Here is a 72089-nt window from a genome sequence, read left to right as displayed (position 1 = left end):
GGCAAAGGCAGAGGAAATTGGACAGGACGATTCTAGGGAGACAACTGGGCTAGAGGTGGGTGTGCGGAAAAACCATGAAAATGTGTGCAAATTTGCATATATGAGCAAATTTGCTTTTCTTCCTGGGGAGAGTTAATTCGTTTAGAAAGTCTGTGGTTCAAGAAATGTCCATATATTTGGGAGACGCTTGCATGTCTGTTGGCTGGGACTGGGTAGTTTATTGGATAATGAGCGATCACAGCATCATGCCCAAGCTTCTGGCTTCTCCCCAGGTTGTCTCCTCCACAGTTTACAGGCATGTTGCTCTTGAGTTGTCTGTGAGCCTTTGAGAAGGCGGGAATCAGGAGGTGCACATGCATTCACACGTAGGCAAATCTTTGGGCAGCTGCTCGTGTTCTTTAATGAGGCTAATTGTTCAAGCACCTAGTGAAGCTGTTTCAGGTCAAAGTAGGGAAGACTTGTCAGTTTTGTTTCTCCACTCATCTCGCCTTGGAAGATCCATGTGTCAGCCAGAGAGTGATCCTGGGCACCAGGAGAATGCGATACATACTGCCCAGGTCATGGTTAGAGACCTCAGCCCAGGAAATGAGCCTCACCCCAGGCCAAGTACAGAACAGTTTCCTGAGCAGCACGAGGCAGCCTGCTTCACACATTCCAAAAGTAGCCAGCGGCAGGAAAAAAGGAAGCAGCAAAAAAGAGAAAGGAAGCTGGCAGTCCCCCCACAACTACCCCCACAATTCAGCTTTTAGATCCATCCGGAACAATTGCCTGCAGCCACTGGGAACCCTTCACAAAGCGGGAAGGTCTATTGCAAATTAAAAACAACAGCCTGCCAGTCAAAGGAAATGTTTCTAAGCACAGAAAGAGGGATACCACTGTGGGGGGTGGGTAAAAGGGCTTTGAGCACTTCTTCGAAGCTGCTCACACACAAAAGCACCTCTGTGCCTTTAAAACAGGAACTCCTGTAAGTGTCCCCGGGTTTCATAACCTGGATGCTGCCCGCAGTGATGTGGTTTGGAAATTAACCTTGCTTTTCTTCCCACTGCTGTTTTACATATTAATTAAAGTGTTTTCCTCAGATCAGGAATGCCTGCAGGCTGGCTGGGTTCTGCAAAGGCAGTTCATTCCCTGCTGCTCCGCCCCAGCCACGGCTGTGCAGAATTCAATGATTAAAACTTTCCCAAGTCTGCTGTAGACCCCCGTCTCCCTTCACTGGCTTCGTCGTAGAGAGCACACACTTTAACATGTCCTTTAAAAGTCATTGTTTCTTTTCCCCAAAGACAGATTGTGCAGAGCTAATTTAGGGGAGTGTTGTAGAAGACATTGTTGAGAAGGTGGCCAACTATTTTCTCCAACTCTAGTTACCTCACTCATGAGTCCACTTCTTTCTTTTTCTTTTTCCATCAGTGCTTGGAAAACATGTGTAAACAACTCACATTTTATGAATAAGTTGACTTGTTTAAATTTATTTGTTTTTAGAGAAACTGGTGGCTTAAAATTTGAAGGTGCGGAAGCTCAGATCCCCCAATGTATGCAAGTGTTCAACAGAGTTCAGACCCCAATCACCTGCTCCATTCTCAGACTTTTTATGGCCCCATTTTCAACTATGAATATCATTTTTTTTAATGTGCTTAAGATACACAATAAGGCCAGGATTAATTTTCTATCTAGGTACGAGTTAATATTTCTGCCACTCAAGATAATAAAATTAAGTCATAGTTACTTCCTTAGGTTTTGGATACTTTAGCCCAATATATTCTTTTCAATTCTAAATTATAATTTGCGCTGTTTCCACAAAATTCTTGGATTATGTTAAATAAACACCTTTTTTTGTGATTTTAGATAACCATTTTTTTTTCTATAAAATCAAGTGTTAAGTGATCTAAACTGGTAGGCAGTGAGACAGACAAGATCAGAGCAAGGGTGATAGGCCAGGTGCAGAAAGTCACCAGGGTGGAAAGCCTCAGGTGCCTAGCAACAGGAAAAACTGGGAAAATAAGGATCTCAACCCCAGGTAACCTTTCCTCCCCTGGCACAATGTCATTCAGTTTAGACCCCATGACCTTTCATATCATTGGTCATGCAGTTTGGACCCTCCCCTGGCCATTCCTCCCCAAGCATATTGCTAGTCATGAGGGTTAGACCACCTCAGAGGAGGAATGAACAAGGAAACCAGATAACAGGCCTTAAGCATTAAATCCCCAGGACAATGAGGTTCTGACCCTCATCAAATACATCTAAGCCTCGCTTGTATTCAAACTCTAGGCACAGAAAAGCAGCAAAAGCCTCCCTCTCATGACCTCAGGATCAGCTGCATTGACTAATGACCCCGCCCTAGTGCCAACCAATCAGTGGAAACCAGGACACACCAGGAATGCTGATGAATATTCTATTGAGAATAGGAGACCTCCTTGCCCCCCTCAAATCACCAACCTTAAAAGCCCTTAGGAAGGAGGACCCAGTGCCTTTCCCCTCTCCCATCTTCACTCCCTATAGTCCCACCCCAAGCACTTTACCTCCTGAGCACATTTCTTCTACCACTCACTTCTTCCACCTCTGTGAGTTTCTAAATAAACTTTCTCTTATAGTTTGAGTCTTGGCTCTGAATTCTTTCTTAGCTAAACTCAAGTACCAAGGTTGCTGAACCAAAGTGTGGTCTGACTATCCCAGGTAACACTTGGTGCCATTCTAGCCACCAACAAAACTATAAAATGCAAAACTATAAATTGTAGGGGCTATAAAATGTAGGGACCATTGGGAATCTGTAATGAAAGTAATTAAATTGATATACCTAAAAGCAGAATATTCCAAAATTGATATAAAGGATATTTTGTAGATCCCAGTACAGAGAAGTATATCTTGTTGATTTATTAAAAGAAAATAAAGCTACTCTCAATATTTTCCTGCTTGGTATTCATTTGTAAAATTCAAGAGAGAGTAATGAAGATCAGGGTTCATTGAAATGAGAGTTTAGGGGTAACCTCCATACTATCTATCAATGGTAGCATCAGAAATTCTATTTCTGTTGACTTATTCCTTGAAAACATGTCTACAGTAAACCCTCCTGCATGTTGTACATGTGCCAGTAGAATGGCAGAAATTCTGAACTAAGCCACTTAATTAATAGGAAATTTAGTGGCTCCTGTGCTGTAAGTCAAGAGACAGGGCTGCTTCCTACCTGGGGGAGCCAGGAGTCCACCCTGTCCTCAGTCTCAGTTTCTCGCCTGCATTAGTTTTGTCACAACACTGAAACCCCTTGGTGTCCTGGGCTGATCCCCTGAGAGCTTGCTTATGTCCACTGAAGGATCGCTTCCAGAAGAACTTTCATTTGGCTGGGAAAGCCCTCCATGAGCTGTAAAAGTCTCCCTTCCCAGGCGTGCAACAGTCCTGAGCCATTCAACAGCACGGTGGTGGCTCAGTTGCCCCTCCCAGAGGGAGCTGTGGGTGGGACCAGCCTCCCTCACTGCTTAAGGTCTGCCTGGATTTAGCTTTCTCTTAAGAAACGTTTATTGACTGAAGCTGACTGAGATTTGTAGCAAAGGAACAGCCCTTGCAAAATTGCAAATCCCCATCACAAGAATAATCCAAAGAGAGAGAAACCATTGATTACCTGTCAGGAATGTCATCAGGTTTTCTGCCCTGAGAAGGACATAAGCTGCAACCCCTTCTGAGGCTTTTTTCAATTCCAACATCTGTCAGATGTTACACTTGTTGTAAAAGGAACGACTTGAACCCAAATCTTTGCCTCAGGGACAGTTTAGTGGATTCAAGTGGTTACTTTGGAAGGCAACTCCACAGAGCCCAGTGGGGAGGTGGGGAGTCGACAAGGAAGGGAATGTGGTGAAGGATGTGCTTGGGAGTGAGTTAACACGGGGGCAGTTGGGACTCCACGTGGCTGAGGACCACATAAACAGGGAAGACACAGCTCAGGGTTTCCCTCAGGCAGGACCATGGGTGAGGTGGCAGGGGTCATGGGGCACAGGGAGCTGCCCTTTGTGGTGAGCAGAGTGGGGGTGTGGTGGGCCCCAAGTCCTGTTAAGGTGACTCTAAGAGACGCAGCAGAGTGGTTACCTGGAAAAGCACAGCAGGCAATGGGAACAGAAGTTTCAAGGAGAAACTTTCAGAGAAGAAGCTGGGAACCAAACCAAACCAGAAAGCTTTTCAGGACACAGTTAGAGTTTTCCTCCCAGTGAAGTTGGGACACATCTGACCTATTTTCTTAACAGGATCACAGTGCTTCTTAATAAAGAATAAATCAAAAGGGGGCAGGGGCAAGAGCAGGGTGACAAGTTAAGAAGGAAGCCAAAATCCAGGCCAGAGGAAGCAGCCAAGCCAAGTGACAGCAGTGGGAGCTGAGGAGCCTTCAGCAGTGGACAGAGGACCCATTTGAAGGGATAGCCCCCAGGACTTGCCGCTGTGCTGGAGACCAGGAAGATTGCCACCTGCCACCACATGTGACCTAAGCAGCTGAAAGAATGGAGCTGCCATAGTGTGGTGGGGAGGTGACAGGAACAGTAAGGTCAGGGATTAGGGAGGCCACAGGGAAACACGGTTCTGGGGATGTGGAGAGCCATGGGCATACAGATGGTTTCTGCATATTTATAGACATGAGATTGGATGGTGTGACTGTGGTGGTGTGTGTAGAAAGGCAGCACATATGTCTGAGGCCAGAGGCTGGTGGGATAACGTCAAAGAGACTAAATGAAAGCAGGCAGAGATGAAGGAGGAATGCAAGAAAATGTGCTGTCCTGGAAACCAGAGATGCATTCAAGGGAGAAGAAAGTGGCCAATGGTCAAATCTACATGACTGAGGAGAGAGAGAGAGAGAGAGAGAGAGAGAGAGAGAGAGAGAGAGAGAGAAAGAGAAGGGGAGGAAAGGGAAGGGAAGGGAAGGGAAGGGAAGGGAAGGGAAGGGAAGAGAAGAGGAGAGGAGAGGAGAGGAGAGGAGAGGAGAGGAGAGGAGAGGAGAGGAGAGGAGAGGAGAGGAGAGGAGAAGAGAAGAGAAGAGAAGAGAAGAGAAGAGAAGAGAAGAGAAGAGAAGAGAAGAGAAGAGAAGGTTTGCAGATGGTATTCTTTTTCTGTTTAGTTGCCTTGACCTGGGGTGGGGGTGGGGGGGCAGGGGAAGTGGGCGGGGGAGCTGAACTCTGCTGCTTCTGACTCAAACTGTTATTTTATTCCTTATAATGTCCCCACATGTTTAAAGAAGTGAATGTGCATATTGTGGGATTTAACATAATTTTCAATGAATGAGGGAATTCAGGCAGAGGGTTTCTCAAAATGCTAATATCAAATGGTCAGATCTTCTAAAGGAACATCTAGGGTACATTTTATGAATAGGTTTATTAAATCCAAGAGGCCCCCCAAAAGGATACACACTCATGATATATTTGCCTGTTACACATAATCATATCTTTCAAGAACAGCCCTGCCAAAATATACAGAAGAGTGTCGCCGAGTTACCCAAACTGGCCACAAAAGCTATTTATCAAAATGCAAAGTTAGTTTCCTACAGAACTGCCTTTTCATACTAACCCACAATCCCACAAACAAATGATTTTGAAGACCCAAAAATTCACATTTTTTGAGAGATCCAACGCTATTGGTACAAAAACTTCAATCACCGAGAGGCCGACGCCGCACGAGGTTTAAGCTCCCTGAAGCTGTTTGGTCTTTCTTAACCACATGGCACTCCTCTCCAATTCACTCTTTTGGATGATTTGCACATTTCTAAAAGGATTATCCCTGAGTTACCATCATACTTTTATAATCATCACTTATTATTTTGAGTCAATTTTCTAAATATTTACATCCATGAGTTTCAAGGTTCATGGTAGATGGGACAGTCACTCATTCCTTCCCTCAAGGGACATACACTTTAGTAGAGAGCTAAAACAGTTACCCTAATTCAGGGGCAAAATGGGACAAAAAAGTGATGTGGATCAGTCATGTGTTTGAGGGGATCAGGGAAGTCATGGAAGAGGTAACAATGGAGAAAGACCTTCAACAATGGGCAAATTTTTGCCAAGCAGTTAGGAAACAGGAGAAGCATGAAGATAGAAAGGTGTAAATGTGCAGAGAGGACTCCTTATTCCTGCCTGCCATGGGGCTGCTGCAGCACAGGAGATGTGCAGATGGGCTACAGACAATAAGGCTGGAGTCCAGGCTAAAGCTTTAAGGGCCTGCAACACTAATATGTAGACTTTGGACTTGGTAACAAGGGGAAACTGTTAAGGTTTTTTGCATAGAACGGTGACATAATCCAAGCTGAGCATCAGAACCATTAGTCTGTCTCTGTGCAGAGGTGGACTAGAGTGAGATAAACTGGGACAGGAAGTCCAGGCGTAATAAGCAATGTTATCAGTGGGAATGGATGGATTCCAGTGACATGTCAAAGACTGAAACTGATTGGCTGTAGGCAGAGTGAAGGAGGCTGTCTGAAAAAAGCCGCCCACTCTAAATCTTAGTCCCCCTGACTCAGAGAAAATGGTCAGGAGGTGGAATTGGTTTTGGGGGAAGACAACGATCCAGTTTTGGACATGTTGAATTTTTAAGATGCCATAAGGGAAACCCAAATTAAGGCATCTCGCAGGCAATTGTGCATGCAAGGTTGTGGCTTCTGGGATTTGAGAGGCAGCTGCAAAGAGAAACCAAAGAGCAAGGTCATAGGTAGAGAAAGAAAATGAAGAGCTGAGAAGGTCACTGATGGAAACTTGGAGTTGATGAGGTTATAGAGCAGAAGAAGCAAGAAGGGGTGAAGGAAGAGGATCATTCAGCAATCAGAGACCAAGAAGTGAGGGCATGGGGACTGTGTGTACAGGTTTGGAATCAGACAGATTGGAGTCCAAGCCCTGATCCTGCTCTTCTGTGGTCATAAAACCTTGGAAAATTGGTCTCAACTCTCTGTCAGCAATCCATCATGTTTTAAATGAGAGTTGTTGTGAGGGTGAAATGAGAAGAGGGGTGTTTGGTGGGAGGTCTGGCTCACAACAAGCACTCAAGAAAAGGTGTCATGACTTCATTAAGCAGGGATGATGAGTCACAGGGAGCTGCTCAACAGCAATGTGTTATTGTTTTGGTAAGTAGAAAGTTGTCAACACAACCATTTCACTGGCTGGCATGGTGGGAGCCAGACTACAAAGGGCTAGGGAGGGAGTGACTATGGAAATAGACAAGCATTTCTGTCTTCTTTTCTTGACCTGGAGAAAGTCTTTTTTCCTTCCTTCCAATTGTAGTTGACAATTTATCTCTTGAGGGTTTTCCTTGACTCTTCAAACCAGAATTAGTGGCTCCAGCCTTTGGTGTCTTGATAGGTCTTTGTTCTTTATATTAGGTCCCAGTGACACAATCTAGTCATTCATTTTCTTACATGCATGTTTTCCAGGAACTCGCCCACACTGATTAGACTGAGAGTGATTCAAACTGGAATGATGACTGACTATGGATGACACAGCAGGAGGACGAGCGTGCCAAGTGGGCGGGGGTCGGGGGCCGGGCGGGGGGATGGTTAAGAAGAGGAGGAAGAAAGGAACTCTGATTGGTGAATGCAATTACGTGGAAATAAGGATCATTTCGACAAAGCCAGGGCCACTGTTGGGTGGTGAAGACTGAGGAGATGGACTGAGAAAGCCCATGCAGTGTCCTTGTCCTATCACAGGTTCAAATGATGTTCTGAGGTGTTAAAAAGACAAAGATGTAGAAATAACAAAACATCAATGAAACCCAAATTGAAATTAGAAATTTGACATGGTGTGTCATGTGCAACCCCATGCTAGAATGCCCCTTACTACAGGATCACAAATTCCTGCCAGGAATTTGACACCTGTCAGGCCTTTCATGGCTGATCTCCTCACTTCTACAGGATGAACGTGGATGGAAATGCATATGAAGCTATTGAGGGAGGATGAACTGGGAGAACAGAGAGAAGGGAGGGACCAGTGGTAACCATTGACTGGTGCACAAGTTCAAGAGGAGTATCTACTGTCATGTGACTTTACAAACTAAACTACAGAACTTCAATGGCAGACACCAATAAACCTTCACCTTTGCTCTGAAGGTTTTGCTTTGAGTTTGTGAGTCAGTTGGGTGACTTCTCATCTAGACTGGGTTCTCTTATGTGTTTGGGACAACTGGACTGACTGGTGTCTTCTCCATGTGGTCTCTCATCAGCCAGCAGACTAGCCTGGACATGTACCATGGAAAAGGCAGGTCTCCAGGAAAACAAGAAAAAGCTGCAAGGCTTCCTGAGGACCAGGTACTGTCACGTCCTCCACATCCTACTGGCTACAGCAAGTCACAGGCCGACTAGACTCTATTTTTTGGTGAAAGAAACCTCAAAGTCTCGTCTCAGGGGGTTGGGCATAGGGCAAGACAAGAGAGAGGAGTATGTAGGACCATTTTGCAATCAATTTACCACAGGAAGCCGGAAGAAGGGAAGAGGAACAAAGAAGATTGGTAGATGGCCAGGCAAGGGACTTTGGAGTTTGAGGTCTTGGCAATGGATCACTTTCAACTCCTGGTAAGGCCTAATGAGTAAATCTTGGAGTTGCTTGTTGATACTATAATCTGTCATGCAGAATGTCATTTAATGAATTGGATAAGAAATCGTCATCATTTCTTATGATCTATTTTAATGCTGTGACCTATTATAAAATTAATGAACTTCACGAAGGGCTTGTGCCTGGAACAAAGTAAGTGAAAAGTATAGATATTTGCTGAATGGGTATAATTTAATGACCCATGAGATAATTCACTTATAAGAAAAGTGAGGTCCAGCAAGGTAAGATAATTTGCTCAGTGTGACACAGGAGGAGAATATTCTCCTAGTCTTTCCTATCTTCTTTTCACTCTTTGTTAATAAGTTTTATATGCCTGATAGAAAAAAGAAAATGATTGAAGTAACAGTAACATTAAGTCATGTAATTTTTATTTATCCCATCTCCCCAAAGAAGTACTGAGGCTAATGTGATACATTATGTGGTATGAAATAGAGTATCTTATTATATAAGAAACTCTATTATATAGATTCCATGCTAATTACTTAACAACATGGCTTAGAAAATCAAATCCAAGAACATTGTTCAATCATTTTATTGTACCGTATTTATTTCAGCATCAGGATTTTCCATGACAACTCATTCCATATTTATTCAAGGAAGGCTTTCATAAAAAAGGATCCTTGTTTTTATAGTCTTAATCTGCTTGTCAGTGTTTCCCTTTGTCAAGAAGAAAGTGGAGATCCTATCCCCAAAATGCATTATAGCCCTTTGCTAAAAACAGCCTCAAACCACAGAGGAATGATGCTGCAGAAAATAGTAAAAAAAGAAGAAGAAGTAGCTCAAAGACAAGGTTCCACAATGAGCATGTGCCATGGAAAGTGATTTGACTAGAGGCATCTGTAACAGCAGCAGAAGTGATCAGCAAGTAAAAGCTGAGGGTGCTGAAACTGGATTTGTAGGCATGACATTATAAAGGAAAGCATGGGATCCTGTTTATCCCATAACAAAGCTTATTATTATGAATTATTATATAAATTAATATATTGGTTGTATTTAAAACTTCATGTCTGTGTGAATATTCAGATATGTATGTATGTATTTTAATTCAAGTGAATGGATAAATTAATTATCTAATAATAATTGAATCATTCTTTTCTCCTTTCCCATTTTCAATTCTCCCATAACTCTAAAAAATATAAAGGTAAATTAATGTATTGATTATAGACCTGTACTAGTATGGGTGGGCATAACAAATGATTAGCCACTTGTCAACCATGGAAAGGAGTGTGGATTCTCCTTCAGGTGTGCTGGAAGCCACTGGGGAATGATTTGATCTGACTTATATGGCATATATCTCACTGAGTTGTATGGAGAATGAAATGTAGGGGGGTGGGTGGGAATAATACAACAGGGAAGATCACTTTGGAGGCAGCAATGTAGCTAAATCAAGAAATGATGATGACATGAACTATGAGGGGAGATGGTGAGAAGGTTAGATTAAGGGCAGGACATCCTTTTAAGGTGAATAAATTAGGATTTGCTGAAGGGTTAAATGTAGGGTATGAGAGAGAGGGTAGATAACAAGATAGTTCTCAGCTTCTCGGGCCTGTGTGTTTGATGGATGATGGTGCTATTTACTGAAGTAGGGAAGACTGGTGGGTGGGGCGGGTTGTGTTAAATAAGAGGTCTTTTTTGATCATGTTGATTTCAAGGCATCTGTTAGACATGCAGGTGAGATGTTCAGTAGACTTGAGTCATTGGCATATAGATGGTGTTTGGAGCCATATGTTTTTGTAAGATCGCCATCCAAACATTGTGTTTTGGAAGGAGGTGGTAATGAGGATATTTGGCAAGAAAAGCAGAATGGGGGATTCAGGAGGAGGAAGAGCAAGTCTAGGCAAGAATATGATTTTGTTTTTTTTTTTGTTTTTTGTTTTTATATGTTGAGCCTGAGGTGTCTGTGATACACCCTTATGAGTTGTTCAGCTTGGAGTTAAGTGAAGTTGAGACTCATGAAAATTAGAGTTGAGGACTGGAGAGAGTCAGGATATAGTGTTGGGAACTGAAGAATTAGGGTGCATGAGAGTACCCAGAAAGGATGTCGAGTAAGGTGAGCAATGGGACAGTTAAGAACACTGATTCATAGCACAGGAAGAGGGAAATGTGCTAATGAGAGAAGCTGTGTCACACAAACTCTAGTCAAGAGAGGATCTGCTTCTCATGTCCGGGTTAGCATCACTGTCCCTTCTTACCACCCATGGAAATTCTGTCCACCAAGCAGTACAATCATAAGAAAAGGGGGTTTGATTCCATAAACACTCCTAAGGGACATTTGGGTAAATATGCAGAAAAAGAGAAGGAAAGTCATACCCTGACCACAATGGAGTAAAACCCCGGGTATAAGTAGGTATAGGAAAGAAACTCTTACCAGGACTTTGCATAACTTCTCATCATTTCTCCCCAAACTACAGAAGACTACTCTTACGTGGACCTCTGTGACATGTGGTGACATAAGGAGATGCTTAGGGAGAAGGCAGCTGCTGATTGTGGAGGTTTCTTCCCCTGCTTCAGAGTGGTTTTGCAGACATCCTTTTCACTGCACAGTGCCATTGGTGTCCCCGTTGGATGAGTTATGCCAGGAAGGCTGAGTCCATCCTGCCTTAGCGACTCCCCAGCAGGGCCCAGGCCTTCAGTATGTCCGCCTTAGGGGAGACACACTCAGATAACTGGTTACAGTTACCCTTGTGCCATGTCATGAGTGAACCTCCTGGTTCCACTCTGGTTCATTAGCCCATTATTGTGCCAATTTAGAAAGGCAGATTTTGAAGATGAGTGAAATAAAAGGTGAAAAACATGAATTTTTAAGAGTTAGCTCCTCTTCCCAATGTGTGTGATCCACTCACTCTGTGCTTAGCATTATACCCCTTGCTGCCCAATGTGTGTTCCCCACACCTGCAGCATAAGCATCAGCTGGGAGCCTGTTAGACATGCAGAGTCTCAGGCTCCACCCCAGACCTACAGAATCAGAATCTGCATCTAATATCTGTGTGCACATTAACGTTGGAGAAGCACAACTATAGAATCTATACTAATAAAAGAGAAACAAATTGACCATCCCTCCGCTATGCCCACCAGCCAATCAGAGTGATATGCAAATTAACCCAACAAAGATGGTGCTTAATTTGCATACACAGGCGTGTAGTGAAGACTGAAGGCAGCATAGAAGGAAGGCAAGTGCTACAGAAGGGAGTGAAGGGAGAAGGGAACGGAGCCAAGGCAGCAGAGATGGGAGGGAGCAAAGTGGCAGAGAAGGGAGAGAGCGAGGTGGCGGAGACAGGAGGGGGCAAGGCAGCTTGGCTCCCTTCTCTGCTTTGCTCCGGCCTCAGGAAGCCCTATTCTTGCAGGAATCTTCCTGCAATGGGCCTCTAGTATTAAATAACACTTTACTTAGGTGTTATTTTAGGTGTGAGCCAAAGAGGCAAGGCAAAGCAATGCAGATTGCAGAGATATATTGTTAGAGATGATGTGGCCTGCATACCTACTTGGTACAGCACTCTCTCACTCCTTTAGGAGTCCCCTTATATATGTTCACTATTTCTAGGACCCAGCAGCAGTCCAAGAGATTTCCCCTGTACCAGCTTTTGAGCAGGAAGTTGAGTGACGAGTGACGTTTGTCCAATGTCGTGCAGGACACAGACCCAGGTTCTGAGTTTTTATCCCAGGATCTTTGATGCTGTAGTTCCTGCAATCTCATGTGTCAGAGACTGCGAGGAGCAAACTCTAATATTTTCTTTGCCATCTACTAGTTTGGACATTTACCACTGTGTCTCAGTTCAGTTACTTCCACATACTTGCCACAAGTGGGTATTTTACAAACGTCTTATAACAGCTATTGTAAACAGGGTGACTTAAAAACAGCAGAAATCTATTGCTCACAGTCTGAAGGCTGGAAGTCCAAGCTCAGGATGCTAACACAATGATGGCCCACTTCTGGGTTGAAGACTGCTGATTTCTCCTTGTATCCTCTGGTGGCGGAAGGGACAAGGGAGCTTTCTTGAGCCTCTTTTATAGGGGACGAATCCCCTCCATCATCTCCCATAGGTCCCACCTCCCAATACCAGCACCACGGGGCTTCAACACATGAATCTGGCAGAGACACAAACATTCAGTCTATAGCAACAAGTAAAGGTTAGAAAGTATTCTACAGAATGACAAAAACTATTTCAATATATATTTTAAGTTTACTTACTAGTACATGTATATCTTTGTGCAGTTCAAGATTTCTAAGTCTCACCTTCCTACCTGACCTCGAGTGCAAAGAAAACAATTAAAAAGTTTTATTTTCTTCCCCTTGATAATAGTTTAGAAAGCAGCACAATGAAACTCAGGAAAAGGAAGAGGGCACGTGAAACCCCTTTTCCACTGAACTTATTCTTAAGCAATCAAATGAAAGTGCCTGTCAGCCTCTGCAGTATGCCAACCATCTGGCCTTTGCATCCTTCCTGAGTCACCAGGTAAACAGCTATTAGGCTCCCTGTACAGGCTGTCTTGATCTGCTGCTCACTGCCCTTAGGTGTGTATATTTACTCCCAGGGTTGAGCATATTTCAGCCACACCTGGATGCCTCCAGGTAATTGGGAGAAAACTTTTAGTGGAAGGGAAATAGCATAGCTTTGAATAATTGGAATGTGTGGGCAGGGGAAAGTGAGTGGGAGGGAGGGGGGTTACTTACTCTTCTCAGAATAGAGCAACTTTGCTTCCTATTGGGAAAGTGTGCAATTGGAAGGAGATAGACATGCTAAAAGGCTCTCGTCACTGCTTCCTGCTGTATTCAATTAGGCTTCTAAAGGATGCCAGAAGGGAATTCCATTATCAGAGTGACTCCAGGATTTACCAGAACTCTGGAGGACAAGTCCAGGGGGCTGCCCTCTTGCAAACATGGTGTGAAACCAAGGCAGGATGTCATGATTAAACCAGATGCAGAGGTACAGTAGTCCCCCTTATCCGTGGTCTTGTTTTCTGTGGTTTCGGTTACCCACGGTCAACCATGGTTCAAAAGTGCTAAATGGAAATTTTCAGAAATAAGCAATTCATAAGCTTTCGATCGTGTGCCTTTCTGAGACTATGATGAAATCTTGCACCCTTCTGCTCTGTCCTTCCCTGGAATCATGAATCATCCCTTTGTCCACTGTATCCATTCTACCCACCGGGTCGTCATTTAGAAACCATCTCAGTTATCAGACTGACTGTCACCGTATCACATATAGTATCACAGTGCTTGTGTTCGAGTAACCCCAGTTACTTAATAATTGCCTCACCATGCCAGAGTAGTGATGCTGGCAGTTTGGATATTCCAAAGAAAAGCACTAAAGTGCTTCCTTTAAGTGGAAAAGTGAGTCCAATACAATAAGATATTTTGAGAGGAAAAGAGGCCACATTCACATAACATTTATGACAGTATATTGTTATAACTGTTCTCTTTTATTATTGGTAATTGTTGTTAATCCCTTACTGTGCCAAAGTTATAAATTACATCTTCTCATTGCTATGTATACGTAGGAAAAACATGATGTACATAGGGTTCAGCACTCTCTGCGGTTTCAGGCAGGCCCTGTGGGTCTTGCTCTCTATTCCCCAGGGATCAGGGGGGCTGCTGTGTTACTTTAATTTCATATCGCCATGGCCCAAGTTAGACGTACCCCCTTCCTAGGGAGTCTTCAAAGGTCAGCTAACTTTTAGCAGCCACAGGGGAGGCGATAAGAAAAGGGAACACGGAGCTCTCCGGAGCACTGCGCGCTGGTCTTGCTGTCCACGGGCCTGTGTGCTTTGGTGGGGGCAGTGGTGCTGTCCTTGGAGGGATGGCTGGCTCTGGCCCCCGGCCCGATGTCAGCGGCTCAGGCCAAACAGATGAAAGCAGGAAGTGATGACTGTGAGCCAAGAGTTCAATGTTTTGAAAAAGGGGGCTGGGCAGGAGGAAGGAGTGCGAGTTTGCTTTGAGAGCAGTAAACAAAATCTTGGCTGCCTGCCAGGGAGGAGAGCTTGACATCCAACAGATCCTCGAAAGCTCAGGCCACCGATGGGGCCTCCTTAGGGCTGCGAAGGGGGCAGCGGGAAGGGGCTGCCGGGCCAGGAGCAGTAGGCATCCTTGCCCTTCTCGTGCCTCAGGGTGTAGGTATGGCAGAGAGGAAAAACCCAGGATGGTTTTGGTGTCTGGGGATAAACCCAACCCAGGCTCAGCTTTCCTAAGAGCAGTGGGATGGCGGCGTCACCCTGAGCTCTTGCCAGCAGGTGCTCTTGGCCGGCCGGGAGCTTGTTCCCACGAAGGCGAAGGTTCCATGGCCACCCAGGCAATGGCCACCAGGTCCTTTATGGAGGGCATGGCTTTGTCTTAGCCAAAGGCTTCCCTCCCTCTGCTGCAAGTGGTCTGAGTTGTGCGAACACATCTGCAATAAGAAAAGGAACTTGGCAAAGACAGACCCCAGGTTTTTCATCTACTGCCATTGTCAAGTTTGGTTCTCTGGCTCATTTTAAAAATAAATATCTTTTTATTATTGATTTCAGAGAGGAAGGGAAAGGAGAGGGAGAGAGAGAAACATCAATGATGAGAGAGAATCATTGATTGGCTGCCGCCTACATGCCCCACACTGGGGATGGAGTCCACAACCTGGGCATGTGCCCTGACCTGGAATTAAACCCTGACCTCCTGGTTCATAGGACAACACTCAACCACTGAGCCACGCCAGCCGGGCATTCGTCTTGCTCTTTAGGGGAAATCTGCTCACCCACAGCCAGCACAACAGTTATAAACCAAATTTCTAATCTCAGCAAAGTCGCTGTGGGCGTGACAATTCCTGGCATCCTCAGGCACCACAGGATGAGGCAGTGAGGTGTCATGTAAAAACACACCTGGAGTGATGACACCTTTTTCAAAACCCAATATCTGATTATTTTAACAGAACATGCCCATCTTCCTCCTCAGCACGCCAGTTAATAATCATCACCATGTGAGAATAGGGACTGTGACTTTTGTGCGTTTTGCTTTCTTTTGGACAGCAGACGTCACTGATGATGACAATAACTAAGATATGAGACCAATAATTATCACAGTGGATAAAGAAAATAAGGGGCCTAGTAATTTTTTTGTTAAACTGACTCATAAAATTATCTTCAAAGTAGGGTGGTGGACTCGTCAGCATCAAGATCTTGTTAGCATAGGGCCCAACTCCTTCTAACTGTGAAGCCATCCAAGGCCTCTGTGTGATTAGCCAGCGATGAAATAGCACATGTGTTCTCCTGCAGCAGAGACCAGCCTGGTCACGGCAGGACACTTGGGCCAAAGACAACAGCCTATCAGCACATGGCCACGTGCAGTGACCATGCACGCTGGCCCTGAGAGCCTTGGCTCCCACGCACTGTCCTTCAGCATGTCCATACGAAGAGGATCATTGCGCTGTCAGCTGTGGTTTCGGCGGCAGCTCTGGGTCTCTAAGGAAATCAAGCACTTTGTTGAAACAGCAGAGCTAAGACTGTTTCCCCCAGCAGAAGCCTGGTTCCGAGCACTTTACTATTGCCTGAGACTTCACTTCCAGCCCGTCTGGTGTGTGTGGACATCACACATTCCTTCTGCTAGGATACACACTGTTTATGTTAATGTCCAGCCCACTAGGTCCCGCCCCTTCACTTGGAATATATTTGCCACCTGAATGAATAACCCTTCAAAGCCAAGGGAAGTTTCTATTTGTTTGTTTAATGCTGTCCTTCCTCCTGGCTCACCTGCTCTCTGTATTAAGCAGTAAAGCAAAGCTGTCAATAGTCACATTTATTTATTGATGTGTTTATTTATTTATAAATAAATATATTTGTATTGATTTCAGAGAAAGGGAGATGGAGAGAGAGAAAGAAACATCAATGATGAGAGTGAATCATTAATTGGCTGCCTCCTGCACGCCCCCACTGGAGATCGAGCTTGCAATCCGGGCTGTGCCCTGACCAGGAATTGAACTATGACCTCCTGGTTCATAGGTTGATGCTCAACCACTGATCCATGGATGCCTGCCAGGCAAAACTTAAATGGCACAACTTTGATAGATTATGTGCATAATTAATTCTCATTTAAACCTGAGCGTTAAATAGTGAATGGTAAAGAGTGAAATGGTGGAGCAGGAACTAAGTATTTGGCCTCCTCCTTGTTTTTCCAGTTGGTTTAGTATGTTCCTGCCCCAGGGCCTTAACACATGCTGGCCCCTGGCCTTTGATGCTCTCCTTCTGAATATCCACACAGAGCTCTCCTGTCCCCCATGCCCCCCACAGGGCTCTGTGTAAGTGTAACCTCAGAAAGGCCTTCTCCAACCGCCCCTACAAGAAACAGTGCTCATCCATTCACTCCGGCTCTGGCCTGCTCTACATTTATTTCCTGTCTTATTTATTTTCATCTCCTACTTTATATTTATTTACTTATCTGTCTATCGCTAGAAGGGAGTTCAGAGAGTGCTGGACTAAGGTTTCTTCATCACGCTATCTCCTGTGCCCAGAAAAGAACCAGACGTGGAGGAGAAATACAATAAACGTTTGTTGAAGAAATAAATAATGGAGAAGAGATGTTCAAATATGTGTTTCAAATATGCAGGTGTATACTGCGTCTTGCCTTCTCAGTTACCGAAAGGCAACCATCTTCACAGCTGGACAGGGATGGCTGTGCTTTTCTGTACCTTCTGAGAAGGGGGAGAGGCTGAGTGGATTTTCTGCATGACCTGCCCTTTCTCATGGAATTCCTGCCATGAATTCATGTTAAATGAATTTCCCTGTTGTCTCTGGGCAGCTGAGTGAGGGACCAGAGCTAAGACTGTTCTACCACAATTGAGGTTCACATGTAATCTTAGTTGACTTAAATTTCTACACTTTTCCCTGGAAAAGCTGCATTGTTCTCACAACAGAAGATTATGTAATTTTTAATGGACATATCCATATGTGTATTTCCTTTTCAGCATTGCCTACGTCAAAGGAAGTGCATGTTAGTGAAGCCATTATTCTGCTATGCTCAATGCTTTTAGCACTCGTCCACAAGCACCCTGCCTTCAGACCAAGTCCTTTCACTTCAGAGTCCTGCTATTTTTAAAACTCTTCAAAGGGAGAGAAACCTAATAAAAGACATATATTTAAAAAGCAAAATATATGATCAAGTTAACCCAAAGGCAGCAGCTGCTTTTGAAGTCAGAGCTACATATATGATATTTCAGAGGTTGCTGTCCACCCAATTGCCATTCTTCCCATCCTCCTTAAACGAACAGCCTGAATGAATTCTGCAGTGCAGAGTTCCCAGTTCCAAGTCTGTTGTTTCCCAGCATCTCTTGCAGCAGCTTTTATACGTGTCTACAGTCCAGCCTGTAAGACTTGAGCAGAAGGTTCACTTAGAAAGTCACTGCCTAAGTCAGTAGAGGAAACTTTTTTAGTTTTTTCCAGTCACCTTATATGTTGTCAAAGCAAATGTGACGGCTGCAGGAGCCACCTCAGACCATGACACCAACTTGAAGACAAAAATGTGCACTGAGGGTGGCAAAGCTACATGACAGAGGGAGCCTCGGTCCTAGGAAACTTGATACCCACATTGGAATGCCCACATTTGGTCTAGTTTTACCTGCAAAAATAAACCTTTACATCTTTACTGTTGTTTTGGCTTTTCATTATATGTAGCTCAATATGATTCTCATACATGTTCGGCATTGGGGGAGCATGGAGATGCAATATTGGTCACTTACTATAATTCAGAGCATGTATTTTCATTTCCTGAGCAATGTTATGCCTTCACAAAGCCAATAAACAAGGTAAACATGGAGAAATAATGCACTATAATCATTAAAAACAACAAACTCATACAGGTATTATTCTAGTAATATAGAAGAGCAATGCAATCATTCAAAATATTGAACCAATATTTGTAACACATCATGTGTTGTGTTAGCTTTACCAAAACATAGTGGGAAAAAGCGGGGGCCAGAAAAACAGCTTTGAATTCAGACTCATTGTTTATTAGCTGTGGGACCTTGAGCAAATTATTTAATCTTTCTGAGGTTCGGTGTTCTAAATAACACTTAGCCCCAGGGGGTTTGTGAATGTGAAATGGGAATGTAGATAAATGTCATACGACAATTTCTTCAGAGTTTTGGTAGCTTCTGCATCTACAATGTGATTCTCTCCATCAAGGAACTTTCTCATGGAGGAACATACATAAATAGATGATAGAGTGAAACTTGGAAGATCCAATGACAGAGGGGTGAGCAGAGTATTTTGGAATCCAGAGAAGTGAGTAGCTAGTTCTGCTTAGGTAAGCTGAAAATGGGTTGTGTTTTCATGAAAACTGTTCACCAAATATTTCTGGATTACCTCCTTCTGACACATGACGAGGTTGTCTCCCATCCTCTTTGAAGACTTGGCCTTAAGATCAGCTTTGGCCAAATGAAAACATGAGCAGCAGCAACATGTCTCACTTCTGAGTGTAAATTTTAAGAAGCAGTGAACAATTTACCATGTTTCCTACGAACTGTGCTGTGATTGTGGAGTAAATGATGGTGCCTTCATCAGCCTAGGTCTCTGGTAGCACCATAAGCCAGACCCCATTCCTCCCTCCACCCATTCACATTGGAGATATTGCGAGTGAGAAATTAGCTTCTGAAATTTGGGGGCTGCTTGTCACTGCAGTATCGCCTATCCTATCCCAACTGATCCAGGTGATATTTGAAGACTAAGTACCCATTTCCAGGCAAAGAAGGAGCACCAAGAGAATTTTTAATGCAAAGTTACAGTTTTATAAAAGGTTTAACATTTGGTGATGAATTCAGCGCAACTGCTCCTAACACTGGGCAGAGAGGCAGAAGTTGCTCCTGAAATTAGGTAGATAGGAGACAGGGTATATAGGGAACCTTTAACAATGCCAATTCCCTCAAAGAGATTCAAACTCAGAAACCATTCAGTAGAACCTCTAGATTCAATAAATTAAGAGCTCAAAAACAAATTAGTAAACAAAAATCAGAATAAGATGCAAATTTGTGGGATATAGTTCTAAAATCAATGAATTAAGAACAAAAACAACATTGACACAGTACTAATACATATATTACAAATGTAAGAAATGGGGTAGATATGGCTAAAACCTTTTACTGACTCAGGAAAAATTTCAACTCATGATGAATACAAACAGATAAAAAAGGACCAAGATAAAAAGACATTTAGAAAGAAGCTAAAGATATGGATATAAAGATACATTAAAGATAAAGCCCATCAAAATGATCTTGCCCGTAAGGTAGAGAACTCAATACATTAAAAATAAAAAGTATTCAAAGGTATAAAACAAGGACGTTATCTTGACAGAAAGAAAGATCTGTATCTGCAAACACAGAGGTCACAGTATTGCCAAGAGTATTTGAAATAAAATACTCAACACTGAGACATACCCTGGTTAAGTTACTGAACTTCAAAGAATAAAGGTAGAACTTATCAGGCATCTAAACAGAAGGGAAAAGTCAGTATGAGAGTAAGACATCAGCTTAGGTAATATTTCTATTTACCAGTATTCAATGCCAGAAGGCAATGGAGAAATGTATGTAAAGTTCTTGAGAAAAGAACCTAATGAGCTAAGGATATTCTACCCAACCAATTTGTTGCTCATCTACAAAGGCAACAGGCAAATATTCTCACATATGAGAGAACTTAAGCAAGATAGCATATAGAAAAGTTTCTTGAAAAGTTTTGAGTTTTCTGTTTGTTTGCTTTTAGTAAAGAAAAGCAGACAATTCATAAATGGATCAAAAAGTAAGCATGGTTAAAAGACCAGTGGCAGGAAATGAATCACTTCAAGTTGAAGTTGAAATTTTAAAATCCTGTTGATTATATTACAGAACAAATGTAACTTTTTTATCCTCGACAATGCACAAATAATGATGTAACTAACACATATAAGAGAGAAAAAGAGGAAAGAGGTGAGGAGTGGAAATGATCATGCGAATGGCCTCAGATTTTAAAGGAAGAATTGAAGGGATAATGTGTAACATTTAAATGTATATATTTAAAAATGCATCAAACTTCTAATATTTTGCATTAGCTTTTCTTGAGAGATCCTTTATGAAATAACATCTCTTGGTAAATAAACATTTATTTCAACTTTAGCAATTCTTTTCAGTTCATTGTTTTCTTTCATCCATGAGCTGAGTACCATTCATGTAATTTGGTAAGGCTTGGGCACAGACTCACAGTAAGGGTGGAATGCGGAGGAGAGGGCCATGAAGGGAAGCCTAAGGAAGTAGGCAGAAGCTAATAATGAAGTACCTTGTGTCTACCAGGCTAAGAAATTTTGACTTTTCTATAGGATAATAGGGATGGAGAGGGGTGGGATAAAACCAATAGATTTTTTAACCCAACTGGAGACCGGCTCACACATGTAGTTTAAAAAGATCATCTGTCACTTGGTTGCACCATCTTTTATAATCCCTTGAAGTGACATGAATTGGAGATAGCATGGTTTTACAAAGCTAGATGATAGTCAGGATTGACCTACGTTCTTGATCTTTCCTTCAAGTTTGTAGATTTTCCTTCAGATTCATAAACATTATGTGGGTACAAACTTTTCGTTACAAAATAAACTATAAGAATTTTATTTTTCCTGCTTAAATCTAATGCTAAGTAGTATGCTAATCCTCAGAGATGTCAGGACAAGGAAAAGAACCAGGATATATGGGCTTTCAGGCTGGGCCCTGCACAAAGCCTCGTGGCTGTGCCATGAGCACGGAAGAGAGCGAACCCCCTGCTTTTGGAGCTGTGACTTGCGGAGGCCCCGGGAGGTGAGAAGAGCTAGTAGATCTTGTATGGCCAGCCTGCCCTCTCTCATCCTTCAAACAAAGATGGCTACAAAGTCCTATTTTTTAAGGCCTCAAGGAATGTAATCTAAAATTCATTTGAAAATAATATTGATGTTTAATAATCCTCATTATTATAAAGTTATTTCTTGTGGAAAATGGACACATTTTTCTCACTTTTGCCCCTTTTTCTTCTGGTTATTTCTTCTTCTGAGAAGGTCAGTTGACAAAATCATTTGCTTAGCATAGTCTCTAATGTAATCGATGCTGACAAATCGCCACAGCTTTCTCTTTTCCAACTAAATAGTACTTGCTCTTTCAGGCACCTTCTAATTTCCCATCCTTTGTATCTTGATCTTTTATAAAATAGCTTACAGCCTGGCCAGTGTTGCTCAGTGGTTGAGTGTCGACTATGAACCAGGAAGTCATGGTTCAATTTCTGGTCAAGGTATATGCCTGGGTTGCAGGCTCAATCCCCAGTATGGGATGTGCAGGAGGCAGCCGATCAATGATTCTCTCTCATCATTGATGTTTCTACCTCTGTCTCCCTCCCCTTTCCTCTCTGAAATCAATAAAAATATATTATAAACTAGCTTCCAGTGTTGCACAGGATTCAATAATAAAAGCAAACATACATGAGAAACAGTAGTAGAATTATGTCTACAGTCTTGAAAATAAAAATTCTGTATTTATAGGTCAGCATCATATTACATTTTTGATCATGCAAAATTATTTTATTCTACTTGTGCTTTATTAGAAATCCTCCTTTTCCAAATCACTGGAGATTGGGAGTATGAGAACCATGAATGGAGAGAACACATTTGAAGAATAATTGTATTTGGAAAGGGTTTTGATCACACGTTGGTTTCCTACTGCCCTTGGAACTTCATCCCTTCTGCGTGTGTTCCCACCACCCAACTTCTGTTCAGTATCTAGCAGACTGGTGCTTCATGGGATACTGACTGCTTCTCAGCCCAGAATGTGAATCCCTTTTAGTGTAAATCAGCCACAGTGCAGTCTCCTTTCCCAGGGACCAATGTCAGCATGGGCATGAGACCCAGTTCTGTTCAGTGGACTTAAGGCAGAGCTGGGTGAAGTGGGCGGCTTTGGGCCTGTTTGCTTCGCTCCAAAAAGACACCAAAAAAAGCGGGATTATCTTTATTGGATATTATTATTTGAGGAAATGCTGTTTGGAGCTGTTGTAACTATCTTATAAACATGAGGGGACAGGTCTGAGAGATAAAAGCCAAGATCCTGAGGATGGCTGAGTGAGTAGAAAGATGAAAAGATCCTGGGCCCCTGATGATGTCATTTAGCTGTCTTATGAATCTAAGCCTCAACTTCTCATTATGTGAGATGATAAAGTCCTTTATTGTTCAGTGGTTCGCCAAGTGTGGTCCCAGACCAGCAGTATCAGCATCACCTGGGAAATCGGTAGAAATGCAAATTCTTGGGTCCTACCCGGACCAAGTGTAAAGAAAGGCTAGGAGTGGGCCCTGATAGCTGGTCCAGAAAGCATGCCAGGGGATTCGCATAAGCCCCCAAATTTGAGAACCACTGGTTTAAAAGCCATTGAGTTGGGTTTCCTATTATTTGCAGCTTAACATATTCTAATAATTATAAGTACTTGTATTATATGTATCTTTTCTGGGAAACTCTATCAGTTAATTTGATGTGTTTGGGGTTTTTTTTTTCATATTGAAGTCATTTGCACATTTAGAATGTTGTGGATGGGAAGATTTGGAGAAATGAGAACATGTTGTATATTCTCTGATAAGAGTCTAGGGCCCCCCAGGTAGGCGGACAAGAGTTGAGGTAGGGTTTTTAAGGTGAACGGAATTTTGGTAAAAATTTAGAGCTTTTAGAGTTCCTAGGTAAACAGAGGAAATTCTGATATAGAAGGGGAGAAACAACTTCAAAAGTACATCTCCAAACAGAGGAGCCAGTGCCCCAAAGAGGGCAGAATTTTTCTACATGCAGTGGCAAAGGCTGTGAGAACTTGAGGGCTCAGATGGATTCAAGAAAAGTAGTTTCAGTCCAACCGGTGTGGCTCCGTGGTTGAGCGATGACTTATGAACCACCAGGAGGATGCTGTCCGATTCCTGGTCAGGGCACATGCCTGGGTTGAGGGCTTGATCCCCAGTGTGCGGCGTGCAGGAGGCAGCTGATCAATAATTCTCTCTCATCATTGATGTTTCTATCTCTCTCTTCCTCTCTGAAATCAACAAAGAAAAGTATATTTTTAAAAAAAGTAGTTCCAGCATGACAACAAGGAGGTACCAAGGAAACCACCAAATTGCTACGTGGGTTCCTTTGGAGCTATGAGGTGAAAGCAGGCTCAAGAGACAAAGAGCAGAAATGCAGGTAGAAAAGTTCAAATTTAACAGGAGAGCCTGGAGGGATGTTCAGTGTTTTCAAACTGTCCACCACATGAGATTACAAAGTTCTATTATTTAGAGACCACTGTCCAAACAAGAATTGTAAACACATTTCACTTAGTTGTGTAAATCAGAGAAATGTAAGAGCCGCACAACTGGGGCGAAGATGAAGACACTGCATATTTTAAAAGAAGCAATTCTGCCTTTTGTCCTTCAACTGGTGGCATCTAAGAACTGCCATACGTAATGCTGGCTTCACTCAAAGACTAGTACACCTCGTCAACACAGGGTTAGATGCCTAAATGAATGAACAGTCTGCCCAAGCCCGCCTGGAAACTTGCTCTTGCTAAGTGACATTAAACCTGGGTCTATGGCTTCAAGAGGGACTAACTATGGTCTGCAGATCAGCTCAATGATATTGGACTCGAGTCTAATGACAGCACCACGAGAATATGACAGCACCAAAAAGCCATCTGCACCTTCCAAGCTGACTACTAAAACCATCAATGGGTCAGAATCCAACTTCCTACATCAATGTGATGCAATCTTTATCTTTCATCTTGTTATAACACTTAGCTTCCTCCTAAAAGTTTATGAATTGGTTTTGAGTATTTCCAGACCTAATGGCCCTTTGAAACAACTCTTCACTTTTTATTTGTCATTGGCTCTTCTGGGAAAACACATTTGCCAATTCTGGCTTGAAAAGACTCCCCTGGAGTGACATTTATCATTTACCCTCTTGTCATTACACTTCAGAGATATTTAACCTTGCAGATCATGCCTCCTTCTTTGCCAAACAGGAACCCTCAGAACAATCCATCACAGCACAATAGGTCACATTGTCCCCTGCAAGTTCCTACACACCACATGGTGCATGCCAGTCATGTGAATTAAGAGCCATTATTTTAAAATCACCTTCTAAATTCCTCTGCTTTTTATTTGTTCAAAAGAGATGGCACCCATGTTACTGCACTGCTATAATTTTAGGGTGAAAATGTATAAAAATATTTCTGACAAGGAGGAAGCATTGTCCTTGGTAAAAATCAAGTTATGTTTGTATTTTCTGCCTCCTAAATTGCACCTCATGGCTCTGTCTTTACTTCTACGTGTTCTCCATGTACGCACGCATGGGTTTAATTCTGTGTGCATCTCTGGAAGGCTGCATGGCAGAGTGCACAGATTCTGGGACTGCAGTTCTGGGTTTGACTCCTGGTTCTGCTGTTCATGAGCTATGTGTCCTCCAACTCATTTAACCTCTTTGTGCCTCAGTCTCTTCATCTATAAGATGGGGTGATTCTTAATACCTGAGGTTGTCGTGAGCTATAAAGAATTTAATATTTATATAGCATTTAGAACAGCAACCAGCATCTTGCAAGGATTCTGTTTTGTAAAGTAAAAGTCTTTTTTTTTGTTTACTTAACACATTTTCTTTTCAAAAATTTTGTGATTTGGGGATTTTCTGGTTCCCAGAACATATTAACATTGAGAGGCATCAAATGTTTTTGTAGGAGCCAAGTGTTTACTTGTTTACTCCAAAACACCAGTAGCTTCATGTTAAATCCAGAATCCATCTTGAAAAAAATATCCTCAAGGCTTTATTCATTTCATAAATAATGTATTTTATTTTATTGCATATGGCTATTAAGGAGAGCATCCATGATCAATACAGACTAAATACAATGCACTATTCTAGTTCCATTTATTCTTGTCTCCAGCAGCATCACATTGACCCTTATATACAGCGTGTACAGTGGAAGACAGAGCAAGATTAGTTAAGTCTTTTGTCATATCACAATAGCAAGAAATATATTTAACATCTTGATATCCAGAAACAATACGTACCCAAAAAAGAAAACACTGTTTAATAACTGTTAAAGTTTATATAGCAAAAAATATTTTAAATTTAAGGTAAGTCAGGCAAAATGTACAAAGACCCCAATATACATTGTGAAGTTTTAGCAAACATAACATTTATACATTTTGGTTCCATTCTGTAAACTAAATTAAAACTGTAAATATTGCATATGCCTTTTTTGAAATGTACAGGATAGAGGAACATTTAGTATATTTACCGACTTTTCATTTGCTAGTTTGAAGTTGCAGTATGAACATGAACCATTGATATAGAGGCATGACTACTCTAAGTATAGAGAGCTACTTAAATACCGTCATACACTGTATTCAGCAGGGCCCATATTCAGTCCTACGTACCTGGGGGAGTCACATAGCAAATACCGCCCGAGTCCTAGTCCCAAGACTAAATCAACACTTTAGGACATTTTACACATTTTTATAAAGTATGTCTATTATACACTGAAATCGACCTTCAAACTAACGTCGTACGCTCTATGCACTGCTGTGATGTGTACTTTTAGAAAAGTAAAACTTTTAAAAAACGTCCAGGGGGATCACTTTACATTCAACTTTGTCTTGCAATACAATCCTCTGTTCTAAGAGTTCAGCATGGAAGCAGGAAGACGTTTGCATTGCCATTAAATATATTCTTAAGACATTGAATTTTTTGGTCTTCCTCTAAAAAAGCCTCATTTTTAGTAATGCATTATTCTATAGCGATATATATCTATATATTTATATATAATTTTTTCTCCAAAAAAAAAGAAAAAAACAAGTTCACATCTCCAATGAACTAGTGTAACCTCTTCAGGACTATCAGAGAAGATAGGCACTGGGGATGCACCCATGGGAGAAAAAGGTCTGGGGCCCTCCATCATGTGTCAAGGGAGCAGCAAGATGACATGACGTTCTGCTGGTCAAGGGCAGCAGTTTTAGGGGACACCTGTGAGAATCGACACAACACTGGTATTTTCAGAACACTGAAAACGTAAGCGTAGTCTTGTCAGGAGTTTTCCAACACGTGGCATGTACTGTGAGATTGTTTTCCTTCTTTTTTCTTTTTCCATTAACCAATGCAGGGCCCGAAATGCCTCTTTTATCAGTTTCTTTCCTCCACCCCCCAACCCGTTTTTTGTTGTACTGTTGTTCAGGAAAGCCTCGTTGGCCCACACCATAGCATTATAGTTAAGATAATAAATACATTTTTAAAAACTCTGCTAATCCAGTGACCACCCTTGAATTGCTGGCATGCCTGGGGGAGTTTTTGGTTAAAGAAATGCAAGCTCAAGATTAAGGACAGCAGAGTCATTTGAGCTTGTAAATAGGATCAAAGGCTTTCGCAATTTGAAGTACCTACATAAACATCTACATAGAGAAGATTAAACAACTCTGTTAAAAAGAGATATTCAGCCCCTGCCCCAACACCTCCCCTCCCACCCCCAATACCCAATACAGTTGATGATTTCCAAAAGTAGGCTGCTTTAGTTACATATAATTATTATTTATTAATTCACCTTCAACGTCCAATCACAAATTTCATTCCCATAGAGAAATGTCAGCCCCACACTGGGCTCTGTCTGTGAGTAAACACGCAGGAACCTGGATTGGAGTCCAACAAGCAGCTGTGTACTGGGGCCAGTTGAATAAGGCTGATGACCACACTGGCGCCACATTCAGCAGAGATACACGGAGGTCCTGCCGGCCCCCAACCCCGCAAATCCGGCTTCACCTGGAACTGAGGTAGGACTGTGGTAGTTTTGAGTGTATGCCAGTAAATACCAGATTTTACCACTTTAATGGGTATTGGTAGAATCTCCTAGCATGCCGAGGGACAAATTGGCTTTGCCAAAATGAACGTCAGAAGAAATTAAGACACTGGCCACAATTTAAACGGCCAATGAAAACATCCCATTTTCTTGAGAATTACTTCTTCGGCAAATTGTGTTAAAACAATGAAACAAAACACAACACAAACAGCACAAGGATGAATGCCCCCTATGGGAACCAGTGAGGGAGGCGGCCGTTCTTGCCTTGTTGGTTTCATCTCTAGTACAGCCGCAGATGTTTAAAACAAAGTAATTGCTCAGGTCCAAAAGAACAATTGTAAGCAGCTTCAAATGTTTATAAAATGCTGAGCCTCTTCTTTTCCACGTGATTCTCTGATGTGTGATGTTGTGGTAATGAAGCCAGGCAGGTCTTCACTCTGAAAAAGACAGGAAGTCAGTCAGTAGTGATTGTCAGGAGAACAAGATGATCCTTAGAGTGAGAGAAAGATCCTTCTTAACCTGCCTTTCTAATCTGTGACTTTCATAAAATGATGCACTTTGGGAAGCAAACATTTATTCAATTCCCTCTTCCAGAAACAAGTTTGATGGGTACAGTCCTATTCGGTTTCCCTGGAGGCAGAACTACTAGGTTTAGAGTGAGTTGTGAGGTCCAGAGTGAAGCTCACATTTTCAACTGAAGAAAACTATTCACATGTGCTGTTGTGAGTCATTCCACTGAATGAGATATAGAGCCATAGCTCTATCCTTTAAAGAGAGGGGCTGTGTGACCTGGCAAGGGCCCCTCTAACTGCCCCTCTTGATGCTTTGAGGGGGAAAACCCACTGCCCTCCTGACAGGGCTGCTGAGAAGACGAGAAAACACAGCACACGTTAAAGTACATTGTAAACTACACCGACTGCCCAAAATGTGTATCATAGTAAGAAAGAGGGAGAAGTGATGAGTCCTGCTCTCAGGAATTTGGATCATCTACCCTATTCATAAAACAACCCAAGATTTCAAAAGCTCCTGCAATGATGCACTTGTTACATACTCTTCATCCACCCAAGTCTCCATGTTCCAGGTTAATTTACTTCCTTGCTGAGCGTGGAGGGGGCATGCCATTGGACCCCTACCAGCCATCGTTGTTACTGCCCTTCCAGACTAAAGACTTTAACCCAGGGGTCCTCAAACTACGGCCCGCGGGCCACATGCAAATACAAATATTGTATTTGTTCCTGTTTATTTTTTTTTTTTACTTCAAAATAAGATATGTGCAGTGTGCATAAGAATTTGTTCATAGTTTTTTTTTTAAACTATAGTCTGGCCCTCCAACGGTCTGAGGGACAGTGAACTGGCCCCTGTTTAAAAAGTTTGAGGACCCCTGCTTTAACCTTTTCCAGTTTCCAACATTTACAGCATATTCTTACCAGACTTGTTCCTTCTTTAAGAGATAGACTCTGACATTTCATGGCACAGTACCTTTTCAAAAAAGCTTAGGCTCTTCAACAAACATGCCAAGTTGTTCATCTCCCCGCTCTCCATAACTCTAGCTACTAGATTACTCGTGAGCACTGCTGCTCACGCCCTGCCCTAAGCAGGTCAGGTCCTTCCTTGCAGTTGTATTTCCATAACCTGCATTTCTGATCACTTAGAATTCTGATCCTAGACACCCACCACCCTCTCTGGTTTACTTCTTTGTAAATCTCATTCTCCGCTGTTCATCTTGAGTGCAGAGGACCGATCCCAGCAAGAGAGAAATTTCCAGTGTGTCCCACAACGGGGAGTGAGTGTGTGAAACCTCCCGGACTCTGCACGCCAGGCAGGCAGTCCCCTGGCTCAAACTGAAAGCACCGACTGCATCGTGTGGCCAGAAAAACAAAAGCCTGCACAGACTGGGTGCTGTCGACCTGCGAAGGAAATACTGGTTCTTGTCATGACTGTTTTTAAAATGTCCCTGCAAGGAGGCAGTGCTAAGTGTGACTTATTATTTTTAAAAAGCATTACTTAGGTCCTTCAAAAAATATAACAGGCAAACTGTTCTACGAACGAAACCTAACGGAAAACAGGACCCAAACTGTCCTTCGAAGGAAAGATGCGTCCTCCAGCTATTTCACTTATTATGATTGTGACTTCCGGGTCTAAGAGAGGCTGCCCTGAGAATATGAACATCTTAAGGTTTGCACACCTTAAAGGCAGGCACTTGCTAAAATGTACCTGAATTGGCCGCTCACTCTAAAATGACTGCATTTTGTCACTCAAGCCGTGATTGTGAGACGAATCCACCACCACCCCAGAGTAGTAAATCCAGACCCCACGGATCCACTTAACGAAAGATTTCTATTCACAGTTTATTTTTACACTAATGATTAGCTAAATGTGGCTAAACTGTCTCCTGTTAACTCCATACCCGTTTCCTGAAAGCAGCTAAACAAGTTCTTTATTTCCCCCAATTTAAAACACATAGTCATATAAATGGGGGGTTCATGATTGCTGGAAATTTACTTTCCATTCTCATCTACAAAGTCAGAGGGCCATGGTCACTGTCACTTCGTTTTCAAGGATGCTTTGTTGCTATGAAACAAGTCCTATCACTAGATGTTCGTGAGCTCTCATCAATTTGAACACATACTTTTATTTTCTGAAGTATGATACAATTATCATGACCTTAATTTCTATGCATTACCATTATGAAAGAAAAGAGTTGATAATGGCAAGGAAATCATTCATTCATGCTTTTATTCATAAAATAACCTTTACAAAAAAATTCTCGTTTGGCGCAGGGCCTCTCTAAGGCACATGGGGTATGCATGAGTGAGAGAGTTCCTATCAGAACGGGAGTCCACAGCAGCCCTTCTCTTGGGAGGGAGTGAAAGCAGGCCTTTGAAACATGTGCAGCACTCCAGAAATGCCTAGACTGTAGAGGACTGCCAGGCTGCGGTTACCAGCAAAGGAGAAAGCTATTCCAAAAGCACAGCAGAAGCGAGGGCTGTCAGCAACCCAGCGATGCAATTTAATGTTGGGACAGTAAGGAACCCAATTTCCCAGGAGGATGAGCTGCCCTAGGCCTCTAAGGAAAGGAAGGGGCAGGGAGAGCCACTGATGACTGCGGTGCAGGCACACGCGTGCATGGACTGTCGCAGGAGGAGGAATCTGCTCATGGTACCTGAGACAGGAGCGAGCAGGCTCAGGCCAGGGGGGCCAGGAGGAGGACGGCCACCAGCTCAGAGGCCGTTGCTTGGGCATGAGGTGTGCAGTGCTTCAAAGATATTTTTGAATATAGAGATGTGCACTAGAGCAAAGACAACATGGATGCAACCTGTCTCCTCTTAGGCTATAGAACAACGGCTTTCCCTGGACGCCTCCTATCACTGCAAAGGGAGAGAACTGAGACTGGCGGGTCTCCTCGTGGCTCATGGAACCTCAGTCCGTGCCACCCCGCGCCTCCACTGAAACATCTGTGGCTTACCACCAACTCCCTGGACATCCTCCCCCACAGGAAGTACCCACAGCAAACATAAATACAGCTAGCCATCAAAGGCAATCCTTGCTGAGATGCAAAAGAAGGAAAAGGCTGTGGATACCTCCAAATCGGAGTGAGATGACTATTACTTGCCGAGCAAAAGGATTCTGACAAAATCTATGGAAGGTAAATATGAAGAATGCGCAGAGGAAAAGGGGTCTGTTTTAGAAACCTAACTACAACTTGTTAATGTTATGGAAAGAAAGCCGGATATAGAAGATAAGTGTCTCAACTGAGATCTAAAACACCCTTTTCCAATATGGGTGGGATGTAAATCTCTGGTGCACATGCCAGCAAGGGCTCTGACCTAGGAACACAGGAGGGAATCAGCCACAGGAAAAGGTGGCATGGGAACTACTCAGGAAAGATGCCAGGGCTAAAAGCATTAGCATCAAACCAGGTCTGGAGGCCACCTGGAAACCATTCTTAAGGGTCACTCCCCCACCCACAGGAAGAAGGGGAGAGAGGCAGGAGCTAGAACCTAGGAATGTGAGCACACAGTCTTTTTATTTAAAGTAAGTTAAGTTATCCCTCCCCTTGCAAATTAATCTGGTTCTTCCAGACAAGCAAATAAAATGTCTCCTAACACTGCTACTGTCCTGATAAATTCAGCTTCCATGGAGGGCTTCCTAATGATGAGATTCAGCAAAATTTTATTTATTTGATTATCTATATTAATTCTAGTAGAAGCAAAGAACAAATGATTAATTTTAGGATCACTGCACACTGAATATTCATTAAGAGGGGAGACATTCTTTGAACACATTAGGTGCAGCAGCAAAACAAAGAGAATATAGCAAGAAGCATGTGTTGGTCATGAATGCAATTACAGAACAACCTGCATCGGTTCTGCTCCTAGAGGCAATGCAGCTAAAAATAAACTTATTGATACTCACTGAATCTGTCATATAATTACACACTGTACTATTCTGCAGCTTAGACATTGCTCTGTCCAAAATCCCATTCACAGGAGCATTGATCTAGAGTTACTTGATTTAAAACACAACTTTCAGCAAAAAGATTAAAGTTGTTCCATATGACAGGTCATCCAGGCTAGCTAGTCCCCATATTTTGTTTTTCTGCTTTGTCACTATGACAAATGATGTTCATATGAGTACAGTCCCAGGTTCCAGTTAATTCCCTGGAGACTACTAATAATTCCACCCCATTTCTAAAATATTGAAGAGCAATCAGAATGCAAATGACAAGAATAAAGGTGGGGTCCAGTAAAGACCAAACCTTCAATCTGCTCTATTTTACTAGATGATAGATAGATAGATAGATAGATAGATAGATAACTGAAAAACTTTGCCATTAAAACAAGTAGGAAAGCTCCCTTTCCCTAGGTGGCACAAATGTTAAAATACTAACATTCCACACCACCTGTCTGCTGGGCTCCATGATTCCAGTCACATTAGTGAAACATACAGTGAAACATCAGGTCTAGAATGTAGAGCTCTATGGAGGGCTCCATATATAGCTCCATGATACAACTCCATGTAGGGCTCCATCAACATCTCCATGGAGGGCTCCATACATAGCTCCATGGAGGGCTCCATTCACAGCTCCATGGAGGGCTCCATATACAGCTCCATGGAGGGCTCCATATACAGCTCCATGGAGGGCTCCATACACAGCTCCATGGAGGGGTCCATTCACAGCTCCATGGAGGGCTCCATTCACAGCTCCATGGAGGGCTCCACACACAGCTCCATGGAGGGCTCCATACACAGCTCCATGGAGGGCTCCATATACAACTCCGTGTAGAGCTCCATATACAGCTGCATGTAGGGCTCCACATAGAGTCCCATGTAAGGCTCCATGTAGCCCCATATGAAGCTAAGAGCAGAGTTTCATGTGCAGCCCATGTAGATGGTCCCATGGAGGGCTCCACGGCACTGCTGCAGGGAACAGGGCCTCACTGGCCTCACGGTAAGCAACACCGGACCAAATAGAGTACAAATCCATTTAGTAGGTAACATTTTCAGGCATATCCGAATTAAAAGTTCTACAGACATGATTTGCATGACAAAATGAAAAAATATACTTAAAATAAAAATTTATATTTTGGTAGCAACTATGATTAAGAAATGAACTCTCTGGTGAGCCCACACCTGTCCTTCAGGCCCATTCAGACCTTTTGTGTTAAACATAGAATTATGGAGGGAAAAATAAACCTGATAGTTCAGTATCTCCATATTTTACTGAAAGCAAAACACTCTTAGAATATACAAGCAAAAAAAAAAAAAAAAAAAAGTTAAGGTTGGGTGTGATAACGAACAAGTCAGAGATTCTAAGAAAAACGGTTACTAGAACTTTTCTTTTAAATTGGAAAAAAAAAAATCACTTAAAAGGAAAATATGGAAGAACAAGCTTCCCTGGATAAATTGGGGTAGTAAATTACTTTACCAACCCTACTTGTGGAAGAGTTAAAACGTTACATGAGCTCATCACTTCCACTGAGCAAACCATTTCATTCTGAATGCTTGTTATTAAAGAAATTTCCTAGCATCAAGTTGTAACTTGATGTTAATGACACAATATGAAACAGGATGAGACAATGAGAAAACCTAGTTTTCATATAAGGCTTGGGTTAATAAAAGGTATCTCTCCTTTTTTAGCTCCTGTTTAATCCTTCACATAAGACTTTGTCTTAATCCCCAAAGACTAGAGTAACCAGGCCTCCTGGACTGTTAGCTACACACTTCCAATGACCTCCACATAGTCAAGCTTTCACCCACAGCCACTGTATTAATTTTATATTGCATAGCTTCAGCCGACTTTATAGCAGAATACCTAAGTATGCATTTCTTTTCTGTACTTGTTATTAAAAGGACTGATGTGTGCATCCTATAAGCTACTCTTCTATGGTAAGGTTTTCCCACCACACCTGCAGCAGCAGTGTCCAACGTCATAGGAGAAATATTGTTATTTTTCAGCACAAACGCCCAAGAGGCAACAATGCCTCTCACTGCCGGTGGACCCTTCTGTTCAATTATAAAATGTTAGGCCTTTCTAGGTAAAATCCAGGTGAGGGAGCATCAGTGATTTGCCCCAAACCTCACAGCTGGTCAGCAGGAGAGGAAAGTCCTTAACTTCTCCCAGAACTTTCCTCACTACTCCACTTGGGGCCATCAATGTCAATTTCTGCAAATGATGAAAAGGTAGTGAGGCTGAGGAGGAGGCCTGGAATTTTCACTTGGGGACCCAGAGTTTAGACATTTACACGGTACCATGAGCTCTTTACACAACTCTTCCCGGCGATACAAAACACTGCAGACAATGAATCTCTGCTCTGTGCATCTATCTCCCCTGCTAGGCGAAGAGTTGGACCATGCCTGTCCCCAGCATCTGGCACAGTACTTGTTTGGTCCTTACAAAGCTTTGTTGAATTAAATTGAAACAAAAACCCATGTGGTTTATGCCATTTCTCACAGGCAGAAAGGCTAAACATTTTTTTTTTAAAGGAGAACAAAACTTTAGAACTGTCTGAGGTTCAAGAGAAAAGACCTTAAAAGAATGAGAATGGCATTCTAAGACAGAGGTCAGCAAAGTACGGCCAAATCTGGCCTGTTGCCTGTTTCTGCAAATAAAGTTTTATTGGAACACAGCCACACTCATTCATCTGCATTATGACTGCTTTCACACTTTAATAGCAGAGTTGAGTATTTGTTACAGAGACTGTATGCCCCACGACATAAGGAAGACAATGAGGAGAAAGAAGGACTAATTTGTCAAAATAATACTGTCTATTTCCATCTGTATATTACACCTGGGAACTAACTGATACCCCTTTGAAAATTTTCTGCAAGCTTACATACTTTAGAAATGCAATACTATCTACTAAAAACCATGCTATCCGATTACAGACCCTACTGAAAATAAGGAAGCAGGTTATGAAACCATTTATGAAGCTGACACCCTTTTGGAATTAATTTTCCTTACCTATGGTTCTTCTATGTGGTTTCTCATGTATAGCACAAAAGTACTGAATAACTCTGATTATTACTAAATATATCTCACACTACCACTCTCTCAACTTTAACAGAGGTAAAATTATACACATCAGATCTGCGATGGAAAAGGGCCAAATTTTTTCTCTTCCTTAGGTCACTGGAAAATGTGAATATAAGCATTATGATTCTGCCCTACAAAATGATAAGAATATCTAGACTAAATGATAACTTGCCTAAAAGTTGCAAATAGCCTATGTATGGTATAATTCTTTCCTCAAATTTAACACATTATAGTTATGATTTTATACTGATATAAAAAAATACGTTTTTTATTTACACTATAAAAATGTTTATATTGCTTATATCTGAAGTTCTCAAACCTAAATGCTTTTCCTATGAAATATGGTAATACAGAATAACAATGTATTCAAACTATATCCATCCCCATTAGCTTGTTGTTACGTATCATTACAAATGAACCTTTCTTTCAAATGTTTAAATATTTAAGAGTGGCTACTACATTTTTTTGCTTTTTTAATTTCATGATTAACTCCTTTTTTTGTTTTCAGCATTGAAATTAAAATATGCATTTTCTGAAGCCTGAAATTATGCCCAATGCAGCTCAAATACCTTCTATAATATCACTAAATGTGACAAACTTATGAGACACCTAAATAGGTATACCCTTGGGATTCTAAAATATGTTTTTCATATTTAACAAAAATGCAGTAATTTGAAAATGTATTAAAAATAGGTATACTGAAGTGCTTGTCTTTCACTATAGGGAAAAAAGGGAAAAACTGTGTGATCCACTGCCTCCCCTTTTCCCCACCCCACTAGGCCACTGAGAGGTCCAATCCTCCCGCTATTTCAGCGGTTCTCAACCTGTGGGTCGCAACCACTTTGGGGGTCGAACAACCCTTTCACAGGGGTCGCCTAAATACATCCTGCATATCAGATATTTACATTACGATTCATAACAGTAGCAACATTACAGTTATGAAGTAGCAACAAAAATAATTTTATGGTTGGGGGTCACCACAACATGAGGAACTGTATTAACGGGTCGCCGCATTAGGAAGGTTGAGAACCACTGCTCTAGATGCTGAGCTCCCACTGGGCACAAATGTAGTGGCCTCTGCAGCATCTGCTTCTAAACTGTAGGTAAATTCCTCCCAGACTATGGTGTGTAACATCTGCATAACACAGGACGTCAGCTTTGCCTCTTGGGAGGAAAACTGTATCTAATGTAACAGCCCTTGTGAAAATGGGCACTCTGTCAGATCGACCAGTAAGGTCAAGGCTGAAGGTCAAACCCTACTCAGGAATTGAAGTGCATAGTCTCTTTACCCGGCACAGGTCAGAGTACTCATTCCATCATCAGTCACCACAAAAGCATTCCTGGGAACTTAGGAATGACTCAGGGCAAGCTGTTCCCACACCTTAAAACCACATGCCAGTCCCATGGCTCAAGCAGACGTGGGTGTGGAAAGCCACTGGCCCCACCAGACGTAGGGTCCTGGGGCCCAGGACCCACCGCACCAGCCTGTTAATAGGGACATTATCCTCCCGCCCTGAATTTTTCACTGGGTCATTGTGAAACTACCAAATGAAATTCTACGTATACAATTTATAAATAACACAAATACATATATATATATTTTCACATGCGGCAAAGCACATGCTATTGGCATGACTTGCATCTTGTGGTTGATCCTTTTGCTTTCTTCATGCACCTTTAAAAGATGTACACATGTAACCACATGTTTTGTTTTGAACTACAAAGACTTCTTAAGCCCGGGCAGCCCTTTGCTGCCAAGGAAAGCCTGCTCCTCCCACCCTGCTCTTTGGGCTAAGTTGTGGAGCCACAGCCGTGGTATCTGAGTACATTGGCCATCACAGCTTTTTCTTCATTCAAAATTATATCCATGAATGACATCACGAACAATTGCAAATTCAGCAGCACACAAACAACTGATGAATACACAAAAACAATGGCAAATAGCTCCCGGAATAAAATGAATAAACTTGTTTTAATGGGAGAGAAGCAGAACAGAAGTAGAATTGTTTTTCTGGGGGTAACTCTAGGTCATGTAAAGCTAACAGTTCTCAAACACTGCATAGGGCGCCTTGCCTAGCTGCTTTCTTCACGCCCCGTGGATGGGACAAAACGCCCAAATAGGGGCTCCATGTGTCCCTGGGTAGGCAGCTGCACCAAGGGAGAATGCACAAATTCCTCTTCATGTCGCCTGTGCCCAGCCTGCACGATGGGTTATCAACTAGCTGGGCTCTGATTAGTTGGGGCCACAGGGCATTGCCTCTGTGTTTTCTCTGGCTTCTATACAAAGATGCACCAAAATAGAGATGGACATTTAAATTCCTCTGGTGCAGATAAGAGACGGAGCTGACCCAAGTTCACCGATTCAGTGTGCATGCTCCTCACACACAGGCTAGGAGGAGGGGCGGGGGTGTCTTTCTCAAGCAGCTCACCAGCGCTTCTCAAGCTTCACACCCTCCGCTCCAAACTCATTCCACAGTGCTTTCTTAAGGTGGAAATTCTATGAAATACCTGGACTGATTTCAGTTTCGAGATCAGCTGAAGAATTAAGTCAGTTTGTTCGATAGCCTGAATTTAGCACCCCTCACAGGAAAGCAGAATATCCGGGAGACCCTGAGTCAGGGAGAGCTAGAAGCGAGGCTGCACATGGCACTGACGTAGCTCCAAGAGATCTAGCTGTCCAAGGTGTACCCCAGGATTTTTTTAAAATAAATTTTTATTGATTTCAGAGAGGGAAAGAGAGATAGAAACATCAATGATGAGAGGAAAAATCACTGATCCACTGCCTCCTACATACCCCACACTGAGGACTGAGCCCACAACCCGGGCATGTGCCCTGACTGGGAATTGAACAGTGACCTCCTGGTTTCATAGGTCGACGCTCAATCACTGAGCCATGCCGGCCAGGCCCCAGGATTTTTTTACAGACAAAGGCACTGTGTTGCCTAGAAGACACAGAACCAGCTAGCAGCAGGCCTCCCCAAACAGTGCCTCCCCCTGGGCCAGGAAAGGCTCTCCAGCATGGCCGTGGTATGCTGGCGGGAAGAACTTTCCACCCCAGGGTTTTTCCTTAAAAAAAATAAGAGTGATAATAAGACCTGTCCTCCAAGGAGGTTCTGAGGGTTAAATACCATTTGAAAATGTTTTATAAATTATAAGGTGCTTTACAAGTATGTTTGTGTAATCAAGTATGCAATTCTATGACTAAACACTGGCACTTTGATTTCGTAGTTTATCTTGTGCAAATTTCTGGCTGCCTTCCCCACTTCAATTACACCTCGGTATCTTTACTGCACTAGAAAACTTTTAGGGTTCTTCACATCTTATGTACTACTTTTGAGAAAGAAATGGAAGACTAGACATAACCTCACTAAGGAAGACGACACGATGACAAAAGGAGGTGACATCACTAGAAAAATTCCAAATTACTACATTCTGTTCCAAAGGGACTATAGCTCCCTTTCACAGTTAAATATGAACGAACATCCTTACAATCGACGGCTGACCAGACTCTCCATGGCCCGTTGTTACCTCTTTCACGTCACTGACTCTCACCCAGCTCCCTCTATGTCAGCCGCACAGGTTGACTTTTATCCTGGAACATACTAGCAATCTTCAGTCCCAGGGCCTTTGCATGGCTACTCATTCCCTTTGCCTATATGGATTCTCCCTCTAAGTACCTACAAGACTTGCTTCTTCACTGCCTTGAAGTTGTCACCTTCTCCCACTTTATTTTCTAGACCCATGGTCGGCAAACTGCGGCTAGAGAGCCACATGCGGCTCTTTAGCCCTTTGAGTGTGGCTCTTCCACAAAATACCCCGTGCAGGCGCGCACACACGGTGCGATTGAAACTTCGTGGCCCATGCACAGAAGTCGGTATTTTGTGGAAGAGCCACACTCAAGGGGCCAAAGAGCCGCATGTGGCTCACGAGCCACAGTTTGCTGAGCCGCAGTTTGCTGACCGATGTATTTAGACCATTTATCACCACTTATAATACTTCATATTCTGAACACATTTTAAAATTAAGTTTATTTCCTAGGTTTCAAAGGTAGACTTGAAGACTCAGTACCTTCTGCTTTTTTTCTTTTCTTTTTAGCTTAGAAACCAAACCCCTTTCTTGTAGCCTGTACTTTAATATATTTCAAAGGAGTGAAATATTTAAAAAAGCATTTAGCATGTAACAACTGGCCTCTTTGCAGTGAAAAAATATGAAAGTGTAATAGTTTGGTTAAATTTGAAAGGTGAAGGGAGATCTAACCCTTTCTGCCTCTGTCCCTCCTGCCCCAAAGCCCAGCCTTCTACCCTCCCCAGCAGCCCTTAAGTGAAGTTCCTGTCGTTTTTTGTTTGTTTGTTTTTTTCTGGAAAGAACAGATTAAAGGTGGGAAAAGGTAAGAATGACAGGAAACTCACCTGGAGCTGACTCCATCAGCCTGATGGGTTGGTAACACAGAGCTGCCCAACCAAATGGGACTGCCCTACTCCGACTACAGTGGCCACTGTGGTGGAAGGCAGGGGGTCCAGCAGCAGCAGGCTTCCAGAGCAGGAGGCACTATGAGTGGAGGGGGCTGCTGCTGGCCAGGAGGCCTCCTCCGCACAGGAGGAGAAGGGGGCTCTCCTGGATAGATCATGGATGTCTGCAAAAACGACGGGATACACACTTTTACAAAAGGCATCAGAGCCACCCAGGTGCCAGGTGCTTCGTAAGAAAACGCAATCCTATTGGGAAGTTATTAGGATGGTTAAAAATTAAGCAATTCTGAAACATAAAATATAAAAACAACTAAGACTATATTAAATGTGTGTGGATTCTTTCTGAGAAAAACAGTAACTAAAAATGTTTACTTTCTGTGGAAAGGCCCAGTTGTGTGCAACCAGCAGTATGAACCCCATTTTCTTTTATTTTCTTTTTTTAAAAAATATATTTTTATTGAGAGTCAGGGAGAGGGGAGAGATAGAAACATCAATGATGAAAGAGAATCATTCATGGGCTGCCTCCCGCACGCCCCGCACTGGAGATTGAGCACGCAGCCTGGGCACGTGCCCTTGACTGTAATTGAACCCGGGACCCCTCAGTCCACAGGTCAACGCTGTATCCACAAAGCCAAGCCAGCTAGGGCATGAACCCCATTTTCAATGTGAGCTCTCTCGTGGGTGCAGCTGTGAATGTCTAGGGAATTCACAGGAAGAATTCCTATCACACATTAAAGAGGGAGTGTCTTTTTAAAGCAATACTTAAAGGCGAGCCAGAGAAGAATCAGCAGGCACAGGAAAGGGAGACCAATAAACCAGCCCTGGGAAGTTTCTGGAATACCACCACTGCCAACAAAGACTGGGCACAAAGAGAAACACTGGAATCGTGAGGAGGCAAGGCTGCCAAGAGCTTAGAGCAGGCTGACACCTAGGAGGTAGGACCCCAGCAAAATCAAGCCTCTAGTTTCTCAGAGAAGAAAACTGATCCAGAAATGCAGCCTCCTCGAATGCACCCCAAGTCTGTGTAGGGAGGGGGCTCAACGTCTGGATGGTTCCTTCAGAACTTTCGAGCAAGGGCACCCACAGCTCCAGCAGGGACATCCCATTCTTTGTCTTCGGCCAAGAATGCCTGAAGAGTGGGCACCTAACGTAGGGCTCACAGTGGCTGCCCAGAAAGCAGCTGGAGTGGGGTGCTGTCCAAGTGGACTGTAAAGGCGCCGAGGGGACAGAGGCTTGTTTCAGACCTGCCTGTATCTCCCAGAACATCTACTCCCGTGTTGGTACACAATGAATTCTCAATAAACCGACTGGCTTCAACATCAACCATCTCCCAGCTTTAGGAAATGGCTGCACACCCCCTGACTTCAGAACGTTCCAACTGAACTGCAGGGACCCCGGAGCTGTGAAGATGAATGCTTATTGCCCGGAGTTATTCTAGGAACTTAATTAAATGCTCCATGCCGGGGAAACGTGGATATTTTACTGCTGCGGTTATTTCACTTGGAACTAAGACTACTAATAAACCAGCACTACTGATAAGCTAAACTGCAAATAATGATAAGAGGCAAAACAGAATTAAGGTGAGTCAGTTCTGTGGCATCTTTATAATTTTGATAGGACCCTAAAGACAAAAATGTCATTTGGAAGCTACAGAAATGTTAAACTTGAGAAGAAAATGCTCACTGCAAAACTTTGCCAGAATAAGTAAAATTTTAAAGAATTTCTAAAAAGTCATTCATGTGTATAAGTTTGTCAGGCTTTGCTGTTTAATATATCCACACCATTATTAAAAGTTTTAAATCTGTTTACTCAACCAGTTCAAGTCAGTTTTCTAAAACTGACTATACAATAAATTTACACTCCTGAATTTATATGATCCTAAAGAAGAAAAATATTAGATCTTGCAGTTTTGCAACTAACATATTTTACTAAAGCACAGCTGAATATTTTCAACTGAATTGTGCATTTTTTAGAAGTCTACTTGGTGAAGTAGAGGTTTCACCAAATTTATTTGATATATAGAACTGGAAGAGCATAGATATAGCTTATGGATTTGTTTTGTTCCCTTTGCATATGAAAAGTGTTATTTTTATGTCACTTTTCTGTTGAAAAACAATAAAATAAAACCCCTATGATCATACGAGAATAAAACAGAAGCACAGCATGGCCAAAGATCACTTCAGTAATCTTTTTTTAAATGCATCCAGGGGGTGGTATAAGAAACTGGCCACTATGACCTTCCTTTCTAAGAATTTTTGTTGTCTTGTAAGTTCAGAACCCAGTGATGTCCACCGTGTACCAGAATGCTAGTACCTCCATTTCTGATCTTCAAACAAAACCAAGCTGCTCATCATTCTAATCCATGCCTTACTGTCCAGAGTTCCTCCAGCATTATTTGCTTCATTTCTGTCCTATTTGCAAACTTTTCCCCCTACTTCACAATTTCCCTCTAACTCATCCATCCACCAGGGGCTCTGGAAGCCAGGAACAAGGCAAGGGATGCAGGAGGCCCTGCTGGGTGTGCAGTGGGCCTGGCAGGGCAGTGGCTGGTGGTGAATCTCACATGATGGGCTTGGGGGTGGCCTCTGCAACAGACCTGGGAACTCATCCGCATCAGATGGTCACTTACTTCAGTCCCTATTTTCAGTGACTTTCCACCACCAGCATTGGGCCAATTCCCAGGCCCTCAGTGGAAGGCAAGATTTCACAGACGGCTCCGAACCTCATGCAGGGAGTCTGCTGGGCTTAAAAGTGAGGATTCCCTAGAGAGCACATCAGAATCTCCACCCTGTCACCTTTTCTGCCTGACTTGCTAAGTGATCAACAGATAACCTACCGCAAGGATATTCTGAACTTTGCTTTCTTCGTAACCTGAAGAATAGCTTCATCACGCCATTCATCCCCAATGGAAGGAGAAAGCCTTCCCCTATTTTGTTGATCCTGTGTGACAGAGAGTCTCCAATCCCATGCCTCTTGTCAACAGAGATGCTGGGTAGAGCACTTGTGCACATTGCTTACAACGGCAGGCGCATGGCCCCGAGGCTGCCATCTGCTAGGAAGGAAGTACTCTCTCCTAGGATGCTGCAGAGACTGACAGCGAATGTAAACAAAATCCTGAGTCACCCGCACGAGTACCATGAGGCCATGGATGCCCGATTACATTTCTGAAAACTATGGGTAGCTTATGACTCTTTATGTTTGCTTAGGTCTTCTTTATTCTTTTGCATGTGGGGTTATATTATAGTCACATTCGCAGAAAGGTAGCACCTTTGGGGAAAAACATTTCTCTTCATATAAAAACTCAATTACATGTTTTCATTAGGGGGAAAAAAAAGAGGGAGGGCGCCTTTAAAAAAGGACACTGGTAAAAGAACTCACTCCGCAGAATACCTTGCAACAACTGATGACTTACTTATGGGTTCTTAGGCAAATTCTAAATTGGTTAGTTTTCAAATAAACTCATCATTAAATAGGTTAATGACTCATTTCTTAGGAACCTGTTAATGGACTTATTCATAATGAGGAGTATATGATATACTACTTATAGAGTAAATGCATCTTAAAGACACCTCGAGCAGCAATCGAAACACCAAATGACCCCTTAGGTATAATCAGTGGCCCAGGGTGAACCAATCTACAAAGAGCAAGAACATACATTTTCCCAAATAGAGGCCTTTTGATCTGAATTATCCCCAAAATTTTATTTCTTCTTCTTTTTTATTTCACAAGCACATGAGAGTGTTTAGCAAAACTTCACTCTTCTGCCTCATCAGTAACACGGCTCACATAGTCACGAGCAGCCCTAGTTCCCTGATTAAAACATACTCCTGATTTAGGAACACCTCTGCATTCTCTATTTCTGCCCACTAGCATACCTTGTCTATGCCTGAAAGAATTTACTGAAATGTTCCAAAGTAAAAAGATGGATACCAACTCCCCAAATACTAAACGTTCTAGAGGGAACAAGCTATATCCTGGGAGAAAGTTATTCATCGGTACACAAAGACCTACAGAGACAGAGAATTCCCTATTCTTTCTTGATAGTATTTACAAACATCCCTACCAACTAATTAAATCAGTGACCTTGGAAAAGACTCCCGACCTCCCTTGGGCTCTGTTTTCACAACCTTAAAAATAAGTTACATTATACCAATGGTTCCCCTACCCTTTTCCCTCAAAACGACCTTGTATTTTTCCCTGGTTGTCACTACACTGTGTGGAAAGAGTTTTAATGTATTTGGTGGTGGTAGTGATGGGGAGGTATCTTATCAAGTATAATATATATAGTTTGCTTTTCTGAAACAAAAACAGGAGAAGAAATGTAAGTTTTCCACCTTGCAGACCACTAGAAGTCCTGGAAGTGAGACTAAAAAAAAAAAAAAAAAAAAAAGAAACAAAAACACACCCTGAACAGATGACCAACCAACCAACTTGATTTGACCCTAAAATCCCTGACAATATGAGAACCCTGAAAGTAGTATCAAATCCTAAACTCTTCAGAGGGGACTTTCCTTCAACGTCCGGTCTTTCTGCTTAACTGTCTCCATTTTACTCCAATGAATAATGCACACGGAGAAATTATCACCCAAGTGAAATAAAAAACAAAATGTTATAGGAAAATGCTGGTGAAACAGCATCTTTGTATGAAGCCCTACACTATTCCCAACACTTTGGCTTGAGAATCTTGGGTAAATCACTAGCCCTCTTGAAGCTGAAGGTTCCTTATTTTAAAAATTGGGGCTCCAAGTGGCCCTGTCTATGTCATAAGGTTTTTGGATGTTATGTGATACTATACATATGAAAATGTCTTAACACTATGAAGTAAAGAAAAACACCTTTTTGAATTTTAGGCAAATATTCTGATGCAAAGGGGAGAGGGGCTTGCACTTACCTTTCAATATTGACCAGAATAAAAAAAATATATTGATCAGAATAATGGTTACATTTTTGTTGTCTCCAATTTCAGTAGCGTCCTTTCAAAATCATTCATTGCCCACCAAGTTTTGGTGTTGTTAGTTATACTTAGAATTTGGAGGCAAAAGATAGACTGATTTAAGTAACTACTTTTAAATTTGCATAGAAAAAGCACTATGTCACATTCACAAATACAGGCCAAGTTTAAAGATGCATTTGCTTGCTCGTTTTATAAAGTTTCTGGACATGTAGAAGTGACTTTCTGCAAATTTAATATTTTTCTAGCTCTAAAGAAATCAGAATCCCTAAACTGACTATGTTATCGGGAGCCTAAAAGTTTTAACCAGATTCTATTTCAGCAAAATTCAATGAATTCAGTTCCAATACCATGCAGAGAAGTATATTGTATTCCTTGTGCCCACCAAACAATATGCAACATAAACTCTCTCTCTAGTCAAACTTTCTTCTGTGCCTTTTATTTCAGTGCATAGCTAATGTAAGTCTCTGTAGCTATCTAGAAAGAAATCAAATAATCAGTAGCAATGATCAATCTCAGCATTTCCTCCACCTTGAGTGATAACTTCACCAGTTCACAAAAAACCTACCACTCAACTGTCTATAATAATCTACCGTGAATGATTCAAAATAACCACTGCAGTCCCTAAGAACACATTAAAACCAACCAAGTTAACACAGAAAGAATGTTCCCATTTAAATTTGGATAACTCTGTTTTCACAAAACCTGCCACTGACAAACAGCATGAACTGATTATTACGGAGGTTCGGAAATTTTTTTCCATTTGTCTACTAAAACGGCAACATGAAAATGCCTTGCCTGACTTGTATAGAGATACACATTCTGCCTGTCTGCAGCACAGTCTGCAGAGAAGTCCCCACTAGTGGCCCCAGTGAAGGGCTGCCTTTGGGGCAGGGCATAGCGCTTTGCTTCCCTCCGAGTGTTTCCCCCACTCTACTTGGCAGTGCAGATAAAAGAGTAAAGTTACATTTTCCCTTAAGTTTCTAAGGTGAAATGGGAACACTTGATTCTGTGCTACCCAAAAAAAACAAAACAAAGAAACCTCTCCACTTGCCAAATCTGATACCAAAAGTTAACTAGCTCTTGGAACTATGCTTCTACAGAAAATGCATTAGTGGGAATTTTAACAGAAAACCCATTATACCTGAGCTGTTACTAAAACTTCTGCAAGTTATCCTCTTCAGAAAGACGTTCATTTAAATACTAATAGTTCTAAAGGATATAACACCTTAACTATCTAATAAAATTCTTTTTTTTGGGGGGGGGGCGGGGGGGAGTGGGTCTGTGGAACTACAGAAGAACCATACACTACAAGTTTTTCCTAATGTTTGACAACCAAACAAATTAAAACAGTGCAGGGGTGACCATTCTAATTAAATCAACCCCAAAGAGTGAAACTCCAGGGTTGAACAATGGATGATTCAACTAATGAAAGTTTAAGAGTTGTGCTTGCCTTTCACTGCAGCCAGCATGAAGAACCCAAACTGTCAATTTAAATAAATGTATATTCTAATTATACATTTTCATCTTGACACCATTTGACGATATCTCTTAATATGTAAACAAATAAACCGAAACCGGTTTGGCTCAGTGGATAGAGCGTCGGCCTGCGGACTGAGGGGTCCCAGGTTCGATTCCGGTCAAGGGCATGTACCTGGGTTGCGGGCACATCCCCAGTAGGAGATGTGCAGGAGGCAGCTGATCGGTGTTTCTCTCTCATCGATGTTTCTAACTCTCTATCTCTTTCCCTTCCTCTCTGTAAAAACTCAATAAAATATATTAAAAAAAATAAAATAAACACGACTATTTAAAAAAAAATATGTAAACAAATTAAAAAAAAGGTAATCAAAAGTATGGTCTTAGTATAGTTTCAGGATTAGGGCACTATTTTCCTTAATTGTTATTTTATTATGTAATTTAAGACACTCTTTCCTTACAATTGATAATTATCTATGAAAAAAAAAACAAACAAAAGTTTTTTTTAAAAAAAAAAGAGGGGAAAAACAGTGGTGCCTGGAGACTGAGGTGGAACTAGCAATCAAACAGAAAAGGCAAACATTTCTTAAATAGGTATTGATTGCCTCCATTCAGACAACTGAGTTTTTGTCTTTTTCTAAGAGAACACCCATTTACAAAAGCAGCTTTCCTGTATATTCTCACAGTTTCAAGGTAACAAGTGTCAATAGCGTCATTAGATGTGTTAGCACATTTCTTTAGAAGAGCTTAACCACTGTTAATGTTTACTATCTCCTGGCCCTCCCAGTGGCCCTGTGACACTGAAGGGAGAGGCTTATAATGATCCCATTTTACAGATGGAGAAACCGAGAAAGAGGGATTAAATGGCTTCCCTCTGGTCACACAAAGACTAATTAAGATCAGCAACTGGAAACCTGGTTTCCTGATTTCTGGTTTAGTGTTCCACATACTATGTATGCTTCCTTCTACGAAGTACTATTTTTGTAAAGGTTTCTCTTTCAATAAAGGAAATAGAACAAGTCATGTGACTTTCATTCACGAAAGCCTCTGTGTTTTCATTAGCATCTTCGTTAGACAACTACGAATAGGGTAGAAGCAGGGCACATTATTATCCTATTATGACAAAGCTATCCAGCTGAAGCAGAAAAACATGCACAACAGAAAAAATAAGGGGTATTGTTTGTCAAGCAATCACACTGGCGTTCTAAAAGTGTTCAAGTTCTTTGCTTTAAGACTTCAGCAGGCAATACTTTTAAACATACATCCTGACTGCACTGTTCCTGTGGAAACATTCCTCTTATTCCATGATTCTTTTACCATAGGCTATGAATAAACAGACCCTTTTACTCAAACATAATTTAAATACAGATGCTTCCAGTGGCAATTCTTACCTAATCTGCCTTGTACACATAGGAAAAACAATTTTAGAATAAAAATCCCACTAAAAACGAACATTAAAATACCTTATTTTTGGTATGTACCAATCTATAATCAAAATACAAAAATATGTAAGAGATAATTTTTAGAAGTAGTTTTAAAGCATAGTAAATTCAGTAACATACTTCCAACTTCCCCAACAACTACAGGCTAACAGATTGGTTGGATTTTTCTACATACACACACATAAAACACACGGTAAATAACCTCCCCTACTTACAAATGAGATGCAAACTTTAGACTTAAATTTTTATTTTCTCTGGACTAGTATGTCTACATTATGTACATCTATCTCAAGTGTACTAACTTTTAATTGGCTTGAGCATTGAAACCTCACCCCCACTCCCAATTATATTGTAAACAACTATCAAAGATTGCTGGAACCTTAGTCTTGGTCACCACTTATGCAAATACCAAACACTACTCAGGGCCCCCAAATGATTCTGCTTCAGTATAACCAGTGTGGCTTTCCCATGCAGAACCCGAGAAGCTCGATGTGGAAACAAACATATGCCACTTCTGAGAGCCAGAGCAGTGCACGCAATAACCCAGGAAGTTCTTTTTCTAGTTCATCTTCAAAGAAATGCTTTGCACGTCTTCCTTCTAGAAATTATTCTCTCCAAGGATTAAATTGTTAACCTCCTGTGAGCTTTTTATTTATGAGCACCCAAAACAAATGCCTACGGGAATACATGAGTTAAATACAAGCGGATGCTCATTCTGAGTTTCTAAATGTTCGCCTGGCTTCACAGACCACAGTTTAGCCTGCACATTAATTAAGATGACACCCTCCTCTTTCCTATTCTACTGTTCTCTGTGTTCAAATGAGTTTACTAGAAACCCATTTTGGCATGTGATCCTTTTTTTAAAAAAAAAAAAAAATGTGGTTTTGGCACAATGGATCAATAGCAATTATCAGTTTTGTTTAAAAAGAACCCCTTTCCTTCTTAAAATGGTGTTTACCACACAGACTTTGGAAAAACAGCAACCAAAACAATCTCTCATCTTTGTTCAGCCACCATGAAACATACAAACTGCTGTTTTGATTTCAGAATCCTGAATCCTATAGGTTGAAAGGAATTTTATACTGGTGGGAAATCTTAAAACAAAACAAGCTAAACAGGGTCTCTAGCTAAACTTATCTCTTGCCGTTTAAAATTTTCCCTAGTCTGAAAAGGGCATTATATCATACACGAATCACGTTTCTCAATGTATCTACTTTATCAAAAAGGCCTCGACTCCTTTTAGGCCTGCAGTCGCAAGCACACTCCAGCTCACTCCTCCTGTTACTACAAGAACCCACTCCTGGGGCCCTCCTGAATCCAGTCCAGGTTTTTACCGCCTACTCCACCAAAAACAGTAAAAGGTGTTATGTTCTCAGACTGTTTTTCTGATTAGAATCAGATTTCAGCAAAATGTACTTTCATGTTCACTGTGGCATATACCCATTTGGGCATACCAATAAAATGTGTGTGTGTACACCCCCCCCCCCACCACCACCACTTGATTCCAGTTATACGGTGTGTTTATATGGTTTATGTCTTGAAAGGCAGCTAATCCTTAACTCCATGACACACTAGCAATTTTTCCAAAGTACCTGTAGTGCCTATTACAACTCCAAGGAAAATGACCTTCAGCTGAGAGTCACCATTTAAGGGAAACACTCTGATCACTTCCAATTGATTTAATTAGATACTGAAGCACCACATTCCTTACAATTCTGTGTCTCTTTTCATCTTTCATTCTATGGTTTTAATAAAAACGTAAATAGCTTTTTCTCTGTTCTATTACAATAACAGGGCACTTACCCTACAGCTATAATTTTAAATCCCATGGATATTATCAAACACATGCTGCATTTAGACAGCATTAAACTGATCTGTTTACTCTAAGAGAAAAAGAAAAAGAAAATGGCATATGGATCCCCAAGCCACCTTGTTCATCACCTGGTTGTAACCCCTGCAGACTGTTGACCTTAGAACAGCATCCACCACTCCGTGTTCTGTGGTTCCCACAGCGCCTCTATGTTACTAGCAACCCTGCAGAGAATCAGCTACACAATTACAGAAGAAACCCTTGAACATCCCTCACCCCTTTATTTCTCTCTCCCCCACATCATGCAAAGTTTGAAACAGTCAGAATGCACCGCCAGCTGCAAAGCAAGCAGTCTCTCTCTCCTCATGGATATTTGATGAGAATGTGAAGAACAATACGGGGTACCAGCCTATCCGATTGTTCTTGAAAAGCCCCATGATGTTGTCTTCACTTGTTTTCTCTAAAGCACTGATTCTAAATCCTGGCTGCATATTATCACCTGGGCAACTGAAAAATGCTCCTGCCTCCACTCTGCCCACTGGATGTTTTACTTGAGTGTCTGGCGTGAGGCCCCATAGGTTATTTTTCATACCTCCTCGGGTGGGTCTAACCTGGGAGAGGGTTCTCAAAGGACAGCAGCAGCAGCACAACCTGGAGACTTTCTTAGAAACGCAAATTCTGGGCCACACCCCACACCTACTGCATCAGAATCCCTGGGACTTTACACAGCCCAGCCTCGCTGGTTTCAGCAGCCTCTCCAGGTGACTCCCAGGTATGCTCAGGTTTGAGAACCACTGCTTTTAAGTTGTGTTTAAGCAGCATTACTATTTCAGCCCCTTAGGAGAAAAGAAATATCTCTAATGGAAAAGCCCCTATAGTTTATGTGCAAACTGTAAATGGTTAACTGTTCCCTTTAGCGGCCACAAAAATGGATGCTCATTTCCTAAATGACTTTCGAGCCTGTTTTTATAAACTTTGAGGCTCAGCAAGAATCAGCTGGGGCCCTGCTCCAGGAAAACAAAGAGAAAAATGAAGGTTACAAGCCTGGGAGAAGTCAAAACTTCAGGGCCCTTCCTAGCAGAACTTTCCCACTCTCAGATCAAGAAGATGGGTTTCAGGTGGGGACCTGGAGAGCATGTCCAGTGTTAATAGGTGGGAAGAGGACTGTGGGAAAGAAGAAATGTTTGGGGCCAAAGAACAAACAAACAAACAACAACAAATAGTAGTTCCCTGAATCGGAAGCTTCACATTCAACTCAAAGATGCTTTGACTGTTCTTGTCAAAGTCTTTGAGGAAAGAGGAGGACACAGGAGCCTAAAGTAAAACAAAACAAGAAGCCGAGGCCAATATTTGGGCATTTAGGTCAAGGTACCAAAGGAGGGAAGAGGAGTGAACCCACCAATGCTCACCCACTTTTCCCACCCTCCCTCCCACCAGCCACAAGGGGAAGGGCCTCACCTTTCACAATGGCGGCCTCCTTCAGGCGATGGGACAAGAAGTCAATGCTGGCATAGGTGTTGGAGGGCAGCGCTCCAGGGCCTGGACCCCCACACACCCCAGCGGTGCTGCTGGCCCCCACAGTACTGATGAGACCCCCGAGGCTACGGGTCCGGCCCCAGGCACTCTTGTCGCCTGGCTGCGGATGCGGATGCAGGTGTGGGTGCTGCTGTGGAGATGGCAGTAGCCCCGGCTCATCCCGGACATCGATGGCAATGTAGTTGAGACCATTCTGGAAGCCAGCTGAGGTCTCCCTGCGCATGGGAGAGCCACTGCCCCCGGGGCAGCCAACCAGGCCCGCAGGCTGGTTTGGTGTCCATGGCCGCGCCTGCTGGGGGAGGGGTGGCTGCGGCTGGCGAGGGGACGCAGGGGGCTCGTCACCCGCACCGAGGACGCCGCTGCCACTCCCTTCACTGCTTTTCCTGAGAGAGACATTTTCCACGGAGGCCGAGTTGTGGCGCTTCGGGTTGTGAGCAAAGGACGGCGACACGGGAGTCACAGTGGTGGTTGAGGAGAAGGTCTCCGAGCTGTGGCGGCGGCGGCCCCCCTGTGGGTCTGCACGGATGACCTTGGCCCCCCGGTGGGGGTCTGGGGGCTGGCCAGCCTGCAGGAAGGCCTCGACCCCCGACACGTGATCCATGAGACTCAGCCTCTTCATGCCGGACGTGGGGCTGGTCACGCGGGCACCATCTGGCTTTGGGGGGGCCACGATGGGTTGCGGCGGGGTGGCAGCCACGCCGAAGGCCATCTCGGTGTAGTCACCATTGTCCCCAGTCTCCGAGGACGAAGAGGAGGCAGCACTGGGGCCCTGGGATGTGGGTGCAGGAGGCAGGCGGTACAGCTCCCCTGGAGGGGGTGGCGGAGGTGGCTGCAGCTGCGAACCGGAGGAGGGGGCGGCAGGGCGCGGGGGCAGTGGCGGGTACCCGGAGGAGGCCTCAGGGGACAGGAGGCCATCCAAGGAGCCCACTGGGTCCCCGCTCTGGGTCTCAGCCTTGGGTGACTTGGGGGAACTGAAGTCCAGGTTCATGTAGTCAGAGAGCGGGGAGCGCTGCCGGCTGTCACTGCTCGTGCCCGGGGTGCCAGAGCCCAGGGACGAGGCTGGGCTGCTGGCAGACAGCAGCGAGGACGACGAGGCCGCCGAAGCCAGCATCATCGGAGGGGCCGGGGGCGACAAGCGCGCTCCAGCCTCGCCAAAGTCAATATTGATGTACTCGCCCGGGCTCTTGGGCTCGGGCGGTAGGGGGCACTCGTGCATGCTGGGCAGGGTCTGAAGCCCCTCCAGGGACAGGCGCGTGGGCCTCACTGCCCGGCAGCGCTGGCTCAGGAAGCCCTCGGGGCGGCCACTGCCGCTGCCACTCTGCCTCCCTGCAGAAGGCACTACGGAGTGAGGAGGCTGAGCGTGGCTGCCCCCACCGACCCCTGCCACCACGCTGCTGGCCGGTTGCGTGGTCCCCACGCTGGCCTGAGGCTCCAGCCTCTCCTCTTCCAGAATGCGCCCCACGGGGGAGCTCATGAGCACGTACTGGTCGTTGTCCCCATTGCAGGTGTAGGGAGCCTTGTAGGAGCGGGGTAAGGAGCTGTAGCAGTAGCCAGGGACGCTCCTGAGCATCTCTCCAGCGCCGTGCAAGGCGGCGGTGAAGAAGTCGGGTGGGGTTCCCGCGGTGCCCGCGTCGCTGGGGGACATGTTGAGGTAGTCCCCGTTGGGAAGCTGCTTGCTGTCGGTGCTCTCCGTAGGCAGCTTGGAGCCACACCACATGCGCATGTAGCCACTGTCCTCGGGAGAGCTTTCCGCCGGGGAGCTAGCCTTGTAGCTGGCCCTGTTCACCGGAAAGGCCCTGCCGGCCACACTGGTGGGTGCCGGCGCTGCAGGGCCGGTGGGGGGCAGAGCCGCAGCAGCAACCCGTGGGTGCAGGATCTGCTTCGGGGCAGACACGCTGGTGGGGCTCATGGGCATGTAGTCGTCACTCTTGCAGCTGCCACTGCCACCACCCATGAGGGCCGCTCCAGGGGTCATGGGCATGTAACCATCATCCGTGCCCAGGTTGCCGCTGGAGCTCCTATGGGACCCAATCTCAATGTCACCATAGTCCTCAGGATAAGGGTGATAGGCCACTCTGGGAGAAGAGGTGGGGCAGGATGGGCAGAGGCGGCCAGAGCTGCCAGAAAAGGTGGCCCGCATCAGGGTGTATTCATCCAGGGACGCAGAGGAGGGCTGGGGCACCGCCCGCTGCCGGGCAGGTGTGGTCAGGGAGTAAGTCCTCTTCCTCAACCCTCTGTCCAAGTCCTGGGCTCCATCCCCTGAGACTCGACGGTAGGGGCGGCCACAGTGGCTCAGAGGCCTGTCCATGGTCATGTACCCGTATAGCTCGCTCCCACTCCCATCCTTGGCAGGGGGTGTCTCGGCGATGGACTCAGGCGTGTTGCTCCTGTGGCTGCAGAAGGCTCTCAAGTCCCCAGGGCTGGAGCCGTACTCATCCAGGGACATGAAGCCGGGATCGCTGGGGGAGCCAGAGGCTGAAGCGCTGCCGCTGGAGGGCCGCTGGCCCGCGTGGTGGTGCAGGGGGTGCTGCAGGTGCGGGTGCGGGCCCGGAGGCAGCGGGTAGGAGCCCGAACCATGCCCGCTGCTGGACGACAGGCTGCCTGGGCTGGTGGCTGCTGGGGGCGAGTGCGCCACGGGCATAGACATGGAGCGGCTGTGTTGCAGGGCGCCCCCTGCCGGCGCCAGCGTCACCTTGCTCGCGCGGTTGCCGCAGCCGGCGCTCAGGGTGTGTGAGCGGCTCAGAGGTGTACGCACTGGCCCCGGGCTCAAGGGGCTCCCGGCCACCGACACCGGCCTGCCGCCCGCCGCCCCGGTCCCGGCCGCCGCGCCGCCGTCGCCCTCGCTGGCCGTGCGCACCCGGCATGAGTTGCACTTGGTGGCCGGCGGGGTGGCAGCCAGGCTGTCGGTGCGCGTGCGGCGCACCAGGCCCGTCTGGCTGGGAGGCAGGTTAACCAGGTGGTGGTGGCGGCGCGCGCCGGGGACGCTGATGGGGTGAGTGGCAGAGGAGCCAGACGACTGGCTCTTGCTGCGCGGCCGGAACTCAAAGAGCTCCTTGAGCGCCTTCATGGCCTCCAGGATGGTCTCATGGATGTTCTGGGCCACCACGGAGTCGTCAGCCTGCATCCACAGTTCGCCGGGGCCGGTGACAGCCGAGCGGCCCACCTCGATGAAGAAGAAGCTGTCGGAGTGGCCGCAGCGGCGGATGTTCATGAGCTGCAGCGTCACCGACGGCTGCTCGCAGTTCAGCTTCACGAAGCCGATGGTGCGCGCAGACAGGCACAGGCGGTACACGCCTGTCAGGTTCTTGCTCTGGCCCAGGCCCTTGGGCTTCAGGTTCACCTGCCACACCTCGCGGTAGGCGGCCGTGGCGGGCGCCACCAGCCCGTAGCTGTCATCGGAGCCGGCAGAGCCGCCCAGGGTGCCGGGCAAGGAGGCGCTGCAGGACCCGGCGTGGGTCGCGGTGGGGGCCGAGTCGCCGGCACCCGCGCGGCCCTCACTGACCAGGTCGGTGAGCGCGCGGTACCAGCCCTCCTGCTCCTGCTCGTTCTCGGCGGCCACGGCGAAGTACTCGTCCTTGGTGTAGAGGGCGATCAGGTACTTGTGCTTGGCGTCCGCGCGCTTGTTGATGTTCAGGCAGCAGTCCAGCGAGATGACCCGCTTCGGGGCGCCAGCCTTGCTCCGCCACTTCTTCTCGCTCTCATAGTACTCGAGCCGCGGAGGCTGTGGCGCCGGACCCCCGCCCGCTGCCGCCTCGTCGCTGCTCGCGCCGGGCCCGCGCAGCACGAAAAAGCGCTTGTGACCGTGCTTCTGCTTGCGCAGGTAGCCGCACTTGCGCACGCTGTGGTTGTTGTTGTTGTTGTTGTTGTTGAGGTTGGGGCCGTCGCCGCCCGCCGGCGCCCCGGGCCCGTGCAGCGGCGGGCTCGCCATCCCGGGCACTTCAGGCCGCGATGCCCAGCCCAGTGTCAAGGGGCTCGGGGGGAGCAGAGGGGGCGCAGGCGGGGGCTGCTCCCTCACCCCTGCTCGCCCGCTCGAGCCCAGGTCCCTTGGGCCCAGGAGGTGGGGAAGGTTCGGGGAGGCCGGCGGGGGCCGACACCGAGCGGTGGCGCAGCACCCTCCGCGATCCGGAGCCCCAGAGGATGCCCAGCGCCGGCGGTGGCCGCCGCCTGGCCCGGCTGCCCGTGGCCGCTGCCTCCCGGGCTCTCGGGCGGCGCCTGGGGACTCGCTGGCTGGGCGGAGAGTCGGGGTCCCCTAGTCGAGGGGCCGAGCCTAAGGCTCGCGCGGCCGCACTAGTCCCGCCGCCGCACCGCGCTCGGGGTGCCGGGGTGCGCCTGGGCACTCCGGGTCCGCGCTGCTGCCGGGGCTGCTGCTGCCGCTGCTGCTGCTGCCAACGGCGACCAGGGCTCTTCGCGGTCCCCGCCGCACTGTGAGTAACACATCGCGCACCGAGTGACTGAACTAAGAAGAGCAAAACAACATGTGACTCGGCGTTACGCAGGCACACACTGCGCGGCCGCCCCGCCCCGCCGCCTGCATTGGCGCCGCGCCTCCCGACGGATGGCACGCGCGACCAATGGGCGCGAGGCGCGGGGGGGTGGACCGCGCGCCCCCGCCCCGCCCCCCTTTCTCCCCGGGCTGCGTTTCCCGCCGTCCCCGCCCTCTCCCGCGGAGGCTGGGGCCGGGGCGGGGTGGGGGCCGGCCCAAACCTCATTAATCAGAGGCTGCTTGTGGATGCAGGCGGAGGAGATGCCACCCAGGGCGGGAAAAGGGGCGCGCAGAAGGGGCGGGGGCCAGCCGCGGCGCGGAGGGTCCTTCCCTCCCGCTTTTACTCAATTAATTGGGCTCGGAACGTCCGCCTGGGAGGGGCTCGGAGGAGGAGACACTGCAGGGGACAGGGGCCGGTGATGATCCAGGCCCGATACCGCCCTCGGCTCTGGGCGCAGGGAATGGGGGAACACCCCACTTTGGCCTTTCATGGCCCCGCCACCGCCACACTCGCGGCGGGCAAGAAAGGGTAATGAACTTGGCTGCCCTCTCGTAATCCCCTCCTACCAACACACACTTCGGCGAGCGGATCCTGCGCCCAGACTCAGGGTGGGCGCGCGCCCGCCCGCCGCAGCGGGTTTGCGCCTGGGTGGTTCCTTGGTGCCCCGCCGGCGGCTTGTTTACGATCATCACATTAGTCACCGGTGAGCTCTGGATCGATATCAGCTTCGTGCCCCTTCCTGGAAGGAGAGCCGGGGTGCGGGAGGGGCCGTGGCGCCCCCAACTCCCGGCCACACCGGTCGCGGGTGGCTCCCAGGGCCCCACCCGCCAGGGATGCCCTTCCCCCGCACTCGGGTCGAGGGCTTTTTCCCGGGCGTCATCAGCACCATTCACTTGTCTTGAGAAGTTGAAATTCTCGGTTAGGGATGTAATAGAAAGAGGAGGACGTAAAAAAAAAAAAAAAATGCTGTTTCCATAGTGCCGGGAAGAGCGTGGGCTCCAGCGAGAAAACAGCTTAGGGATCCTGTGCCCATGGCGGGGTATCCCCCCGCCCGCCGCCCGGGGTACCCCTGTCCCCCTCCGACCCTGGACTGCCTGCACAGAGGCGCTGGGAATGGGCGGCTCCAGACCTGTACGTCCTTACCAGGCAGCAACTGCTGTGTTGAAGATGCCCTTGAATAAGTGCTTTTATTTTTATATCTGCGCCGCTTTTGACTTTCAAAGTGGATTACAAATAAGAACCCATACAATGGCTTCTCGAAAATGACAGAAGTGAGGGCTACCGGTGAGGGTGGGAGTCCCTGGGTTGAGATCCTATCAGGCTCAGGGGCTTGCAGAAACTAAGAAAGCTAACAAAACAAACCCCTGTCTACTTAAGAAAAAAAAAATATGTCTTCATGAAATAATTTGAAACAATAATGTGGCTATTTTTTTTATTAAGCTCTGCCTTTGAATGTCCTCTGTAGTCTATAGAAGCCTTTATTTTTTTAAGATGTAATGAAATCCTTAATCTAAGGAAAATAAGTAAAGATTGTAATTTTTGAAAACATATTATAACATATTATAATATAACATATGTGTAAGAATGTGGCAAAGATTCTGCTAGCTAACATGTGTAAAGAGAACCCTACTTACACGAAGATCATAGCATTTATAGCATGCATACACTTATGAGAAGCATACATTTAGGAAGAATAATAAGTGAGGCAAATAGAATTTGCTCAAAGAAGTATATTTGAAGTTGCACCTCCATTTGAAACCATGCTTTAAAAAATACGGCAAGAATGCCATTTGTAAGTGTGTGTGTGTATGTATGCATTTGTGTATGTATGTATATATAGGTGTGCATGTAGGCATGTGTGTATGCATATGTGTGTCGGTATGGGTATGTATATGTATACCTATACATGTATAATTGTGTGTATGCTCGGGGACCCACCTTTATGGACATTGTACTCTGGCCTTTTTATTCTTTTAGACCCTGTTGCTCTTTCTATGTTAACAAATGTTGCCTAGCAATATGTCTACTCAGATGAAAGGATTCTTATCTTAGGGCTTGAAGAAAATGTGGTTCTGTTTTATTGGCTTTGTGATGATTTACATCCCACTATAAGGGATGTTAACAGGCCTGCCTGTATGTTCACTGATGCTAACTAGCAGACAATGATCATGGGGCAACCTCTTTTCAGCATCATGCAATAATGCTTTCTTCTGAAAAGTACCTTTGCAATTGTCTCATATTTTCTTTTTGATTCAGACTTTAATACAAAATTAGATTTTCACATATTTATTGAATATTACTTGCTGTGCCCACCAGGTGTTCACAGTGTCATGTTTTTTTCCCTTAGGACGATTCTAGTGTCAAATGCCAGGATTCAGGTTAAGGTGTCAGGGGCTCTAGGTTGGCTGTTTGCACTTGCCCCATGTGCTGTCTCAGTCACCAGTTAGGGGCAGAAGAGGGAAGGGGGAGGAATTATCACCGGTATCAATGGTGTTCTCATACAAGAAGATCACAAATCTACAGCAAAACTGCAAACTACTTGTCTCCCCGACATCTTAGAACCTCTAAATACAAATTCTATTCTTATTAAGAAGTCAGTTCATGAAACTCTGTAATTGGAAGTATCCCAGTCTTCCTCCTCCACGAAGGAACTCGTTGTCTTTCTCCCTTTCTATTGCCAGATAAGCTATTTATTTCCTTAAAGCTTGTTCGACACCTTGTGATTTTCCAACTGTTCTCCCATACTCTTTCAGCAAAAGTCAGCTAACAACATCTGCCAACCTGCTCTCCATGCAGGCTGGGTACTGCTTGTGTGGCCTGTTGCCAGCAAACAGCCTGGATGACATTTTTTTCTCATGGTCCAGGATCTTTCATTGGAAGTCCTCTTTCCTTTCATGGATAACAAAATGGCCATATCTCTTAGCAAGGAGCGTTTTTGTTGTGTGTGTGTGTGTGTGTGTGTGTGTGTGTGTGTCTGTGTGTCTTTGTGTGTGTGTGTTTTGTTTGTGTGGGTGTGTTTTGTTTCTGGGGTTTTTTTTTTTTTCCATAAAATTGTATGCAATGACCCTTTTTATTTAAAAACAAAACAAAAAAAGCCTTTCCTGGGATAATTTAATTGCCTTTCAGAAAATAGTCCATTCATTAAAATATAGATGTTAAAATGTATAAAAATCTATACTAATAATAGTAAGCATCATTTGTACTTTCTCTGTTTCATATAGAAAGGGCATGTTAGGAAGAGAAAAGTAGATAACATTTCAGTGCTTAGGGTTTTTTTTTTTTCTTTTTAATGCATAACACTGTAACTGCTTGACAGTATTTTCTATCTAGATTAACTCTACCTGAAAACTTCCTAGGGAGATCGTTCAGTGGAATACTATATGACCAGTTAAAATAGCTTTAAATTAAAATGTACTTTCGGAGGTATAGATTTTAACTTCAGAGGTTCATGTCACAGGATATATTTGTCTTTTAAAAGAATGGCAACATTTCATCACATTTTGCTTTATATAAAGTGCTTTAGTAACTCATTTAGTAAGTTTCCCTTTCTCTGATGAATGAGCCATGCAAAGACAGAGTTTTCCTCATCTAGGATTCATAAAGGGACTTTCTACATTATAGTGGCTAGGTGTTTTTTTTTCCTTCACAAATATATTTGCTAATATGTTTCAACTGAAATTTCACAAGAGTTTTGTAACATGCTAATTCTGAGCAGCAATGCTTTATATGAAAGAATGTAAACTGTTGTTCAGATCACTTGCTATCTAATGTATGGCATTCCAAATGTCTAAAGCAGCGGTTCTCAACCTGTGGGTCGCAACCCCTTTGGGGGTCAAACAACCCTTCCACAGGGGTCGCCTAAGACCATCGGAAAACACATATATAATTACATATTTTTGTGATTAATCACTATGCTTTAATTATATTCAATTTGTAACAATGAAAATACATCCTGTATATCAGATATTTACATTATGATTCATCATAACCGTAGCAAAATTACAATTATGAAGTAGCAACGAAAATAATTTTATGGTTGGGGTCACCACAACATGAGGAACTGTATTAAAGGGTCGAGGCATTAGGAAGGTTGAGAACCACTGGCCTAAAGGATCAGGATTTGTTAATAGATCATATCAGTTCCTTGGAAATTGTAAAGACTTTCCACTTTAGTATTTATTTTGATCATTAAAAATACTGATATAGTCCAGCTGATATGGCTCAGTGGTTGAAGGTCGACCCAGGAATCAAGAGGTCAATAATTTGATTCCTGGTCAGTGCACATTCCCGGGTTGTAGGCTCAATCTCCAGTAGGGGGCGTGCAGGAGGCAGTGGATGAATGGTGTTTCTATTTCTTCCACTTCCTTCCTCTCTAAAAATCAATAAAAAAATATATTTTAAAAAATACTGATATATTTCCAATAGTCTTTTTCTTAAATATTCATTTAGAGAGGAAAGATTTTCCATAATAAAGGAATATTTCATGTGCATATAAACAGAGCAAACTACTATAGATAACCCACTTTCACCGATAAAAATTAATTCTGTTTTGAAGAATACTCATTCAGTAGGCACAAGAACAGCTAACCGAATATTAAAAACATTTTTGTTTTAAATATAATTATGTTGAAGAAATTTAAAAATATAAACAACCAATTACAAAGTGACTACAGTTAGTAACTTAAAATTCTTAGTAATTCACCACTGGATTTTGCTATGTTTGAATGTTTGAAATAAAAATTTTACATTATTTACTGTATGACATTACTGAATCATAAGAAAAGCAAAATGTTTCCTCTTAGAACACTCCTCTTCCTGGGAATGCTGGCCCTGTAACCTAATCACTCACATTTTGCATGACTAAATTGATGCCTGGTGTGGTGATGGCTGTTCGTGTTCTAGCTACTGAGTTAAAAACGTTTGTTTGTTGTTGCTGTTTTCTATCAGAACAGAACAAAATTGCCTGCTTCCCAATCTGTAGCTCATGAGCAGGTGACAGAAGAAAAAGTCTCTAAAATGACACAGCTATTTTCTAGGAGAGGGAGGGGGGATGAGCAGTGAGGATGGCTGGTAGTGTCCTTGAACCGAGAGCAAATGTTAGGGAGGGGAAAGACCAGCCCCCCCTGGTCATTGATCCCACTGTTTGTTCTAGGAGTAAGCTTTCACCTGTTTTTCTAAAACTGCTCAGGAGGTAAATAGGACACGAGCTACCTTTTCCGCCAGATGCTCTACTGTTTTTGTGGAACTGAATTTTAATCAGAAATCGTCCACTTTTCTGCCGTTCACGTGCTGTTTCCAGGCTTGCCTTTGAGTCTGTTTTCTTGAGTTGTTTTGAAATCCAACCCAAAGATAAGAGAGGAAATGTGACCCGCTCTTGTGAATGCTGCCACCAACTGGCAGTGTTTCTCCCCAAGGCAGAACCCGGCTCTCCTGCCAGTTGTCACAGCCAGAGTGGTGGCTGCTTTTTTGAAACCTGGTTACAACCTAACATACATTTTTGGGGGGCGGGGTACAAATTTTTAAATAAGTTGATAGAAACAATTTGAAATAAAACAAAGAAATATTGACAATGAGTGACTAAGAACGATATCAGATGACAAATAAGGAATGGATACACTAGTAAGTTTACCAAACTTATTTTTATGGTTGAGTAAGTGTTAAGCTAATGTGTTCACATTTTCTAATACGTTTTATATTTCAATTTGCATATTTTCTGTGCCAGTTTGTAAGATTTTAGAAAACTATCTAGCCAACAAAATAAAAACAAACAAGAATCTACACTCATGATTGTTTTGGAATGTTTGCTATAGTAATCCTAAGAGTTACAATCAAGATTTGCTTGTCTTGTAGGTAAACATTTAATTATATTTCTCCCCTAAATTGGCCTATCAGCCTCATTTTTCATTTTTTTAAGAGTAAGCCAAGTCCTATTGAAAAGCAAAATTTGAAAAAAGTATGGATGGGAAATAAAATATATTTGAAAACTATAAATAATGGAAACATTTTAAAACTTTAAATGACAAATGGCAGTAATTATGTCAAATGTAGCTATCTTTTTTATTAAAATAATTTGGACTTATGTACTCAGGACTTATCAACTCTAAATATATAAGTTACATCTTCTATCTTAATTGCTTTAGTCTCCGTCTTTAGACAATGCAAATGATAGAGATATTCAAGTTAGTGATGGTATTTAGAGCCAATTTATCCAAATAGAGTGGGGGGGATCAGAAGACAATTTATTTGCTATCAAACATGTTCTTCAGGTACGTTTATTTGTGGGAGGAAAAAAAGCTTGTATATAAAATAGCGATAATAAAAATAGTAATAACTAGTGAGAGTCGTTTACCAGGGTATCTATGTAAGTTAAGCCATTTGATTCTTACCAGTCTATGGGATAAATAAAAAATATGTTATCTTCCCATAATGCCAGTATTATAAATATATGATAAATCTATGATTCTAACACAACTGAGCATGGAGCCTAGGTCTTTAAATTCCTCTACTGGGAAATCTTTTCTAACCTGTCCTGTGAGTGCACATACATGTTTAAGAAGCATGATAAGCTATTTACATATCCATTATGTTTTTTTGCCTTGTTTAGAACAATTACAACACCAATGATATTAACTAAAGTGACTTGAAGAAATATGGATTAGTGAGGTTCACAAGAAAATAGATAAAGCAACAACTTGTGAAATTAAAGCAGATGCCACCTTTTGCCATTTCCCGAGTACTGTTAAATGTTAAACAGAGATTTCAGTTTAGATAAACACATTCTAAGAATTACTACTGGAAGTGTAAGCATCAGCCTCTATTTCGAGTTTGCTACTTCTTAAATAAGATGTCAGCTTATTGTCTTGCTAAATGAGAGAAAAAATAAGAAATACATTAAATTTTTCTTAAAATTACGTTTTATATTGCAGGGATGTCTTTTTAGATAGTAAAGAATAAGAATTAAAAAGTCATGTTATCCATCCTGAAAAGCAGCACACAGAAAATAAAATATATGAATATTTTGAGACATGAGATTCTTCTGTTTTTATTTTGGTAAATGTGTGCCTGGTTTTAAAACTTGTACAAACTAAAAATGTATCCCAGTTTCAAAGTTGCACCCATATCCTTCACAGTATAAATTAAAGGGAAATTAATATGCAGATTGTCATTGATCCTCATTACTTTTCAGTTATAGAATAATTAAAAAGTAGGATTATCGTTTATTATGCAGGTGAATTTATATCTTTCTCAAGTCAAAATATTAAAAAAAATCAGCAAACATTGAATTACTAAACATGTGTTAAGTATTTGTTAAGTATCAAGCATATTTTAGGAATTATCTAAAACAGGTCTTTGCCCCTTGCATTTTCTATCTAAATAATAAGGCACTATTTTTCTTAAATTATTTATGTTGGAGTAACAACTACATTTTAATGATATTGAAGTCCTTGTCGTTCATTTTATAAATAAGACACATCTATTTAAAAGCTACTAAGGGTGTTTAAACTCAGAGAGTGCTTTCAAAGTTATCAGCTGAATATTTTGCAGGGAATGAAACTGTAAGTAAAGTCTCTAAATTTCGTTTCATGGAAATTAGTTTTAATGACTCAAACATCAATAATTTTATTTAATCTATTTTTAGGTTAATTTTTAAAAAACTAATGTTTTATACTACTGATTTCTTTTTCTTGTACCTTTGTTAAATATTGTTACATAATTTGGAAACAAAAACTGTTATATGTTATTAAAACCATCATCTGGCATTTTTCTTCATTTCCTTAATGCTTTATTTTAATTCCTAATGTTGCTATATTAGCCTCTTTGTACTAATACTGCATGGTAGATAAAATGGTTTTTATCTTGACCCCAGGAAGTTTCACAAAATATCATATGTCACATCATATTCAGAAAAATTCTAGGAAAAGGTGACATGAAAATATACTAAGAAAAGAAGAACTGGACTTCATTTTGACTAAATAGAACTAAATTTTAATTAAAATTTTGTTTGCACTTAAAATAGAGGGAATAAAGTAAAAGATAAAGTGGGACAACTTTAAAATTCATGTTATTTTAAAGGTTATTTTATTTGATTGATGTTAGATATTGAGCAGTTAATATCCTCATTGGTTTGCAAGCGACCGGATCCTGCAGCTTCCTGTGGTGTCTCCCACGGCCACCTTGCTGTTAGGCATCCTCCGTGTGCCGCACAGACGCACCACCGTGGCTGCCCCATTATTCAGTGTTCAGTTAAAGAGTGACACCTCCATTTGTAACGATACTGAAGTCCCTGCCGCTCACTTCCAAATGCTCCTTAAATATAGTGAAACTATTTGCTATTGGTGTCTCACTGGTAATTTCCCATTGGTTCTTTTTTTCAAAAGTTCTTAAACAAGTCCCCTTTTCTCTCTTCGACATGGTGTTTGCATCCTAACTAATTTCGTAGGAGGGGAAAACCCTTTTTAGTCTCCCTGAGTTTGTTTTCTGGATAGTATCCCCAATCATGACTGGATTACAGTTTCAAACGTAATAATAATGCGTAATTGCAACATTTTAATGGTTATAGCCAAGCACCCGTTTTATAAATAAGACATGTCCATTTAAAAGCTATTAAGGGCGCTTAAACCCAGGGCGTGCTTTCAAGGTTATCAGCTGAGTACTTGGCAGGGAATGAAATTGTAAATAAAGTTTCTGAATTTCGTTTCATGGAAATTAGTTTTAATTAGTCAAACATCAGTAATTCTATTTAGTCTATTTTTAGGTTAATTTTTTTAAAGCTAGTGTTTTATACTATTGATTCTGCCTAGGTCTAGAGTACAAGGAATTATCTGCTTAGTATGGAAGAACAGGGAGGTTCCCAATTACGTAGTCTGGTAAATTCATATTTACCCCATGGAATATTGGATTCTTTTAAATGCGTCAACCTGTTTCAGGCATCTACTTTGTGTTAAACACTGTGTGTATGGTCCTGTGGACACCAAAATGCAAGCCTACAACCTGTTTCAGCTGGTAGGGAAGTCTTCCATTTCCCCAACCTTTTGCTGGGCAAGTGAAATTTGCATGTCCCTGGCCTCCCTTTAATCTATTCAAGCCACCTCTAGAGATTGCTTTTGCAGCCAACCACCTTAGCCCATAAAATAATGGCTCCCTCCAGGACAAGCAGCTGGCTTGCTTATTTCCTGCTACAAAAAAGGTGGATGCCTCAAGCCCAGTGTGTCAGCTGTGAAAATGCCCCTGCAGGGGTAGTGTCCATTGGGGTAGTGTCCATTGGGCCTCTCCGTGTCACCGTCATCGTGCTTGGGGAGAGGGGAGCAAGAGGAACAGAAGCGAGTTTCTGGCCAGAAATCTCAGATCTGAGAAGCTCATGTCCTCCGCCAGCATGCCTGTCATAGCAGCAGGCTGACCCATCAGTTTGTAAAAAAATGTAAAATGAAATCTCAGACCCCACAGTACCCTGAGGAAGTTCGCAGTTTAATGGGAGAGAAAGAACCTATAGGCAGATAGCCAATTCAAAGGGCTAATTGTGCGAAGTTCAGAAATAAGTCCAACTGCATAGGGGAGATTTGTGTATTATAAATTTTATTTCATTGGGGAGAAGATAGATCATGGGTTTGGCATACTGGAAAATAAGTCTGAAGACACAGTAAAGTTGGGTCCCTGGTCTTCTACTAAATTGTCAGATGAATCAAAGTTTTAAATATTAAAACAAGAAACCATAAAATTTAGGAGAAAATGAAAGAACTATTGAAAGATGTGACTTTTTGAAAAAGAATTCTGTGAGGAAAGATACAGTAAAAACAAAGTCAAAGTATAGATAGTACACTGGGAAGAAATTGCAGCTAGTGTCACAGATGAAGTGCTAATTATGTATGTGTATATATGTATGTATGTGTGTATACATGTATGTAAGTATGTATTTAAAAGGTTTGCTGTGAAATGGACACTTGAAAGAACCTGTTGGAAGTGTTTGGGAAATAAAGGAGGAAAAAGCATAATACTCTCTAGGTCCATTGTGTTGTTGAAAATTGTCAGAATAGAATAAGACGATACCATATGATTTTGCTTATGTGTGAAATCTAAAAAACAAAGTAAAAATAACCAAAGAAAACAGAAACTAACCCATAGATACAGAGAACAAATTGATGGTGGTTAGATGGAAGGGAGGCTGGGGGAATGGGTGAAAAAGGTGAAAGGAACTAATAAGTACAAATTGGCAGGTATGAAAATAGTCACAGGATGTAAAGTACAGCTTAGGGAATATAGTCAATAATATTGTAATAACTATGCATGGTGTTAGATGAGTCCTAGACTTATTTGGGGTGAATACTTTGTAAGGTATATAAATGTCTAATCACTATGTTGTACACCTGAAACTAATATATTGAATGTCAACTGCAACTGAAAACTTAAAAAAACAAAATTTAATTAAACATAAAATAAAGAAAGGCAAGGACCAGTGAGGACAGCCCTGTGGGAGCAGGTGGTTGGTTTGAGAGAGCTTCTGCTCTGGGCAGATGTCTGTTGAATGGAAGGTTGTATGTTAAAAAGCTCCTGTAAGAGAATAATAAAGAAGCCAAAACGACATATAAAAGAAGGTGAAGGATCTAAAGACAAAGTTCACAATAATGAAAATAAATGCAAGAAGGTATTAAACAAATGAAAGTTTGCTTAACCTCTCTCATAAGATAAATACAGATTTAAACCACAGAATACCACAATTGTTCACCTATCAGATGGGCACAGATCGAGAAGTTTGATAACACAGCTCATTTGCCAGAATGTTGGGAAAGGTTTCCACACGGGGTTGCTGGTGATACAGACCGACATAGCACCTACGCAGGGCTATTGGACTATATCTATCAAAATGACAAATGCTGACATTCCTTGGCCCACAATTTAACTTCTAGAAATTACGTGTGCATATATGAGATGGTTTCTTTACATTAATATTTATTTTATTATTGTTTAGAATAAAAACTCATGCACATATGTGAAATAATATTATTGAAATATCTTCATTACAGTTTTGTCTAGAATAGCAAAAAAATGGAAGCAAGTTGAATGCCAACAATTGGAACTGGTCAAATTTTAGATAGATGATAGATAGATAGATAGGTAGATAGATGATAAACAGATAGATAAAGAGATATAGGTAGATATGTAGATATAGAAATATAGATGTAAATATGTAGAGATAGAGATATATAGATATAGATCTACACATATCTATTTATCTATCATCTATCTATCTATCTATCTATCTATCTATCTATCTATCTATCTATGTTTATATTCATACCAGAATATTGTACAACTATAACATGAATGAGAAAGCTTTATTTATGCTGACTCATAATATTTGAGGATACAGTGTAAGGTGAGAATGTAAATCACAAAACAGTGTGCACAGTAGAGTGATACATTTTTATTTTTTAAAAAAGCGGTGTGCCTGTACATGCATACACACCTTGGAAGCATACTCACAAAGCTGGCAACCCTGTAGACCCGGGAGGGGCAGGGGATGGAGTCAGGGAAGGACTCACATTTCACCAACTTACTTTTTCGATTTTCTGAATTTTGTAATGCAAGAATCTATGCGATCTATTAAATATTCAAAGCTGTGTTTTAATTGTTAAAAGCTCTGTAGACCTTGGTGAGAGTTTGAGTATGAGGAAGAAGGGAAGCATCAGGAATGGCTCCTGAAAGTTGTGCACAGTAACTGTGCACACAGCAGTGCCCTTGATGTGGGAGGGGAGACTGGCCAAGGAGAGAGGGTCCACAGGGGGAACTGAGAGAGTGCTTCTAGACATCGGAAGTTTAACACAAATATCGCAATCCGAGAGGAGATGTCAGGTAGACCATTGACCATTGGAAAGGTTTGGATGGGAGGTATCAGTTTGGGAGTCAGGGGCGTACAGATGCATTTGAGTTTGCAGGATTAGCAAAAATCTTATGTGAGAGATGAGATAGAGAAGACCACCAGGATTGTGCCCAGACCACGTAAACATTCTAAAGTCAGGGAATCTAATGAGCAAGAATGAATTGACCAACAAAATAAGACCTGAAGCAGGGAGGCATGGAACAGACTGACATACCTCGATGTGGGGTGGAGGAAAGGAGAAGAGATAAACCAAAGAACATATGTACTTACAGGCATAGCCCATGGACAGGAACAATAGGGTAGTGAAGACATGGGTAGGGGCTGGGAGGATGGGAGCAAAGGGGGCAGGGTGCGGGGAGGGGCGATATCTGTAATACTATCAACAATAAAAAGTTTATTTAAAAAATAAAGTCAGGGAGAGGAAGAGGGCCCCAAGGAAAACATTCTGGAAGAAGCCTTCCTTGAAGCAGGAGAAAACTAGCAGGTGAGGAATCCCGGGATGAGCAGAAGGGAGTGAGGTGGAGGGATCAGCGGGCCGTGGACAATGATGCTGAGTGGTCCAGCAGGCGGGTCTGGCCCCCTGGAAGCCGCCGTTGACCTAGACGCGCTCAATTTCCTCCTGTGAGGTGTTCGTGGAGATGGGGAGGCTGGAATGCAGCCCAGAGAAGGCACAAAGGATGTCCAGGTTTCTGGAGATGACACTTAATGAGGGAAGTACTTTCAATTATGGGTTGAAAGTGCTGGGCTGACAGGAAAAGTGGGGACCAAGAAAGGCACTGAATTCTGAGGAAAGGTAGGGTAGGGACTAGCAGCATCCTCAGGGAGCAAAGGGCATTTGGGGCCCCCCAGATGGAACTGGTCTTCAGACAAGACCCAGGTTTATAGTGGAAAGGACCCTTGAAAGAACCTACTGGGGATACAGGGGAAAATTGGGCTTGCTGAAAGGCAAAGACCAGTCAGGATAACCCATGTGGGCAGAAGTGTGATGCCTGGCAGGTTGCGTTTTAACAGTGTCTGTGAAGATACTAATTAAGCTGTAGCCAGAAAGTGAAGCCTGGCGTTGGTGGGGGCACTCAAGACCCACTTTCTGTGTGTTGCTTGTGTTGGCATTTGTGGTAGGTGCAGCAAAGCTGTCACGGATGAGTAGAGGGGCTCCAGCCATGGGGTTCTTAGTGTGGGGTAGGGAGGAGTAATATAGGTTCATCCTTAGTAAAACAAACAAACAAACAAACAAACAAACAAACAAACTCTACCATCTGGCAAGTTATGTTACTAAGCGGGGAGGCTGTGCATGTGTGGGCCCGGGGGAAATCTCTGTACATTCCTCTCAATTTTGTTGTGAACCTAAAATTGCTCTTAAAAAATAAACACTTAAAATGAAAAAAAAAAATTACCACGAGGAAGTCCTAGATGTCACTGTGTGTTATAATTTAACATAGTTATTTTATATAATGTGAATTTTACTTTAAAAAAATCTGCCATGAATAAAGCACATCACCTCTAAGAGAAGGTTCAAGTAACACCATGGTTTCCCTACTGTAATGACTAGACAAACCAAAGCATAACATTTATCCCAAAATATGTTCTTTCAAAAAGAAGGAAGGGAAGGAGACTAGAAAAAAAGGGCAGAGAAAACCTGGCAAGGCCAGGATAAACATGCAAAGCCCTGGCAGCCCCAAAGTAAGGAGAAGAGAAAAACCATGTAGTGCCTGTAGTCCCACCAGATTTTTTAAAATGTCTCTGATAAATTAACAAGCTTTCTTTCCTAAGGTGGTTTTGTGCAAGAAGGTGCTGTGCTGAACACTCACTTTGGATCACCTGGGATGCACTTGAAAAGAAGGCGTTATGATCATGGGTTAAAAACGTCTGAGTGAAAGCTATAATTTGATTGCCGAAAGAGGCTTTTAAACCTCAACTACATGATTATGTCACAACAAACATACATTCATTTCTCTTTCCAATTGATTTGCCACACTATTTTGCAGCACACACATAGTTTCAGGTGTGGCTTTGCAACCTACTATATATACAACTTCAGTGTCTTAATATACACTTGAAGACACTGGCAATGATTTCAGCCATAATGTAACATACCACATATACTATATTCTGATCATTGCAGAAATAAGTGCTGCCCTGGCCGGTGTGGCTCAGTTAGTGCACCAGAAGGTTGCAGGTTCAATCCCCAGTCAATACACATACCTAGGTTGCTGGTTTGATCCCGGGTGAGGTGCATGTGGAGCAATGGATTGATGTATCTCTCACACATGGATGTTTCTCTTTCTCTTTCTCGCTCTCCCTTCCTCCCGCTCTAAAAAATAAATAATCTCAAGAACTAATTGCTTATTGTAGAAAATTTTTAGACTATGAAAAAGTGAACAGAAGAATATTAAGCTTAGTAATAATTTAAAAATTAGTTATAAAATTAAAGTTATATAAAGAAAAATTAATTACACTTTTATATCACCCAGAGACAACCATTGTTAGCCCTTGAAGGACTTTTGGGCATAAGATGCATACATATTATTATGCAAAATGGAAACTCTACTGCATATGCAGATATTAGTCTGTTTTTATATTTCTGAATGTCATCAGTTTCTTAAAACATGATTTTGTATGGCTACACACTCATGCCTCCATGCAATTGTACCATGACTCATTTAACCACTCTCATACTTGCCCATGTTTTGTTATTGCTAATTTCTTATTATTAAACATTTTTTAAAACTTAAAAAAAATTAAACGGAACTGACTAAACATTAGAGGTGGGGGCAAAGGTAGGTTTGCAGTTATGAGTATGAGAAACAGAGTTTATTCTTGTAATATTATTAATTATTGTATTATTTTCCATTTGAACAACTGTAAACGTACTTTTGCCCACTGCTGTATTTTGGTAAGTAAATCATCAGACATTTAGTTGTGCAAGTTAAAAACCTACTAGTCATTCTTGCTATGGTTATCACTCCCAATCCCAAACCATCCAAACTATCTCACAAACCTATTCGCTTCTTCCCACTATTCCTACCCCTGTATCAACACCTTGTCTTAATATTTTTGAGTTTCTTATTGGTCAAGTAATATACTAGGAACTTGTTATCTCTTTTATATCTCACTCTCTAAGAGGCAGATGTCATGTATCCTCTTCCAACTTTTCTCTCACATATTTAATGGGATTTTGTTTTGTTTACTTTAAAAGTTTTTGCATTATGCAACATAGTTATATTTAACATTTATATCAATTTTAAATAATTTTAAGTCACTATACTCATCTGTACACCTGAAAAATAGAATATCACCAGTATTTTGAAGCCCATTGACTGGACTTATCACTATCCTGAATGTTGTTTTACTATTCTTTGATTGTCTTTAAGATTTTATCACATATGTATGTAAATAAAATAATATATTTCTGCATTATGCTTATATTTAAGCATTATCATACTATTTGTATTATTCTGCAACTTGCTTTATTTACTAAACATTATATATTTTATTGAGATACAATTTGTATACCATAAAGAGGTGTAAGTCAGTGGTTTTAGCATACTCACAGAGTTGTTAAGTCATCACTACTGTCTAAATCTGGAATATTTTTATTACTCCAAAAAGAAACCTTGTACCCATTAGCAATTCACTTCTGACTCTGCTCTCCCCAATCCTATTGACCATTAATCCACTGTGTGCCTCTATTCATGTAGCTTCAGTTCATTCATTTAAACTGCAATAAATATATAACAATTTTTCACTTCTGCCAATGGAAATTTAGGTTATTTGTAGTTGTTTTACTTTTAAAGTTTTTATTTTAACCTCACTTGTAAAAATATATGCTTAACAGTTTTTAACAATTTAAGCACTATTTTAACATACACTTGTACATACATATATGTTCTAATGCACAATGTTTTGGACACAGGAATGGAATAGACTATCTTAATTCTGGCCATCTTTAACTTTAGTGCATATTTTAAAAATATTTTTAAAGTGAGTATACAAATTTAAAATTCTACCAGAAGGGTGTAATCGACTTTTAAATTTTCCTGTTTATATGTTTGTCAAATAATATCTCATTGTGGTTTTAACTTTTATTTCCTGCAGTTACTAAAGAGAGTGAGCATCTTTTCATGGGTTTATTGGCCATTTGCAGTTCCTCTTCTGTGAAGTGAATATCAAGTTTTTGCCCATTTAATTACTGGGTTGTTGGTCTTTTCTCACTGATTTGTAGGAATTATTTATATATTCTGCATATGATACTTTATAAAAATGTACTTCCCTGACTTGTCACTGTCTCCTCATTTTCTTCGTGTTGTATTTTGAATGAGAAGCAATTCTAAATTTTAATGGATTCACGTTTATCAAACTCACCCTTTGGGTTTTGTACTTTTTTCTGCTTGTTTGTTTCATTAAAATATATTTTCTACCCCTAAAGTCACAATCATTTACATATTTCTATATTTTCTTTCTTTCTTTTACTTTTTCTCCTTGGCTTTAAATAACCTGCATTTTATGTTTGTGTATGGTGTACAATAAGGGCTCGGTTTCATTTTTTTCTTCTTTTTTTTGAAGCGTGTTTTGGATATTTGGCTTTTCTCCACGAGTCTGAATTACCCGTCTCCATGTTTGTACTGGTAAATATTGTGCTCTCTCTTTTCCCACTGTTATTGCTTATTGCTATGCCAGTACCACACTATGTAAATTACCGCGGTGTTTATTTTATTGTGTGTATGTGTGTGTGTGCCGGGGGGTGGGAGTGGGGGTGGGGGGTCCAGAGAGGGAGGGAGAGGGAGAGAGAGAGAGAAACATCAGCGATGAGAGAGATTCATTGATTGGCTGCCTCCTGCACACCGCACACTGGGATCAAGCCCACAGCCCGGGCATGTGCCCCGACCGGGAATGGAACTGAGTCCTCCTGGTTCATAGGTCAACGCTCAACCACTGAGCCGTGCTGGCAGGGCTGTTGGTTTTTTGTTTTGTTTTGTTGTTAACAAATCTCACTGTCTGGTAAAACATTTCCTTCACCTTCTTCTTCAGGAGCATCTTGAATATTCGTAATCCTATTTCTTAAAAGTTTTAGAATCAGCTGAACAAGTTTAATAAACCACCTTGTTAAAATATGTTTGGGGAGATTGGACATCTGTAAAATATAGAGTTCCTCTACCCATTAATATGGCACA

The 72089-nt window shown here is 42.9% G+C and overlaps 1 protein-coding gene across 2 annotated transcripts; it reads right to left on the bottom strand.

Annotated features, from left to right (window-relative positions):
• Positions 1-25322: 25322 nt before the first annotated feature.
• On the bottom strand, positions 25323-54487 carry IRS2 (insulin receptor substrate 2; the record flags this gene model as incomplete). 2 transcript variants are annotated; one of them, XM_081082397.1, is made up of 2 exons in its annotated part: positions 25323-27775; positions 50482-54487. In XM_081082397.1, 2 exons carry the CDS (start codon positions 54485-54487, stop codon positions 27771-27773), a joined length of 4011 nt encoding a protein of 1336 aa, XP_080938523.1. The 2 variants fall into 2 exon arrangements, with proteins under 2 accessions (XP_080938523.1, XP_080938522.1); XM_081082396.1 differs by lacking the exon at positions 25323-27775 and adding an exon at positions 39300-39508.
• Positions 54488-72089: the final 17602 nt, after the last annotated feature.

Source organism: Myotis nattereri (genome assembly GCF_964212035.1).
Source record: "Myotis nattereri genome assembly, chromosome: 2".
NCBI classification, from domain to species: domain Eukaryota; kingdom Metazoa; phylum Chordata; class Mammalia; order Chiroptera; family Vespertilionidae; genus Myotis; species Myotis nattereri.
The sequence above is the reverse complement of the archived record's forward strand: the minus strand, read 5'-3'. Positions and strand labels throughout refer to the sequence as shown.